Source organism: Micropterus salmoides, unplaced genomic scaffold (genome assembly GCF_014851395.1).
Source record: "Micropterus salmoides isolate LMB-PRFRI ecotype aquatic unplaced genomic scaffold, ASM1485139v1 Ms_hic_scaffold_7, whole genome shotgun sequence".
NCBI lineage: Eukaryota > Metazoa > Chordata > Actinopteri > Centrarchiformes > Centrarchidae > Micropterus > Micropterus salmoides.
The window spans coordinates 8,905,296-8,977,384 of record NW_024044459.1 but is presented as its reverse complement, the minus strand read 5'-3'; the positions used below and the strand labels follow the sequence as shown (position 1 = coordinate 8,977,384).

The 72,089-nt window shown below is 39.8% G+C and overlaps 3 protein-coding genes across 3 annotated transcripts; 1 reads left to right on the top strand and 2 right to left on the bottom strand.

Moving 5' to 3' along the window:
* The first annotated feature begins 20,461 nt into the window (after positions 1-20,461).
* On the top strand, positions 20,462-28,199 carry LOC119892140 (SWI/SNF-related matrix-associated actin-dependent regulator of chromatin subfamily B member 1). The gene is made up of 8 exons (XM_038704253.1): positions 20,462-20,607; positions 21,042-21,171; positions 24,112-24,249; positions 25,004-25,131; positions 25,257-25,423; positions 25,572-25,762; positions 26,621-26,752; positions 27,849-28,199. Exons 1-8 carry the CDS (start codon positions 20,514-20,516, stop codon positions 27,886-27,888), a joined length of 1,020 nt encoding a protein of 339 aa, XP_038560181.1. The 5' UTR covers positions 20,462-20,513; the 3' UTR covers positions 27,889-28,199.
* Positions 28,200-30,602: 2,403 nt separating this feature from the next.
* On the bottom strand, positions 30,603-38,895 carry LOC119892142 (derlin-2-like). The gene is made up of 7 exons (XM_038704254.1): positions 38,798-38,895; positions 37,453-37,518; positions 37,295-37,368; positions 37,070-37,163; positions 33,060-33,255; positions 32,180-32,270; positions 30,603-30,946 (listed from the first exon to the last, which is right to left on the bottom strand). The coding sequence occupies exons 1-7, from the start codon at positions 38,885-38,887 to the stop codon at positions 30,850-30,852; spliced, it is 708 nt and encodes a 235-aa protein (XP_038560182.1). The 5' UTR covers positions 38,888-38,895; the 3' UTR covers positions 30,603-30,849.
* A 588-nt stretch (positions 38,896-39,483) lies between these two features.
* Positions 39,484-71,090, bottom strand: LOC119892399 (stromelysin-3-like). The gene is made up of 8 exons (XM_038704612.1): positions 70,828-71,090; positions 57,664-57,884; positions 52,211-52,354; positions 49,440-49,573; positions 47,969-48,207; positions 46,145-46,349; positions 43,873-44,133; positions 39,484-42,732 (listed from the first exon to the last, which is right to left on the bottom strand). The coding sequence occupies exons 1-8, from the start codon at positions 71,083-71,085 to the stop codon at positions 42,614-42,616; spliced, it is 1,581 nt and encodes a 526-aa protein (XP_038560540.1). The 5' UTR covers positions 71,086-71,090; the 3' UTR covers positions 39,484-42,613.
* Positions 71,091-72,089: the final 999 nt, after the last annotated feature.

Sequence of the window (72,089 nt, the reverse complement as noted above, 5' to 3'; positions counted from 1 at the left end):
GTTTCAGTGGGATGGGACCTTAGTATAGTCAATGAGCCCATACTGTCTGAAGCCGCTGTTGGCAGAGCATATTCCGATGCCAAGGGTGGTGCTAGACTGGGGAAGCTACCAATTTTTTTCACTTTGAAATAAAAATCATTTTTAAGACTTTGACATAGTGCAGATAATAGGCTACTTAATAGCTCCCGTCTGTTTGAAGACTTCAAGCCTGTCACGGCAGTTGGATCTGTGACCTATTTTTGTCACTCATTTCATTTAAATATTTCTGTGCTGAATTACATTCGTTTCATTTAGTAATAAATGGTCCTCATTTATTATCTGATACTCTCAGACTTGTTTGTCCACACTATATATTTCTCATTTGTGATCATCTCTCCAAAAAAAAAAAAAAAAAAAAAAAAAAAATAGGCAGTAAATGATTCGAAACTTTTTTGTACAAAAAAATCGGATCTATGTAGGCTATCTATCATTCCAATCATGCATTAAAACCCTTGAAAGTAAAAGATATCGTTATCGTTTTGGGCGTAACATGCAATACGCTAATCAGAGTGTCATCTCCCATTCCCTTTAAAGGCCACGTGCGCTTGTACCATGGCGCATTTTTTATTATAATGGCACATTATTAAATTGACTGATTGAATGGCAGACTCAGAGCAGACAGGGGGACATGAGCAGAATTGTGGACGTGATATGAAAGCCGTCTCTAATCATGAAGCCTAATGTTACTCTGCAGCGCTGTGGATCAGCCAAGTGTCTGAACTACAGTGCAGACTGGAATCTGTTAACAGACAGACAGATGCTGTCGCCTCTGGATGCTCACTGCGCTGCATAATGATAAACTACCTACAATAAAGCGGTCATGGGTCACATTTCTCCCCAACAGCGGTATCTTTCCTTTTATTTGCTGGATGAGTGTTTTCTTTAACGATTTACTTTCAGGATTAGAGAGGCTGCTGTCAGTCATTTTAACCGTTGCCGTGTGCTAAAGTCACAGCAAATATCGTGACAGGACAGAGGGATCAGAATTCAACTTTGAGCTTCTGAAATAATTTAGATGTTCGGATGGAGCTCACGATCGATCAGAAGGACGGCTGCTTTACAACAAACAGTTTGATTGCGTGAACCTGGACTGTGTGTGAGACCTTTTGGATAGAACAGAGAACATGAATTAACATGAGATCCTGTCGGCGTGTCGGGAGATTTTATTTATCAGTGATGTCGCGCTGCTGTGCCTTGTGCGTAAATCCTCTGACATTCAGAGTCATGCGCCCCTGGAGTAGCAGAAAAGAGTGGCGCACTCGGGTAAGACTGACGGTAAGACACCTGCCTTTGGTGCGGGAGACCCGGGTTCGAATCCTCTGTGAGACTCCCACCCTGAGCAAGAAACTTAACCCCTAGTTCCTCGTGGTATAGCTATGAAGTCTGCCAAATGAATCTAAAGTTAAAGACCAACGTTCCCATGGCCGCACAGGATGGCACTATTCGCAAGATAGGGCCCTAAATGTTGAAACAGAGCCGCTGCCGCCACCACCACACTGAGCCGTTGTTGGGGATCAAGGTGGCAACGCAGCTTCAGGGAATGTTCGATTCCACGCGAGGGCAGGTGATTTCGAAAAATAACAAAATGATAAAACAATGTGATGGATGATGTTTCCAGCAGACAAAACAAGTCAACAGTGTTGCAGCGGCAGGTGTGACTAGAAGACATGGGATTTAACTTATAGCCCACCTCATCAATCAGCATTTAAGTGACAAAGCTTCATATTTTATCGATATGTCGTGAGAATTCTTAAAACATCCATTTAACACAGCAGTATTAGCAGTTACCCAGAATTCCGAGGGGCATCCTCGGCAGATCAAAGCCCATCACTTCAAAAGTAAAGCCATTTCAAATGTGAAAACAGTGTCTGGCAAGTGACTTTCAGAGGGAGAGTGTGTCAGCCATGAGAATGGCCTGAAACGAAAAGTTGACACCGTGAGTGAGAAGGGGTGGAAGATGGAGGGGTATAAATACCGCTGGAGAATTGATTAATATTAGGTAGCGGTCTAGATGCCTCCTTGGCGCTTCGGTGATTGAACTAATGACACGGTTTCAGTGGGATGGGACCTTAGTATAGTCAATGAGCCCATACTGTCTGAAGCCGCTGTTGGCAGAGCATATTCCGATGCCAAGGGTGGTGCTAGACTGGGGAAGCTACCAATTTTTTTCACTTTGAAATAAAAATCATTTTTAAGACTTTGACATAGTGCAGATAATAGGCTACTTAATAGCTCCCGTCTGTTTGAAGACTTCAAGCCTGTCACGGCAGTTGGATCTGTGACCTATTTTTGTCACTCATTTCATTTAAATATTTCTGTGCTGAATTACATTCGTTTCATTTAGTAATAAATGGTCCTCATTTATTATCTGATACTCTCAGACTTGTTTGTCCACACTATATATTTCTCATTTGTGATCATCTCTCCAAAAAAAAAAAAAAAAAAAAAAAAAATAGGCAGTAAATGATTCGAAACTTTTTTGTACAAAAAAAATCGGATCTATGTAGGCTATCTATCATTCCAATCATGCATTAAAACCCTTGAAAGTAAAAGATATCGTTATCGTTTTGGGCGTAACATGCAATACGCTAATCAGAGTGTCATCTCCCATTCCCTTTAAAGGCCACGTGCGCTTGTACCATGGCGCATTTTTTATTATAATGGCACATTATTAAATTGACTGATTGAATGGCAGACTCAGAGCAGACAGGGGGACATGAGCAGAATTGTGGACGTGATATGAAAGCCGTCTCTAATCATGAAGCCTAATGTTACTCTGCAGCGCTGTGGATCAGCCAAGTGTCTGAACTACAGTGCAGACTGGAATCTGTTAACAGACAGACAGATGCTGTCGCCTCTGGATGCTCACTGCGCTGCATAATGATAAACTACCTACAATAAAGCGGTCATGGGTCACATTTCTCCCCAACAGCGGTATCTTTCCTTTTATTTGCTGGATGAGTGTTTTCTTTAACGATTTACTTTCAGGATTAGAGAGGCTGCTGTCAGTCATTTTAACCGTTGCCGTGTGCTAAAGTCACAGCAAATATCGTGACAGGACAGAGGGATCAGAATTCAACTTTGAGCTTCTGAAATAATTTAGATGTTCGGATGGAGCTCACGATCGATCAGAAGGACGGCTGCTTTACAACAAACAGTTTGATTGCGTGAACCTGGACTGTGTGTGAGACCTTTTGGATAGAACAGAGAACATGAATTAACATTAGATCCTGAGCGATCCTGTGGCGTGTCGGGAGATTTTATTTATCAGTGATGTCGCGCTGCTGTGCCTTGTGCGTAAATCCTCTGACATTCAGAGTCATGCGCCCCTGGAGTAGCAGAAAGAGTGGCGCACTCGGGTAAGACTGACGGTAAGACACCTGCCTTTGGTGCGGGAGACCCGGGTTCGAATCCTCTGTGACACTCCCACCTGAGCAAGAAACTTAACCCCTAGTTCCTCGTGGTATAGCTATGAAGTCTGCCAAATGAATCTAAAGTTAAAGACCAACGTTCCCATGGCCGCACAGGATGGCACTATTCGCAAGATAGGGCCCTAAATGTTGAAACAGAGCCGCTGCCGCCACCACCACACTGAGCCGTTGTTGGGGATCAAGGTGGCAACGCAGCTTCAGGGAATGTTCGATTCCACGCGAGGGCAGGTGATTTCGAAAAATAACAAAATGATAAAACAATGTGATGGATGATGTTTCCAGCAGACAAAACAAGTCAACAGTGTTGCAGCGGCAGGTGTGACTAGAAGACATGGGATTTAACTTATAGCCCACCTCATCAATCAGCATTTAAGTGACAAAGCTTCATATTTTATCGATATGTCGTGAGAATTCTTAAAACATCCATTTAACACAGCAGTATTAGCAGTTACCCAGAATTCCGAGGGGCATCCTCGGCAGATCAAAGCCCATCACTTCAAAAGTAAAGCCATTTCAAATGTGAAAACAGTGTCTGGCAAGTGACTTTCAGAGGGAGAGTGTGTCAGCCATGAGAATGGCCTGAAACGAAAAGTTGACACCGTGAGTGAGAAGGGGTGGAAGATGGAGGGGTATAAATACCGCTGGAGAATTGATTAATATTAGGTAGCGGTCTAGATGCCTCCTTGGCGCTTCGGTGATTGAACTAATGACACGGTTTCAGTGGGATGGGACCTTAGTATAGTCAATGAGCCCATACTGTCTGAAGCCGCTGTTGGCAGAGCATATTCCGATGCCAAGGGTGGTGCTAGACTGGGGAAGCTACCAATTTTTTTCACTTTGAAATAAAAATCATTTTTAAGACTTTGACATAGTGCAGATAATAGGCTACTTAATAGCTCCCGTCTGTTTGAAGACTTCAAGCCTGTCACGGCAGTTGGATCTGTGACCTATTTTTGTCACTCATTTCATTTAAATATTTCTGTGCTGAATTACATTCGTTTCATTTAGTAATAAATGGTCCTCATTTATTATCTGATACTCTCAGACTTGTTTGTCCACACTATATATTTCTCATTTGTGATCATCTCTCCAAAAAAAAAAAAAAAAAAAAAAAAAAAGGCAGTAAATGATTCGAAACTTTTTTGTACAAAAAAAATCGGATCTATGTAGGCTATCTATCATTCCAATCATGCATTAAAACCCTTGAAAGTAAAAGATATCGTTATCGTTTTGGGCGTAACATGCAATACGCTAATCAGAGTGTCATCTCCCATTCCCTTTAAAGGCCACGTGCGCTTGTACCATGGCGCATTTTTTATTATAATGGCACATTATTAAATTGACTGATTGAATGGCAGACTCAGAGCAGACAGGGGGACATGAGCAGAATTGTGGACGTGATATGAAAGCCGTCTCTAATCATGAAGCCTAATGTTACTCTGCAGCGCTGTGGATCAGCCAAGTGTCTGAACTACAGTGCAGACTGGAATCTGTTAACAGACAGACAGATGCTGTCGCCTCTGGATGCTCACTGCGCTGCATAATGATAAACTACCTACAATAAAGCGGTCATGGGTCACATTTCTCCCCAACAGCGGTATCTTTCCTTTTATTTGCTGGATGAGTGTTTTCTTTAACGATTTACTTTCAGGATTAGAGAGGCTGCTGTCAGTCATTTTAACCGTTGCCGTGTGCTAAAGTCACAGCAAATATCGTGACAGGACAGAGGGATCAGAATTCAACTTTGAGCTTCTGAAATAATTTAGATGTTCGGATGGAGCTCACGATCGATCAGAAGGACGGCTGCTTTACAACAAACAGTTTGATTGCGTGAACCTGGACTGTGTGTGAGACCTTTTGGATAGAACAGAGAACATGAATTAGATCCTGAGCGATCCTGTTGGCGTGTCGGGAGATTTTATTTATCAGTGATGTCGCGCTGCTGTGCCTTGTGCGTAAATCCTCTGACATTCAGAGTCATGCGCCCCTGGAGTAGCAGAAAAGAGTGGCGCACTCGGGTAAGACTGACGGTAAGACACCTGCCTTTGGTGCGGGAGACCCGGGTTCGAATCCTCTGTGACACTCCCACCTGAGCAAGAAACTTAACCCCTAGTTCCTCGTGGTATAGCTATGAAGTCTGCCAAATGAATCTAAAGTTAAAGACCAACGTTCCCATGGCCGCACAGGATGGCACTATTCGCAAGATAGGGCCCTAAATGTTGAAACAGAGCCGCTGCCGCCACCACCACACTGAGCCGTTGTTGGGGATCAAGGTGGCAACGCAGCTTCAGGGAATGTTCGATTCCACGCGAGGGCAGGTGATTTCGAAAAATAACAAAATGATAAAACAATGTGATGGATGATGTTTCCAGCAGACAAAACAAGTCAACAGTGTTGCAGCGGCAGGTGTGACTAGAAGACATGGGATTTAACTTATAGCCCACCTCATCAATCAGCATTTAAGTGACAAAGCTTCATATTTTATCGATATGTCGTGAGAATTCTTAAAACATCCATTTAACACAGCAGTATTAGCAGTTACCCAGAATTCCGAGGGGCATCCTCGGCAGATCAAAGCCCATCACTTCAAAAGTAAAGCCATTTCAAATGTGAAAACAGTGTCTGGCAAGTGACTTTCAGAGGGAGAGTGTGTCAGCCATGAGAATGGCCTGAAACGAAAAGTTGACACCGTGAGTGAGAAGGGGTGGAAGATGGAGGGGTATAAATACCGCTGGAGAATTGATTAATATTAGGTAGCGGTCTAGATGCCTCCTTGGCGCTTCGGTGATTGAACTAATGACACGGTTTCAGTGGGATGGGACCTTAGTATAGTCAATGAGCCCATACTGTCTGAAGCCGCTGTTGGCAGAGCATATTCCGATGCCAAGGGTGGTGCTAGACTGGGGAAGCTACCAATTTTTTTCACTTTGAAATAAAAATCATTTTTAAGACTTTGACATAGTGCAGATAATAGGCTACTTAATAGCTCCCGTCTGTTTGAAGACTTCAAGCCTGTCACGGCAGTTGGATCTGTGACCTATTTTTGTCACTCATTTCATTTAAATATTTCTGTGCTGAATTACATTCGTTTCATTTAGTAATAAATGGTCCTCATTTATTATCTGATACTCTCAGACTTGTTTGTCCACACTATATATTTCTCATTTGTGATCATCTCTCCAAAAAAAAAAAAAAAAAAAAAAAAAATAGGCAGTAAATGATTCGAAACTTTTTTGTACAAAAAAATCGGATCTATGTAGGCTATCTCTCATTCCAATCATGCATTAAAACCCTTGAAAGTAAAAGATATCGTTATCGTTTTGGGCGTAACATGCAATACGCTAATCAGAGTGTCATCTCCCATTCCCTTTAAAGGCCACGTGCGCTTGTACCATGGCGCATTTTATTTCATAATGGCACATTATTAAATTGACTGATTGAATGGCAGACTCAGAGCAGACAGGGGGACATGAGCAGAATTGTGGACGTGATATGAAAGCCGTCTCTAATCATGAAGCCTAATGTTACTCTGCAGCGCTGTGGATCAGCCAAGTGTCTGAACTACAGTGCAGACTGGAATCTGTTAACAGACAGACAGATGCTGTCGCCTCTGGATGCTCACTGCGCTGCATAATGATAAACTACCTACAATAAAGCGGTCATGGGTCACATTTCTCCCCAACAGCGGTATCTTTCCTTTTATTTGCTGGATGAGTGTTTTCTTTAACGATTTACTTTCAGGATTAGAGAGGCTGCTGTCAGTCATTTTAACCGTTGCCGTGTGCTAAAGTCACAGCAAATATCGTGACAGGACAGAGGGATCAGAATTCAACTTTGAGCTTCTGAAATAATTTAGATGTTCGGATGGAGCTCACGATCGATCAGAAGGACGGCTGCTTTACAACAAACAGTTTGATTGCGTGAACCTGGACTGTGTGTGAGACCTTTTGGATAGAACAGAGAACATGAATTAACATTAGATCCTGAGCGATCCTGTCGGCGTGTCGGGAGATTTTATTTATCAGTGATGTCGCGCTGCTGTGCCTTGTGCGTAAATCCTCTGACATTCAGAGTCATGCGCCCCTGGAGTAGCAGAACAGAGTGGCGCACTCGGGTAAGACTGACGGTAAGACACCTGCCTTTGGTGCGGGAGACCCGGGTTCGAATCCTCTGTGAGACTCCCACCTGAGCAAGAAACTTAACCCCTAGTTCCTCGTGGTATAGCTATGAAGTCTGCCAAATGAATCTAAAGTTAAAGACCAACGTTCCCATGGCCGCACAGGATGGCACTATTCGCAAGATAGGGCCCTAAATGTTGAAACAGAGCCGCTGCCGCCACCACCACACTGAGCCGTTGTTGGGGATCAAGGTGGCAACGCAGCTTCAGGGAATGTTCGATTCCACGCGAGGGCAGGTGATTTCGAAAAATAACAAAATGATAAAACAATGTGATGGATGATGTTTCCAGCAGACAAAACAAGTCAACAGTGTTGCAGCGGCAGGTGTGACTAGAAGACATGGGATTTAACTTATAGCCCACCTCATCAATCAGCATTTAAGTGACAAAGCTTCATATTTTATCGATATGTCGTGAGAATTCTTAAAACATCCATTTAACACAGCAGTATTAGCAGTTACCCAGAATTCCGAGGGGCATCCTCGGCAGATCAAAGCCCATCACTTCAAAAGTAAAGCCATTTCAAATGTGAAAACAGTGTCTGGCAAGTGACTTTCAGAGGGAGAGTGTGTCAGCCATGAGAATGGCCTGAAACGAAAAGTTGACACCGTGAGTGAGAAGGGGTGGAAGATGGAGGGGTATAAATACCGCTGGAGAATTGATTAATATTAGGTAGCGGTCTAGATGCCTCCTTGGCGCTTCGGTGATTGAACTAATGACACGGTTTCAGTGGGATGGGACCTTAGTATAGTCAATGAGCCCATACTGTCTGAAGCCGCTGTTGGCAGAGCATATTCCGATGCCAAGGGTGGTGCTAGACTGGGGAAGCTACCAATTTTTTTCACTTTGAAATAAAAATCATTTTTAAGACTTTGACATAGTGCAGATAATAGGCTACTTAATAGCTCCCGTCTGTTTGAAGACTTCAAGCCTGTCACGGCAGTTGGATCTGTGACCTATTTTTGTCACTCATTTCATTTAAATATTTCTGTGCTGAATTACATTCGTTTCATTTAGTAATAAATGGTCCTCATTTATTATCTGATACTCTCAGACTTGTTTGTCCACACTATATATTTCTCATTTGTGATCATCTCTCCAAAAAAAAAAAAAAAAAAAAAAAAAAATAGGCAGTAAATGATTCGAAACTTTTTTGTACAAAAAAATCGGATCTATGTAGGCTATCTCTCATTCCAATCATGCATTAAAACCCTTGAAAGTAAAAGATATCGTTATCGTTTTGGGCGTAACATGCAATACGCTAATCAGAGTGTCATCTCCCATTCCCTTTAAAGGCCACGTGCGCTTGTACCATGGCGCATTTTTTATTATAATGGCACATTATTAAATTGACTGATTGAATGGCAGACTCAGAGCAGACAGGGGGACATGAGCAGAATTGTGGACGTGATATGAAAGCCGTCTCTAATCATGAAGCCTAATGTTACTCTGCAGCGCTGTGGATCAGCCAAGTGTCTGAACTACAGTGCAGACTGGAATCTGTTAACAGACAGACAGATGCTGTCGCCTCTGGATGCTCACTGCGCTGCATAATGATAAACTACCTACAATAAAGCGGTCATGGGTCACATTTCTCCCCAACAGCGGTATCTTTCCTTTTATTTGCTGGATGAGTGTTTTCTTTAACGATTTACTTTCAGGATTAGAGAGGCTGCTGTCAGTCATTTTAACCGTTGCCGTGTGCTAAAGTCACAGCAAATATCGTGACAGGACAGAGGGATCAGAATTCAACTTTGAGCTTCTGAAATAATTTAGATGTTCGGATGGAGCTCACGATCGATCAGAAGGACGGCTGCTTTACAACAAACAGTTTGATTGCGTGAACCTGGACTGTGTGTGAGACCTTTTGGATAGAACAGAGAACATGAATTAACATTAGATCCTGAGCGATCCTGTCGGCGTGTCGGGAGATTTTATTTATCAGTGATGTCGCGCTGCTGTGCCTTGTGCGTAAATCCTCTGACATTCAGAGTCATGCGCCCCTGGAGTAGCAGAACAGAGTGGAGCAGTCGGTAAGACTGACGGTAAGACACCTGCCTTTGGTGCGGGAGACCCGGGTTCGAATCCTCTGTGAGACTCCCACCTGAGCAAGAAACTTAACCCCTAGTTCCTCGTGGTATAGCTATGAAGTCTGCCAAATGAATCTAAAGTTAAAGACCAACGTTCCCATGGGCGCACAGGATGGCACTATTCGCAAGATAGGGCCCTAAATGTTGAAACAGAGCCGCTGCCGCCACCACCACACTGAGCCGTTGTTGGGGATCAAGGTGGCAACGCAGCTTCAGGGAATGTTCGATTCCACGCGAGGGCAGGTGATTTCGAAAAATAACAAAATGATAAAACAATGTGATGGATGATGTTTCCAGCAGACAAAACAAGTCAACAGTGTTGCAGCGGCAGGTGTGACTAGAAGACATGGGATTTAACTTATAGCCCACCTCATCAATCAGCATTTAAGTGACAAAGCTTCATATTTTATCGATATGTCGTGAGAATTCTTAAAACATCCATTTAACACAGCAGTATTAGCAGTTACCCAGAATTCCGAGGGGCATCCTCGGCAGATCAAAGCCCATCACTTCAAAAGTAAAGCCATTTCAAATGTGAAAACAGTGTCTGGCAAGTGACTTTCAGAGGGAGAGTGTGTCAGCCATGAGAATGGCCTGAAACGAAAAGTTGACACCGTGAGTGAGAAGGGGTGGAAGATGGAGGGGTATAAATACCGCTGGAGAATTGATTAATATTAGGTAGCGGTCTAGATGCCTCCTTGGCGCTTCGGTGATTGAACTAATGACACGGTTTCAGTGGGATGGGACCTTAGTATAGTCAATGAGCCCATACTGTCTGAAGCCGCTGTTGGCAGAGCATATTCCGATGCCAAGGGTGGTGCTAGACTGGGGAAGCTACCAATTTTTTTCACTTTGAAATAAAAATCATTTTTAAGACTTTGACATAGTGCAGATAATAGGCTACTTAATAGCTCCCGTCTGTTTGAAGACTTCAAGCCTGTCACGGCAGTTGGATCTGTGACCTATTTTGTCACTCATTTCATTTAAATATTTCTGTGCTGAATTACATTCGTTTCATTTAGTAATAAATGGTCCTCATTTATTATCTGATACTCTCAGACTTGTTTGTCCACACTATATATTTCTCATTTGTGATCATCTCTCCAAAAAAAAAAAAAAAAAAAAAAAAATAGGCAGTAAATGATTCGAAACTTTTTTGTACAAAAAAATCGGATCTATGTAGGCTATCTATCATTCCAATCATGCATTAAAACCCTTGAAAGTAAAAGATATCGTTATCGTTTTGGGCGTAACATGCAATACGCTAATCAGAGTGTCATCTCCCATTCCCTTTAAAGGCCACGTGCGCTTGTACCATGGCGCATTTTTTATTATAATGGCACATTATTAAATTGACTGATTGAATGGCAGACTCAGAGCAGACAGGGGGACATGAGCAGAATTGTGGACGTGATATGAAAGCCGTCTCTAATCATGAAGCCTAATGTTACTCTGCAGCGCTGTGGATCAGCCAAGTGTCTGAACTACAGTGCAGACTGGAATCTGTTAACAGACAGACAGATGCTGTCGCCTCTGGATGCTCACTGCGCTGCATAATGATAAACTACCTACAATAAAGCGGTCATGGGTCACATTTCTCCCCAACAGCGGTATCTTTCCTTTTATTTGCTGGATGAGTGTTTTCTTTAACGATTTACTTTCAGGATTAGAGAGGCTGCTGTCAGTCATTTTAACCGTTGCCGTGTGCTAAAGTCACAGCAAATATCGTGACAGGACAGAGGGATCAGAATTCAACTTTGAGCTTCTGAAATAATTTAGATGTTCGGATGGAGCTCACGATCGATCAGAAGGACGGCTGCTTTACAACAAACAGTTTGATTGCGTGAACCTGGACTGTGTGTGAGACCTTTTGGATAGAACAGAGAACATGAATTAACATTAGATCCTGAGCGATCCTGTCGGCGTGTCGGGAGATTTTATTTATCAGTGATGTCGCGCTGCTGTGCCTTGTGCGTAAATCCTCTGACATTCAGAGTCATGCGCCCCTGGAGTAGCAGAACAGAGTGGCGCACTCGGGTAAGACTGACGGTAAGACACCTGCCTTTGGTGCGGGAGACCCGGGTTCGAATCCTCTGTGAGACTCCCACCTGAGCAAGAAACTTAACCCCTAGTTCCTCGTGGTATAGCTATGAAGTCTGCCAAATGAATCTAAAGTTAAAGACCAACGTTCCCATGGCCGCACAGGATGGCACTATTCGCAAGATAGGGCCCTAAATGTTGAAACAGAGCCGCTGCCGCCACCACCACACTGAGCCGTTGTTGGGGATCAAGGTGGCAACGCAGCTTCAGGGAATGTTCGATTCCACGCGAGGGCAGGTGATTTCGAAAAATAACAAAATGATAAAACAATGTGATGGATGATGTTTCCAGCAGACAAAACAAGTCAACAGTGTTGCAGCGGCAGGTGTGACTAGAAGACATGGGATTTAACTTATAGCCCACCTCATCAATCAGCATTTAAGTGACAAAGCTTCATATTTTATCGATATGTCGTGAGAATTCTTAAAACATCCATTTAACACAGCAGTATTAGCAGTTACCCAGAATTCCGAGGGGCATCCTCGGCAGATCAAAGCCCATCACTTCAAAAGTAAAGCCATTTCAAATGTGAAAACAGTGTCTGGCAAGTGACTTTCAGAGGGAGAGTGTGTCAGCCATGAGAATGGCCTGAAACGAAAAGTTGACACCGTGAGTGAGAAGGGGTGGAAGATGGAGGGGTATAAATACCGCTGGAGAATTGATTAATATTAGGTAGCGGTCTAGATGCCTCCTTGGCGCTTCGGTGATTGAACTAATGACACGGTTTCAGTGGGATGGGACCTTAGTATAGTCAATGAGCCCATACTGTCTGAAGCCGCTGTTGGCAGAGCATATTCCGATGCCAAGGGTGGTGCTAGACTGGGGAAGCTACCAATTTTTTTCACTTTGAAATAAAAATCATTTTTAAGACTTTGACATAGTGCAGATAATAGGCTACTTAATAGCTCCCGTCTGTTTGAAGACTTCAAGCCTGTCACGGCAGTTGGATCTGTGACCTATTTTGTCACTCATTTCATTTAAATATTTCTGTGCTGAATTACATTCGTTTCATTTAGTAATAAATGGTCCTCATTTATTATCTGATACTCTCAGACTTGTTTGTCCACACTATATATTTCTCATTTGTGATCATCTCTCCAAAAAAAAAAAAAAAAAAAAAAAAAAAGGCAGTAAATGATTCGAAACTTTTTTGTACAAAAAAATCGGATCTATGTAGGCTATCTATCATTCCAATCATGCATTAAAACCCTTGAAAGTAAAAGATATCGTTATCGTTTTGGGCGTAACATGCAATACGCTAATCAGAGTGTCATCTCCCATTCCCTTTAAAGGCCACGTGCGCTTGTACCATGGCGCATTTTTTATTATAATGGCACATTATTAAATTGACTGATTGAATGGCAGACTCAGAGCAGACAGGGGGACATGAGCAGAATTGTGGACGTGATATGAAAGCCGTCTCTAATCATGAAGCCTAATGTTACTCTGCAGCGCTGTGGATCAGCCAAGTGTCTGAACTACAGTGCAGACTGGAATCTGTTAACAGACAGACAGATGCTGTCGCCTCTGGATGCTCACTGCGCTGCATAATGATAAACTACCTACAATAAAGCGGTCATGGGTCACATTTCTCCCCAACAGCGGTATCTTTCCTTTTATTTGCTGGATGAGTGTTTTCTTTAACGATTTACTTTCAGGATTAGAGAGGCTGCTGTCAGTCATTTTAACCGTTGCCGTGTGCTAAAGTCACAGCAAATATCGTGACAGGACAGAGGGATCAGAATTCAACTTTGAGCTTCTGAAATAATTTAGATGTTCGGATGGAGCTCACGATCGATCAGAAGGACGGCTGCTTTACAACAAACAGTTTGATTGCGTGAACCTGGACTGTGTGTGAGACCTTTTGGATAGAACAGAGAACATGAATTAACATTAGATCCTGTCCTGGCGTGTCGGGAGATTTTATTTATCAGTGATGTCGCGCTGCTGTGCCTTGTGCGTAAATCCTCTGACATTCAGAGTCATGCGCCCCTGGAGTAGCAGAAAGAGTGGCGCACTCGGTAAGACTGACGGTAAGACACCTGCCTTTGGTGCGGGAGACCCGGGTTCGAATCCTCTGTGAGACTCCCACTACTGAGCAAGAAACTTAACCCCTAGTTCCTCGTGGTATAGCTATGAAGTCTGCCAAATGAATCTAAAGTTAAAGACCAACGTTCCCATGGCCGCACAGGATGGCACTATTCGCAAGATAGGGCCCTAAATGTTGAAACAGAGCCGCTGCCGCCACCACCACACTGAGCCGTTGTTGGGGATCAAGGTGGCAACGCAGCTTCAGGGAATGTTCGATTCCACGCGAGGGCAGGTGATTTCGAAAAATAACAAAATGATAAAACAATGTGATGGATGATGTTTCCAGCAGACAAAACAAGTCAACAGTGTTGCAGCGGCAGGTGTGACTAGAAGACATGGGATTTAACTTATAGCCCACCTCATCAATCAGCATTTAAGTGACAAAGCTTCATATTTTATCGATATGTCGTGAGAATTCTTAAAACATCCATTTAACACAGCAGTATTAGCAGTTACCCAGAATTCCGAGGGGCATCCTCGGCAGATCAAAGCCCATCACTTCAAAAGTAAAGCCATTTCAAATGTGAAAACAGTGTCTGGCAAGTGACTTTCAGAGGGAGAGTGTGTCAGCCATGAGAATGGCCTGAAACGAAAAGTTGACACCGTGAGTGAGAAGGGGTGGAAGATGGAGGGGTATAAATACCGCTGGAGAATTGATTAATATTAGGTAGCGGTCTAGATGCCTCCTTGGCGCTTCGGTGATTGAACTAATGACACGGTTTCAGTGGGATGGGACCTTAGTATAGTCAATGAGCCCATACTGTCTGAAGCCGCTGTTGGCAGAGCATATTCCGATGCCAAGGGTGGTGCTAGACTGGGGAAGCTACCAATTTTTTTCACTTTGAAATAAAAATCATTTTTAAGACTTTGACATAGTGCAGATAATAGGCTACTTAATAGCTCCCGTCTGTTTGAAGACTTCAAGCCTGTCACGGCAGTTGGATCTGTGACCTATTTTGTCACTCATTTCATTTAAATATTTCTGTGCTGAATTACATTCGTTTCATTTAGTAATAAATGGTCCTCATTTATTATCTGATACTCTCAGACTTGTTTGTCCACACTATATATTTCTCATTTGTGATCATCTCTCCAAAAAAAAAAAAAAAAAAAAAAAAATAGGCAGTAAATGATTCGAAACTTTTTTGTACAAAAAAATCGGATCTATGTAGGCTATCTCTCATTCCAATCATGCATTAAAACCCTTGAAAGTAAAAGATATCGTTATCGTTTTGGGCGTAACATGCAATACGCTAATCAGAGTGTCATCTCCCATTCCCTTTAAAGGCCACGTGCGCTTGTACCATGGCGCATTTTTATTATAATGGCACATTATTAAATTGACTGATTGAATGGCAGACTCAGAGCAGACAGGGGGACATGAGCAGAATTGTGGACGTGATATGAAAGCCGTCTCTAATCATGAAGCCTAATGTTACTCTGCAGCGCTGTGGATCAGCCAAGTGTCTGAACTACAGTGCAGACTGGAATCTGTTAACAGACAGACAGATGCTGTCGCCTCTGGATGCTCACTGCGCTGCATAATGATAAACTACCTACAATAAAGCGGTCATGGGTCACATTTCTCCCCAACAGCGGTATCTTTCCTTTTATTTGCTGGATGAGTGTTTCTTTAACGATTTACTTTCAGGATTAGAGAGGCTGCTGTCAGTCATTTTAACCGTTGCCGTGTGCTAAAGTCACAGCAAATATCGTGACAGGACAGAGGGATCAGAATTCAACTTTGAGCTTCTGAAATAATTTAGATGTTCGGATGGAGCTCACGATCGATCAGAAGGACGGCTGCTTTACAACAAACAGTTTGATTGCGTGAACCTGGACTGTGTGTGAGACCTTTTGGATAGAACAGAGAACATGAATTAACATTAGATCCTGAGCGATCCTGTCGGCGTGTCGGGAGATTTTATTTATCAGTGATGTCGCGCTGCTGTGCCTTGTGCGTAAATCCTCTGACATTCAGAGTCATGCGCCCCTGGAGTAGCAGAACAGAGTGGCGCACTCGGGTAAGACTGACGGTAAGACACCTGCCTTTGGTGCGGGAGACCCGGGTTCGAATCCTCTGTGAGACTCCCACCTGAGCAAGAAACTTAACCCCTAGTTCCTCGTGGTATAGCTATGAAGTCTGCCAAATGAATCTAAAGTTAAAGACCAACGTTCCCATGGCCGCACAGGATGGCACTATTCGCAAGATAGGGCCCTAAATGTTGAAACAGAGCCGCTGCCGCCACCACCACACTGAGCCGTTGTTGGGGATCAAGGTGGCAACGCAGCTTCAGGGAATGTTCGATTCCACGCGAGGGCAGGTGATTTCGAAAAATAACAAAATGATAAAACAATGTGATGGATGATGTTTCCAGCAGACAAAACAAGTCAACAGTGTTGCAGCGGCAGGTGTGACTAGAAGACATGGGATTTAACTTATAGCCCACCTCATCAATCAGCATTTAAGTGACAAAGCTTCATATTTTATCGATATGTCGTGAGAATTCTTAAAACATCCATTTAACACAGCAGTATTAGCAGTTACCCAGAATTCCGAGGGGCATCCTCGGCAGATCAAAGCCCATCACTTCAAAAGTAAAGCCATTTCAAATGTGAAAACAGTGTCTGGCAAGTGACTTTCAGAGGGAGAGTGTGTCAGCCATGAGAATGGCCTGAAACGAAAAGTTGACACCGTGAGTGAGAAGGGGTGGAAGATGGAGGGGTATAAATACCGCTGGAGAATTGATTAATATTAGGTAGCGGTCTAGATGCCTCCTTGGCGCTTCGGTGATTGAACTAATGACACGGTTTCAGTGGGATGGGACCTTAGTATAGTCAATGAGCCCATACTGTCTGAAGCCGCTGTTGGCAGAGCATATTCCGATGCCAAGGGTGGTGCTAGACTGGGGAAGCTACCAATTTTTTTCACTTTGAAATAAAAATCATTTTTAAGACTTTGACATAGTGCAGATAATAGGCTACTTAATAGCTCCCGTCTGTTTGAAGACTTCAAGCCTGTCACGGCAGTTGGATCTGTGACCTATTTTGTCACTCATTTCATTTAAATATTTCTGTGCTGAATTACATTCGTTTCATTTAGTAATAAATGGTCCTCATTTATTATCTGATACTCTCAGACTTGTTTGTCCACACTATATATTTCTCATTTGTGATCATCTCTCCAAAAAAAAAAAAAAAAAAAAAAAAAATAGGCAGTAAATGATTCGAAACTTTTTTGTACAAAAAAAATCGGATCTATGTAGGCTATCTATCATTCCAATCATGCATTAAAACCCTTGAAAGTAAAAGATATCGTTATCGTTTTGGGCGTAACATGCAATACGCTAATCAGAGTGTCATCTCCCATTCCCTTTAAAGGCCACGTGCGCTTGTACCATGGCGCATTTTTATTATAATGGCATTATTAAATTGACTGATTGAATGGCAGACTCAGAGCAGACAGGGGGACATGAGCAGAATTGTGGACGTGATATGAAAGCCGTCTCTAATCATGAAGCCTAATGTTACTCTGCAGCGCTGTGGATCAGCCAAGTGTCTGAACTACAGTGCAGACTGGAATCTGTTAACAGACAGACAGATGCTGTCGCCTCTGGATGCTCACTGCGCTGCATAATGATAAACTACCTACAATAAAGCGGTCATGGGTCACATTTCTCCCCAACAGCGGTATCTTTCCTTTTATTTGCTGGATGAGTGTTTTCTTTAACGATTTACTTTCAGGATTAGAGAGGCTGCTGTCAGTCATTTTAACCGTTGCCGTGTGCTAAAGTCACAGCAAATATCGTGACAGGACAGAGGGATCAGAATTCAACTTTGAGCTTCTGAAATAATTTAGATGTTCGGATGGAGCTCACGATCGATCAGAAGGACGGCTGCTTTACAACAAACAGTTTGATTGCGTGAACCTGGACTGTGTGTGAGACCTTTTGGATAGAACAGAGAACATGAATTAACATTAGATCCTGAGCGATCCTGTGGCGTGTCGGGAGATTTTATTTATCAGTGATGTCGCGCTGCTGTGCCTTGTGCGTAAATCCTCTGACATTCAGAGTCATGCGCCCCTGGAGTAGCAGAACAGAGTGGCGCGACTCGGTAAGACTGACGGTAAGACACCTGCCTTTGGTGCGGGAGACCCGGGTTCGAATCCTCTGTGAGACTCCCATGTGTGGCTACCTGAGCAAGAAACTTAACCCCTAGTTCCTCGTGGTATAGCTATGAAGTCTGCCAAATGAATCTAAAGTTAAAGACCAACATTCCCATGGGCGCACAGGATGGCACTATTCGCAAGATAGGGCCCTAAATGTTGAAACAGAGCCGCTGCCGCCACCACCACACTGAGCCGTTGTTGGGGATCAAGGTGGCAACGCAGCTTCAGGGAATGTTCGATTCCACGCGAGGGCAGGTGATTTCGAAAAATAAAAATGATAAAACAATGTGATGGATGATGTTTCCAGCAGACAAAACAAGTCAACAGTGTTGCAGCGGCAGGTGTGACTAGAAGACATGGGATTTAACTTATAGCCCACCTCATCAATCAGCATTTAAGTGACAAAGCTTCATATTTTATCGATATGTCGTGAGAATTCTTAAAACATCCATTTAACACAGCAGTATTAGCAGTTACCCAGAATTCCGAGGGGCATCCTCGGCAGATCAAAGCCCATCACTTCAAAAGTAAAGCCATTTCAAATGTGAAAACAGTGTCTGGCAAGTGACTTTCAGAGGGAGAGTGTGTCAGCCATGAGAATGGCCTGAAACGAAAAGTTGACACCGTGAGTGAGAAGGGGTGGAAGATGGAGGGGTATAAATACCGCTGGAGAATTGATTAATATTAGGTAGCGGTCTAGATGCCTCCTTGGCGCTTCGGTGATTGAACTAATGACACGGTTTCAGTGGGATGGGACCTTAGTATAGTCAATGAGCCCATACTGTCTGAAGCCGCTGTTGGCAGAGCATATTCCGATGCCAAGGGTGGTGCTAGACTGGGGAAGCTACCAATTTTTTTCACTTTGAAATAAAAATCATTTTTAAGACTTTGACATAGTGCAGATAATAGGCTACTTAATAGCTCCCGTCTGTTTGAAGACTTCAAGCCTGTCACGGCAGTTGGATCTGTGACCTATTTTTGTCACTCATTTCATTTAAATATTTCTGTGCTGAATTACATTCGTTTCATTAGTAATAAATGGTCCTCATTTATTATCTGATACTCTCAGACTTGTTTGTCCACACTATATTTCTCATTTGTGATCATCTCTCCAAAAAAAAAAAAAAAAAAAAAAAAAAAATAGGCAGTAAATGATTCGAAACTTTTTTGTACAAAAAAATCGGATCTATGTAGGCTATCTATCATTCCAATCATGCATTAAAACCCTTGAAAGTAAAAGATATCGTTATCGTTTTGGGCGTAACATGCAATACGCTAATCAGAGTGTCATCTCCCATTCCCTTTAAAGGCCACGTGCGCTTGTACCATGGCGCATTTTTTATTATAATGGCACATTATTAAATTGACTGATTGAATGGCAGACTCAGAGCAGACAGGGGGACATGAGCAGAATTGTGGACGTGATATGAAAGCCGTCTCTAATCATGAAGCCTAATGTTACTCTGCAGCGCTGTGGATCAGCCAAGTGTCTGAACTACAGTGCAGACTGGAATCTGTTAACAGACAGACAGATGCTGTCGCCTCTGGATGCTTTACTGCGCTGCATAATGATAAACTAGCACACATATAGCGGTTGTAAGTCTCATTTGTTGAAATAGATAAGAATTCCAGCTATTTCCAAGATTTTGTTTCGTTAATGGTTCCTCTCATATTAGAGAGGCTAAACACGTTAGTTTAACGTTGCTTACAAAGTAACCGTGTAATATGTTACCAGACTCTTAGCCTCATAATTTAATGGTGGCTTCTGAAATAATTTAGATGTTCGTGATGTAAGTAACGTTAAGATACACTTAAGACGGCTTTCAAAATGTCTAGTTTAATTGCGTGAACCTGCGCCTGTGTGAGTTTTGGATAGAACAAAGAAGTATGAATTAACATTAATTTCTAATCGGGTGTCAGAATTTTTTATTTGTCAGTATGTAGCGCTACTGTGCCTTGTGCTAAATGTCTGGCATTCAGAATCATGCGCCCTGGAGTACAGAAAGTTGCAGTCGGGTAAGAATGAAGGTAATCAATATGCTTTGGTAATAATAATAAGTTCAACCCACAAATCAGTATGTGTAAGTGATCATACTGGAGTTAAATAATCCATAAGAACATTCATAGTAAGCTGGTATAATGAAGGAAATGTTAATATGAATGTATGTGTTTAATACAAGTTAGATTTGTTATTCAGGAAATGTACCATACATAAGATGTAAGAATTTATAATGTTGAATAGATTTTAGATTATATTGTACACTCCTACAGTTTTTAGCAGTGTTTGTCATACACAGAACATCTTAAGATGGTATGTAGGGTTGCAACTAATCATTATTGATTTAATCTGTCAATTATAAAATTTTGTTGATTTCTCTCTGATTGTGTGAGTTCAGGTGGGAAACTACCTCCGTATGTTCAGAGGCTCCCTGTATAAAAGATACCCGTCATTATGGAGAAAACTGGCATCAGTAGAAGAAAGGAAGAAAATAGTGGAGTCATCACACGGTCAGTAGAGTGGAGTCTGAACACATCTACAGCTCGGTAGGGTTGTACCAAGCTTTGAATCCCCAGCATTATCTGTTTCCCCTAATATGTCCTGTAGAAATGTATCTTGCACAAATAGAAAATTGAAAAATGTGATTCTCAATATGCAAAAAAAACTGACAGTTCTTTTTTTAAAGATGCTAAAAGTACTGAGCTCTAGAAATAATTTCAGAGTGTAAAACTCCATACTGATTATACCACTGATGGTTAATTACATTTATTTTGCTTGTAGAGGTTGACAACATCTCATTTTGTAATTTGGGGAAAAAAGGTTGTGAAGTGGATACACAGTTTGACAGAATGATTATCATAGAAATGTCTGGCCGGCTCAGTCCCACATTTACGGTGTCAGTTGCTGTTTCTGCTTTGATTTGACTTTTGTTCTTGTTCTTCAGATCATGGCTACACTCAGCTGGCCACAAGTGTGACTCTGCTGAAGGCTTCGGAGGTCGAGGAGATCCTTGAAGGAAACGATGAGAAGTACAAAGCTGTCTCCATCAGCACTGAGCCCCCCGCCTATCTCAGGTACCTCCACTACAGCCACCTCTGAAAACATGTTCAGGACAGCGCCTGTAACGTAAAGTGGGGGGAACAAGTATTTGATACATTGCCGATTTTGCAGGTTTTCCTACTTACAAAGCAAGTAAGTAGGAAAACCAGCAAACTGATGTTTGTAATGTTAGTGACAGAATGTGTATTGCAAATGAGGTCTCTGTAATGAGTTTCTAAAATTACAGATCTGGGAATGTTGCTCTTTTTACTGTGAGTTTTTGGGGATGCGTGCAACATGGGTTTGTTTTGGGTGATTGAAAACATGTCGGAAGGCCGTGACAGGGCTTCTGAGATTTTTCAGCCAGTCTGAAGTCTGAGGTGTAGTCATACTGCACCTTGGTTTTTTTAAGAGTGCTGAGGAAACACTTGATTGAAGAATATCCCTTCATAGTGAATGCAGAATAAGTCAAATTTTAGCTCAGTGCACAATGTGGGGACTTCAGAATGAGGGAACAGGTCTTGATTTGTCTGTCTGACTTGCTAACAGCTTGTAAACTGAAGCTCGCAGTGTTACCTACAAGGGTTGACCAATAATCGGCCTGGCCGATTTTCAGCATTTTTCCAATAATCTGCATCAGTCATTTCAAAAACAGATAGCCGATATAATCAATTAATTTAAAAATGCGCTCCTTTGGCTCTGGTGCAGCCGCTTCTCTCGGTCTATACTCACCACTCTGTGTGCTGGAGCAATTTCCCACCCACAGTACTAGCTGATTGGTTTCAAGTCACGAGTAATAGCCTATCAACACTGACTATTGTGCAGAAGTAGCCAATAGAACGAGCGAGCCACCATATTGCTGCCCCTCCCCTCCTCTGTCAGCAGAGCTTTGCATACACACACACTCGGAGCGAAGTGAGCGAAGATCACTGTAGATTACACAATTTGACCATAACTATGCCCATTACTGTAAGTGAGTACTGCAAAACCAGCAGTACTACTAAAAAGGCTGATACTGCATCAGTACAAGAAGCAGGAATGTGTACCAAGCGATATTTTAATCTGCTCCGTCTCATCCATCCTCAGCCGTGTTTCTGTTTAACACAAGCACCTGTGCTAGCTCGGCTAATAGCTAGTTATAAACAAGCTAAATCTCTCTGCTTGTAGCCTGTTTAACTGAGATGCTACATATCTTAAAATTTAGCAAACTTGTAAACTCAGCTACTTGTTGAGAGAAAACGGGCGAAACGCAGCGCTCATCAATGTCACTTTTTACCCAGCTGTCCAATCACAATGCAAGAGGAGCGGGACAAACACCACACCGTGCCATCTCAGCTCCTCAACTGCAAAATCTCATGAACCCACATACGGCGAGTCCGTCCCCTTGCTCTAAATGTTTCAGCCTTCTCTTCATGCAGAGCAAGGGCCAGAGCACGTAGGCCTACCCTACTTTGTGGTGACATTTTTACATACTTGCAGCACATCACCTCCACGGATATTATGTATCATAGCAACCAAAGCGTCTCAGCCGAAAAAAGCAGCTGGCGTTTTCAGCTGGTAAAAGACGCTTTGGTGGACACAGGGCCTTACTCAGTGTTTTGATGTTGGGAATATAGTGATTTTACATGTTCCATTTGTTTTCAGTGAGATACTGATTTTATACTGTTAGTTTGCTGCTGGAAACTTTACTTTTGTTTTGTTGTACAGTTAGTTATAATGAAATATTAATTATTAATAATTAATGTTCTGAATTTATTCTTTTTTAAATAATATTTAGTAATGAAAAACCAACAAGAGTACAGAAAAAAAACAGAACCAAAAAATAGTATCAATAAATCTATCAATAAAATCCTAACAATATAAAATAAATACAATATAAATGTCAGCAGGTAAAGACAAAGTTTATGATAATTTATCAATCATAGTTAACAAGTCCATCTCTGGGATGGATCTCCATCCATCCATCCTTCGGCAACCGCTTATCCTACGTACAGGGTCGTGGGGGGATGATCTATAATTAATTTAATTTACAATTAACTTTAATCTTGTTATTTTCAAAAAGTTTTGTGTTGGAGTTTGTGTTGTTCAAAATTTTGACACCAAGATTAAACATTTTACAGCAAATGTATATTGGTTTCACATATTGGTCCATGGTCATCGGTCTAATTGGTTACTAATGATCGGGATCAGCCCAGGAAAAAAAATCGGTTGATCCCTATTACCTACACATTGTTCTGCTGCTGTATGTGTTGTGTGTCACCCACCCAACCAACATATTTTGTTCATTTAAGTTAGTTTGTCCACCAGAGGGCATTCTGCAACTCCCCAGTTGGCAATGCAAACACAACAACACAACAATCCACTTTATTTCTGTAATATTCACAACAATAAAAATAGTTAATTTTTAAACTGCATTATGTCATGTTATTTCTACACATAACATGTTAGGGATAATAATTTTTTTGTGTTATGTATATCTGAAAAGAAGGAGAAAAAAGGTTATCGGCGGATATATCAGAATATTAGATTTTAAAATCCTCAAATAAATCTTAGTCTTAAAAATTCCATATCTGTTGAGCTGCTGTGTAAGGAGTAGGAAAAAAGACTCCTTTACACCTAAAACCTAAGATTATTAACAGTAGAAAAATAAAACGAGGAGTAGGGCTGAATGATTTGGGGAAAGAAATGTAATTGCGATTTTTCTGCCAGATATTACGATTTTTTAAAAATTTTTTATTGAAGATTTACTAAAGTTCAGTATTCACTGCCCGTCTATTTTTGAACCTGGGAGGAAGTCAAACGCAGAATGGCACAGCCGCTGCCTGTGTCGGTTCGACACACCTTGTCATTCCCAGTAGATTATAACCTATAAACACTTAACGCTGAAGTCCATGTAGGTGAGATGTAAAATGTACTGCATGATCCTCTCATTTTGTAGGATTTTCACAAATCCATATGTCTTGGTCTGTCAACAGGGAACAGAAGGCGAAGAGGAACAGTCAGTGGGTTCCCACACTGCCCAACAGTTCTCACCACCTGGATGCGGTGCCCTGCTCCACCACCATCAACCGCAGCCGTCTGGGCCGAGACAAGAAGAGGACCTTCCCGCTGTGGTGAGCAACAGGAACCTGCACAGGGCCATGTCTGAAATCACTCCCCGGTTACCTCACTCACTATTCCCTACATTACAAACACTATATTCTACAGTGAGCCATAAGTTAAGATTTCAGGCAAATGAACCATCATAATTTTTGTGTTAATAGAGCTGCATAACTGTCAATTTCACATCCATCAAAGGGGAAGCATTGCACTGTGAGATTTGTTTTTAGCAGAAAGTACTTTTGTTGGAAATTGGGTATTTTAAATATGCAGAACTTATACAGTATTTCAGACTTGAATAAAAGAGGTGTAAAGTAAATATAGCACTAGGTAGCAAACAGTGAGTGATTTTAGACACGAGGAGGCATTTGTTTTCTTTATTACTCATGTTTACCAAATGATTTGTATAAACATATCTAAGTTGCTTGCACTGGTCCCTTTAAGATTGTCTCTTGAAACTCTCCATTCAGGCTCTCGGTCCGGTTGTTTGGTCCAAACCAGAGTTTGATTGAGTTTTCACGCCAGCCTAAACGAACTGCACTAAGCAGGCAAATGCATCGGAATCTATACTGCCTATACAACCAGTAGTACTAACAGTCAACTAGATTTGCAGAGAACAGCAGAACTTCACATTATGATTGCTTACCTTTTTTAGAGCAGACAAACTTCAAATTTTTATAGACCTTTAAATACCATGTGTGCAGAGAGTGCAGTGTATAATTTGATCTGCTCAGTTAAGTTTTTGCCCTGTGCGTTTGTCTCGCCCAGCTTTGACGACCACGATCCAGCAGTGATCCATGAGAACGCCACTCAGTCTGAGGTTCTAGTTCCAATCCGTCTGGACATGGAGATCGAGGGACAGAAGCTCAGAGACGCTTTCACCTGGAATATGAACGGTAACGTCATCACCTTCTCTCAGCTCAGAGAAGTACGGTATCAAAGCAAAGACTTTATGGCCGTGAAGAGAGAATTACAACATCAGTTTTGAAAACATACTCCTTTTCTTTTTGGAAAATCTTAGAGAAGCTGATGACGCCTGAAATGTTTGCTGAGATCCTTTGTGACGACCTGGACCTCAACCCGCTGGCCTTCGTCCCTGCCATCGCCTCCGCCATCCGACAGCAGATCGAGTCTTATCCGACAGACAGCATCCTGGAGGACCAGGCGGACCAGAGGGTCATCATCAAGGTGACGCTTTACACTCCCAATAGCTCATACTTAGTATCTTTTAATGTTTTCCTCCCACACATCACTCAGAGTAATAATACTTGTGGTGCAGACAAGTTATTTATCAGCTGTCTTTTTCTCCTATTAATGAAATGTTTTTGTGTTCCAGTTAAACATCCACGTTGGGAATATCTCGCTGGTCGACCAGTTTGAGTGGGATATGTCTGAGAGGGAAAACTCTCCGGAGAAGTTCGCCCTCAAGCTTTGCTCTGAACTTGGCCTGGGAGGGGAGTTTGTGACCACCATCGCCTACAGCATCCGCGGTCAGCTGAGCTGGCACCAGAGGACATATGCCTTCAGGTACGGTCTCACAAACTCTGAGCAAAATGTGTGATTGAAAGTGTGTTTGCTTTTGCATTTTGTATCCTGCCTGCCCTTTTTTTTGAATGAAGGGCATGCAGCACCAGAATCCAGCCTCACCCACCAAGCCCATTTCCTTGACATCTAAGTAGAGCTTTAAGATTTATTGGCAAACACAATCTACAAGAAGTAGTCTGTGTTTTTTGTACCTGAAATAGTTAATGGACAGTCGCTAGCCAAGTTTCCATCCAAGATTTTGACCAAATTTCCAGAAAACTGGCAAACTAATATGCAAATTAATGCAAGTTTCGATCCACTGTGAATTTTTCTGTGTGTAAAGCCTGATGTTTCATACAGTCTCTTCATTGCTCCACACAGATCTGATGTGTTCGTCTGCACAAATCGCAAAAGGGAATTTGACCATTTCCTGATTTTGAAATTTTAAGGGAGTTGCAGAAACAGTGTGTCCTGTTACATCTCCTGTTGTATGTGTTGTTGCCATGGCGATGTGGCTGTGACCTCTCTTCTGAGGGCATTTTGAAGGGTGTTGTGTTCCAGACTGAAGTTGAACGAGGTTAAATGTAAGGTCTTGTTTGCTGTCTGCTGTCTGAGCTTCCCAGGAGGTGAAATAATAAAATATTGAAAACCCAGACAGCAGTGTTGACCTCTATCACAGTTGGACATCTGGAGATGCAAAAATAGTTTATTTATTTTCCTGCTTATTTCATGACAGTGAATGATCGGATGTTTGAGTAGGTCAAAGAAAAGTCAAATTGATCATCAACAGCCATCGAATGCTGCTGTCAAGTAAACCGAATCAGACTGAAGTGTTTGTTCCTTGTTCTTGGTGTTTTGCAGTGAGAACCCTCTGCCCACAGTGGAGATTGCCATTAGAAACACAGGTGACGCTGACCAGTGGTGCCCCCTGCTGGAGACCCTGACAGATGCGGAGATGGAGAAGAAGATCAGAGATCAGGACAGAAACACAAGGTGAGTGTCAACTGGATGTTTGGCAGAGCTCCATGACAGAGCCGACTGATTTTGGTCGTCATCAGTTTGCTTCATCAGTACTGTTTTTATGTCTTCAAAATAATCTCATTGTGACTTTTATCTGGTTAAATAAATGTTAAGAAAATAAAAGTAATAAATATGGTGCAGCTGCAAGGCCTGTATTAATTGTATAGCAGAAACCAGGTGATATGTGTCCAGTGGCTTATTTTCATTAGTCATTTTATAGATTATGGATTGATTTAATTATTTTCTTTATTAATCAATGAATACTTTTGTCTGTTAATTATCAGAAAATAGTGAACCAAACGCTTTTGGCATTTGGCAAAAATGACTTTTTCTGTCGACTGTCTAATCGATTAATTGACTGACCATTGTTGTTGTAGTCACCATTTAGTTCCAAATTACTTTCTAGGAAACATTCCAGGAAATTATTAAGAAATCGCAGACATATAAAATAAAGCATTCCCAATCAACAAAAACTGTAAACACAGCAATTGTTGTCTGTAAATAATATCACAAAGAGTAAAGTGTAGACCTGCTCTTTATTAAAAGCGCAATGAGATAACTGTTGTTGTGAATTGGCGCTATATAAATAATATGGAACTGAATTAATAGTTAAATGTCAATAATTTCATAGTTAGGCATTCATAGGTAGCATCGTTAATCAGCTGAAATGCCAAAAATGGATGGTTCCCTTGTCAAATATGAGAGATTGCAGCTTTTCACTGTTTTTATGTCCTTATGAATTTAGTATATATAACATAAGAAACAATATGAAGATGTCAATGATGAAAATAAGCCTTTGTTGCAGCCCTGATCTGAGGACGTCTCCTTAAACTTCGGGGACTTTGGACACTTTAAATATTTCAGCCATTTTTATAGATGAAACCGTTAATTAATATGGATTAATCAACCATGAAAACAATTATTAGTTGTAGCCATAGTCACAATAGTAATAAAATAGTTTTGTAATGGTCTGTCTTACAAGAGGAAATTACAGTAAATGAGTTTACTTTGTCACTTTTTTCTGAGTTTTTTCTGAGTTGTTGAGGCTCTGTTCCCATTTGCTCCACAGGCGAATGAGGCGACTGGCAAACACGGCACCTGCATGGTAGAAGGAGCAGCGTTGGCGCCCCCTGCAGGAATGGTGCTCGTCTGATTGAGGTTTGATGCTGTCACGGTTTGCACCATCACCAACAAAGATGTCCCTCCATCCCGCTGGATGTCTTTTTCTGCTCGACCGGGTTCTCAGTCAGCCGTTCACCGTGTTATTTTTTTATTTTTATTATTACTGTTAATATGTGTTCTGTTTGGCAAAGCCCCCGGTAGAAAATGTCTCTCCCTCGTGTTTCCTGTACGGCCCGCGGCGCGGAGAAGCTGCTCTCTCACTTTGACCACTGACTCTCTTTACCTGACCACACGGGGAGAAAAAAAACACACAGCCAATCTCAGATAATATATTGTTTTGTTGTATTTGTTGTCTTTTTGTACATTTTAATAATTCTTACAAAATAAAAAAACATTTAAACGCTTGATTTGCTGTCTGGTTATGTTGTGAATCATTTAGAAAAAAATTACTGAATAAAGTTTCAACTAGGGTTAGACTGATGTATGAGTTTACTGATGTTATTGAAAATGGTGTTTGCATAAATAGATGAAAATCATCAACTTTAAAATTAATTGCCATGAAATTCTTCCACAGACTCATGTTCCCCAGAGGATTAATCATAATTAATCATACTAACTTTGGAATTCCCCTGACATTTTCCTTGTAGTGCCACCATGAGGTTGACATTCATGGTTAAATGTCTCAACAACTATCGGACAGGTTGTAATGAAATTTGGCACAGACATTCATGTTCCCCTCAAGACAAATTTTAATAACTTTGGTGATTCTCTGAATTTTCTTTTAGCCCCTAGCGCCGTCAATTCCCATCAGCCTCAGCTACACTTTTGTTAGCAAATGTTAGTATGCTAAATTAAGATGGTGAACATTACACCTGCTTAGCAAAAACATGTTAGCATGCCAGTGTTAATGTAAGCTAAAAGGCACAGCTGGCATGGCTATAGATGTGTAGTCTTGTGTTTACATAAATCTAAATCACTCGCATTAGTTTCAGACCGGAAGCTCTGTAGTTGTCAAGCGTAAAATATCAGACAGAATAGACTTGCCAAATATGCAATGTAATTTCTTAATAATGTGAGTTAAATCGGTCATTCGCCAAGTTTACTTGAGTTGACTTCCCTGACAAGTTTAAGAAAACGAGCACCTTCAGTTTAATTTTGCTTGGTACAATCTTGTTCACTTTAAATATTAAATGGCTTTAATAATTTATTCTATAGAAAATAAATATTGGTATTAGATATTTGCCTTGAATCATTCAGACCTAGTTTTACGTTTTTGTGAATTCATTCTTCATGTAAAAGCTAATTTATAGCTCAAAATTTTCTCATATTTAGTAGCATAATAATCCTACTATAAATATTCCTGTAGTCACTTTTCCACCCTGACAAGAAAAATCTAACTCTCTGAAAACAGAATTGGTTTCTTGACATTTCCCTTCAAAGCCACATTAGTGTAGCCCCAGTTGTGACTAATATTTCTCAGCAGTGCTGTGTTTATAAGAGATGAGTTTTAAAGTATGTGTTTTGTTGTTGGGGTCCCACAGAGACGTGTTTGCGTGTTGTTGTGCTAAGCAATTTCCATTTTGTCCCCAGTGTATGACCCACAAAGGCAGCGAGTGAAAGTGCAGAGTGTGCAGACGGCGCTGACGGGATTTTAGGCCGTTGGCAGTTCTGTGAACCAGCATCAGTGACACAACAGCATGGAAGGGAGTTATTGGTTAGTCCTGCTCCTTTCAGCTCTTCCTAAGCAACGTACAAATACCACATTTGCATATCGGGTTACAATTACACTAGAAAAGCCAAGCTGGCATCAGAAATTAGATGTCAAAGTATAAAACTAAATGGCACTCTGTAACTGTTCCTACTTATTTTACACAGTTGAAGTGTGTTTTCTTGGGATTTGTGTATGTTTGCTGAGAGTCAAGTGAATCAGTGTCTGTCTTCTCGGCAGGTTTGGGATTCTTATCACGTTTTGGGGCATCAATGCAAATTTGGTTCCAGTTCTTGCAACTTTTATAAACTTGCTTGTGGTCTTTAACATCATTTCTGACCTAAAACAGAACATGTGACAGAAAAACCTCCACTCAAATGTTCGCTTAGTGGCTTTTTATCCCATGTGTTTCACAGTCTTCAGAAGTAGGGGTTACAATTTACCTTCTTATACGATCACCTGTTATTATATAGCGAACATTAGGTCATGTGTTCAGCCTGGATGAAGACCATGAGATACGGTTGAAAGTTTAAAAAAAAATTCTAGTAAGTGGACTTTTAAAGGTGCCCTGTTGAAACAAAGTTTCTGTTTACAGTCAGCGTTACTGACCAGAGCTCATTGTGTGTTCTAACAAGGTCTAACAAATGTGCTAAGTACTTTTTCTTCATCATAAAACATTTGCAGAGGTGTTTTTTAAATCCAGTACTGTTTACATCTGCCTTTACTTGCTGGCGGTGTTCTTCTTCACTTCCTTTGTTGGCGCACTGTGTCATGTCGCTCGCGTGCTTGTGCGTAATACCAACAAAACAGGGACCCACTCATAAAAACACTGCTCTGAGTGGTGGTCAAATACTCCACAGGGCTGCGCCGCTTTCCAAGAACAGCAAGCGTCTGTCTTCATTCTGCCCATAATCCTTTGAATTTTGGGTTATTTCTCATTTCTTGTTCTGTCCTAAAGAAACTGGAGCTCAGTCTACTTAGTCGAGAACTTAGTCGAGAACTGAGACTTTTTTCAGCCATCTCTGTGCTACTATTACAAATGAACAACTAGTAGTTAAACTAAACATGCTTAGTGTGAATGTGAACTCCAAAATGTTTGGGCAAAAAAAAACACTTTCATGATGCTGACTTTAAGTCTATCTTAACTGTGAAAGGACTCATGGCTCCACAAATCATATCCTGACTGCCTGTCTGTGTTTCTGACAGCTGGTTTCTCCTGATTTCTGGAATCTTAGAGCAATTAGTTGTGCGGCTCCTCATATTGCTGCAGATCTCCACCCTGCTCTTCTTGTAGGGGAAGGTAGTCTGGGTCTTCTGGCCGGTCAAACATGGCCCGCCTGTAAGGAGAGAACAGGGCCACATCATGATTTGCATTTCCTAGACAGTAATTTTCTTTATAATAATATATCTGGGTGCTGTATTTACAGCCAAAAACAGAACTTCATCAGGATATGCTCCGATTGAACCAACTTTTGGCCATGTACAGAGGTCATTTTCACCAACTTTGCAATAGCTGCAGATTGCAAAATTGAGACTATTTCCTCTTGCCTTTATTTTGACATTTCAGAAATCAAAACCAATGCCATACTTGTGATCCATTTGCTCATTTTGAACATTTACAAAAACCCTCTTTTCCATCCCCCTGGAACAGAATATTCTCTGTAAAAAGACAAACAACTGGTACCAGTTTCTTTTCAAATAACTTAATTTTAAATATCCTATTTATTTACAAGAGGTTTTCATTCTGCATAATGCTAATCATATTTATTCTCTTAGAAGCAATAACAATCTTTTTTTTATCATGTTCCAAAAGCTACACTTGAAATGGGAAAAAAGGCATTTAGGGTTTAGGCTCCTAGAGACTGGAACAATCTACCAACTTTCTTGACATCTTTGCAGTATCTAGGTTAATTTAAGAATGCTCTTATTCACCTTACAACAGACTGCTCCTGTTAATTATTGTTACTTACTGCTATAGTCTAATGTTTTACCATTAGCATTGGTGTCTAGATTTTGTGGCATGTGCATTGTACATTAGCGAATGTGTTTTCTTTTGTATATTGTATGCACATTTCAACCTAAACTTTTAAAGCGTTTTATGCCTTTTTATTAGATAGCGTTAATGGAGAGGTAACAGGAATCGAGATGAAATGGTTCGTGGTTGGCATCCTCACCTTTTAACCGACAATGGGTCGCAATACAATACTTTTATTGATTCATTTGCAGAATATGGAGATGATTTTAACTCCAAACCAGAAGTATTTAATGTCTTAATACAGAAAATAATAGCAATAGCAATAATGTAAAGTGTAAAGTTTACATACAATTTGAACTAAATGTATTTAAATCTGGAGATGTCTGAAACACAGTTCCTATTTTAAGAGATTAAAGAAACACGACTATGTATCCGAGGCATTTGATGACAAATCAGTACAGTCTAGTTTTTCACACTCAGTCTCTCAGTTCTGGGAAAGTATTGAGGTTCAGTACATCTGCCAGTCGTCTCTCTCTAAATGACTAAAAGCTAAAGCTTGTGTTAGACTCTAGTAAAGATAAATTCTGGTTCTTACAGAAGTTCTGGTGTCATCAGCAGCTTTCTTCCTCCCGGCTGGTTTGGAAACACGTCTTCCAGGAAATAATACATGTGTCCGACACTGATACCTGAGGAGGGAAGTAACAGCTGGATGACTTTACAAGATAATTTCTGTGCATCTACATCATTATAACATGTGGTTCATGATTAAAGAGAATGTCTGGTGACATTCTATTTTTTTCTCATCAACAAATGTGCAGTGTCAAACCAGAAATGAATGTATCTACTAACAAGCACTGTGTGTGTATCAATGCCTGATCTTCTTCCTGTGGACCATAGAGCTACATTGCTGTCCAAAAACTATTAAAAGGGAGCACTGGGGGACATTTTCCTTCATTACCACAAACACACACACACACACTGTAGTTTATGTGACTCAACCACTGAAAATAGTCCCCAACAGATGCACTTTTCCCATCTCTTTGTTTGTTAAAAACTACAGTGACCAGCTGTGTTAGGAAATTACTCAAATCTTTTTTTTTTTAAACTGAAACTATATATTTGTGAGCTGCTTTTAAAGACTTACGCCTTCAGTAGGAACTAATAAGCTTGGAGCAGAGGGCCACCGACAGGAATCCAGAAAGTATTGAGAGACGGACAAACACATTTTTGGTTGTGATCTTTTCACGGAAAACATAAAATGATACCAGTCTTATCCTTTCTGAATGGCCGAACAGTGTCACAAGTGAGTAAAAGGTAAGTGTCATGGTCTGCCATCTATCTTTCTGATACTTTAAATTGGAATAAGGATCCATTTTGAACTTCTAAGTGTCTGATAATACAATTTTGGCCCGTGTAGCTATAGGTCTGGCTATATCAGATGTTGTTGGTTTTTTGGTGAAATGTTTGTTTTTTACCTAGCAGGTCGACCACGATGGAGTTTCCGAGCAGCAGCGAAAATCCCATGAGCACCCAGGGGAGAAATGGTGCCTGGAAGTTCAGGAGCCCAAAGAAGTTCATGCGTATGAGCGGATGTCTTCTACTCCAAACATACACCAGCATGATGATGAAGGCTTGACCCAGGAAGAAGACGTTGGCAAACAGACCGAACAGCTGCAGGCCTTCAGGTTAAAAACAACAGCTGAGACTGTCTGTTTTGAATGGAGATTAAAGCTTCTCAAGTCAAACCTGAGTTGGTGGAGTGGCAGCAAGCTATATATTATCTTTATAGAAATACCTCGGGTCAAAATTAACGGCAAATAATATATCTTGTCTGTTATCTCTTAATTTTGCCGGGAAGGGGAAAACAATTTATTAAAACTTGGAGTTGATAAAAAAATGGGAAATAATGTTCAGTCAATATTATGAGCCATAATCATGATAGTAAGTTAGTTAGTAAGTCAGTATTATGAGATAAGTCAAAATGTTACTTGCTCAATCAAAATTATGAGATGATAATGTAAGTAAATAATGGACTTAATGGATGATAATGGAAATAAAAATGAAGAAATACTGACTTACTATTACATCATTTTACTGAAGAACTAAATTTGACTTATCTCATAACTGACTTAAGAATATTTTCAAACATTTTGTCTTAAAGTTGGACTTCAATATTGACTTGAGACTTGTTAAGGTCTTTGACTTACTAAGGCAAAATTATGACAAATTACGTCAAAGGTATGATATGTTTATTGAGGTATGATCATCATTTTGAGTAGAAAAGTACATTTTTACCAACTGCTGATAATGTTGACTCATAATTTTGACGGGCCATGACTTTTAAAAACAAATATTTATTGTTTATAAACTAAACTATATGTTGTCCATTATATTCAGAAAAAAAAAAATCAATTTGTAAAGTACTGGACATTAATCACTCAGTACTTGATGATATGAGGATTTGTTTGATCTAAGTCCTAAAACTAACTGAAATATTTATATAAGACAAATTTCTCTCCAATATCGGCAGACATCTTGTCACAGCTGGTGTTATTACCGAATGCTAAGCTAAGCATGTTACTGTTCTGATAACACACTCGACACTGTACTATCCTGATAATACAGCAGAATTCATCCTCATAGACCTCCATTTAAAACAGCCCATGAAATCCCATGAAGCTGCACATTGACTGTTTTACAACAGCCCAGAAGGAAGTCTGTGCTAAACATACTCACGACTGTATCATTAACCTGGAATGTGGGTGCTTCTGGCTACAAACTGCTGAGCATCATCAAAGAAAAACCGGCTGCATGTACAGTAGCTTTTAGCTACCATCCTTATTTAGGTGTCTTACTGAAACAACTACCCTTCAGCATACAAGAGAACACACATACAGGTGCTGGTCATATAATTAGAATATCATCAAAAAGTTGATTTATTTCAGTAATTCCATTCAAAAAGTGAAACTTGTATAATGTATACATTCATTCCACACAGACTGATATATTTCAAGTGTTCATTCCTTTTAATTTTGATGATTATAACTGACAACTAATGAAAACCCCAAAATCAGTATCTCAGAAAATTAGAATATTGTGAAAAGGTTCAATATTGAAGACACCTGGTGCCACACTCTAATCAGCTAATTAACTCAAAACACCTGCAAAGGCCTTTAAATGGTCTCTCAGTCTAGTTCTGTAGGCTACACAATCATGGGGAGACTGCTGACTTGACAGCTGTCCAAAAGACGACCATTGACACCTTGCACAAGGAGGGCAAGACACAAAAGGTCATTGCTAAAGAGGCTGGCTGTTCACAGAGCTCTTGTCCAAGCACATTAATAGAGAGGCGAAGGGAAGGAAAAGATGTGGTAGAAAAAAGTGTACAAGCAATAGGGATAACCGCACCCTGGAGAGGATTGTGAAACAAAACCCATTAAAAAATGTGGGGGAGATTCACAAAGAGTGGACTGCAGCTGGAGTCAGTGCTTTAAGAACCACCACACACAGACGTATGCAAGACATGGGTTTCATTTTCAATTCAGGCAAAAGGAGACCCAACTAAGTATTGAGTGCTGTACATGCTCATACTTTTCATGTTCATACTTTTCAGTTGGCCAACATTTCTAAAAATCCTTTTTTGTATTGGTCTTAAGTAATATTCAAATTTTTGCAGATACTGAATTTGGGGTTTTCATTAGTTGTCAGTTTTAATCATCACAATTAAATGAAAAAAACATTTGAAATATATCAGTCTGTGTGTAATGAATGAATATAATATCCAAGTTTCACTTTTGAATGGAATTACTGAAATAAATCAACTTTTTGATGATATTCTAATTATATGACCAGCACCTGTAATACTAATAAATCAAACTGACCTGAAAACTGCCAACTCTTAAGGGACTAAAACCTATTTGGGTCAGTTCACCCAATTTATAAAAAAACATATTTAATCCATTTACTCTTGTTGTGTCTAACCATGCACAGCCACTATATTGCCAAAAGTGTTGGGCCTTTACATGCACATGAAGGTTAATGACATCCCATGAAATTGTCCAAAATCTCTTGGTATGCTGAAGCATTAACAGTTCCTTTCACTGGAACTAAGGGGTCAAGTCCAACTCCTGAAAAACAACCCCACACCACAATCCCCCCTCCATTAAACTTTAACCTTGGCAATGCAGTCAGGCAAGTACCGTTCTCCTGGCAACCGCCAAACCCAGACTCGTCCATCAGATTGCCAGACAGAGAAGAGTGATTTATCACTCCAGAGAACACGTCTCCACTGCTCTAGAGTCCAGTGGCGGCGTGCTTTACACCACTGGACACGATGCTTTGCATTGCACTTAGTGATGTAAGGCTTGGATGCAGCTGCTTGGCCATGGAAACCCATTCCCTGAAGCTCTCTGTGCATTGTTCTTACGTTTAGAGGCCTGTAGATATTGACTCTGCAGAAGGTTGCCCACTTCTGGCCTCAGCAGGTGTTGACCCCGCTCTGTGATTTTATGTGGCCTACCACTTTGTGGCTGAGTTTCTGTTGTTCCCAATCTCTTCCACTTTGTTATAATAACACTAACAGTTGACTGTGGAATATTTAGTAGTGAGGAAATTTCAAGAATGGACTCATTGCACAGATGGCAACCTCTCACAGTACCACGCTTTAATTCACTGAGTTCCTGAGAGCGACCCATTCTTTCACAAATGTTTGTAGAAGCAGTCTGCATGACTAGGTGCTTGATTTTATAGACCTGTGGGCACTGAAGTGACTGAAACACATGATTTGGAGGGGTGTCCCAAAACCTTTGGCAATATAGTGTAGTTATTTGTTCAAATTTTGAGATAGCTTTTCTTAGATTTCTGTCACCCCTCTGGGATGGGCACAGATTACCTTTTTTGTATTGCCACTTGGTTTTGATTATTTGGCTTTGTATCTGAGATTTCCATCTCTGCCACAATGCAATTAATTTAAGTTCAATTTATATAGCGGCAATTATTTTATTGCCCTTAGATAGATAGAAGGTTTACTGAAAAATTACATTTACAAATTACAAATAATGTCTGGAATATTCTGAATAATCCACAGACCTCACTGTGGACTAGAGTAGAACTGAAACAATTAGTCAGCTAATCACTAAGTCAACAGGCTGAAAAATAATCATTGCAACTGTTTTGATAATCGATCTTTGAAGTTTTCAGTCTTCATGAAGTAGCAATGGGCATTTCCATCTGTTTTTCTTTCTTTACCACCCTATTGTTCATGCTGTCATTCATCTTCACATACAGGCTATCTTTCGTCTTTTCAATAACTTTAAAATACTAAATTGCATTTGGTTTAAAATGTGATCTAAGTGAGAAGACGTTTTGTTGTCATTTGTGTAAACTGACCTTTTAAGGAATTAAGTATGTCATAACAGCGGTAGTTTAAGCATCACTGTAGTAAAACTTTACACTTTGTTCTTTTGCTAGGTATCTAAAAGGATACAGTCATCATGATTCCTCCAAACAGGAACATGAAAACAAAATCAGCCGTTCTTCCCCGGAAACAGCCTTCCTCCAGCATCCGACAGTATCGATAACTTACTTTAGTTAAGGACTGTTTCCCCCAGTGATAATGCTTATTATGCTGCTGTTACAATTTTTAGTAGTGTTTTATGGATGAACTGAAATATTCTGTTTTTACCCGAGGAAACACTGTGATAAAAGATACAGAAAGATGATGTTGAACACGAAACTGAATCCAAGAGAACCAAAGAAGAGGAAGCTGGTAATCAGGCGCCATATCTGAGAGTAAGAGATAAACAGTGTAATTATGATGACTCACCAATGGCCATGTTTTAAATCTATTAAAGAGTTGATAAATGTTACCTGGTATCTTGTGATGATGAGGTATGGATTAAAGTAGAGCTGAAAGGGGGTGATGACTTCAAGTTGCTAAAACATAACACACAGCTTGAGAATAATTAGCAAGTTAGATATAAAGACATATAGACAGTAATGAGTTTTTTGGGATATTTAATTTATTGCATTGATAACACATTTGTTAAATGTTTATAGTACTGCTTAAAAATGCTAAATAGGGGGACCTAAAGTAAAGTGTTGCATTGCCAGATATAATGTGTATCCATTTGGTGAGACACATAATAAACATTTCAACTGCTGTCATTGCTTTTATCTCAACTAAATATTCTGCTTTTTGCATTTGCTACTCTTAAACTGACAGTTTACTTTCAGAGTTCACTTTCAGTTTTAACCTGACATATCAACTGCCTTCATCTTTTACTCTTCAACAACTTTCATAGTTTACTCTACAACAGAAATCTCACACCATTACACGTCAGACATTACAACTGCTGCCAGTGTTTGCAAATTTAAGTACACAGACTACCGCTATCTTCAATGCTTCTATGTTAACTAAAATTTCTGTTTTAAAAAAAAAGACAGTTTAACTTCTTTCATCTCACACTCTTTATATGAGTTCAGTGATCATGCCTATACTTAAACTAACAGCTAAAGTGTGTGTTCAGACCTTAAGCTTAATCTGTACATTTTAGCTGATGTTATCTTTTACTCTTTAACTTACAGTTCAACTACTTTTACTTGTCACTTCAGTGTACATTTCAACTGATGTCCATGCTTGCATATCAATTGGACGTGCACTTACCATAACTACCCAAAGTGCTTCACTTCAACTGAGATTTTAAACTGCTTTCATCCCATACGCTTTAAATTAGTTTTGAACTCAGTGGCAACACTTCAGCTAACAGTTCAACTGTTTTCAGCACTTTCTCTTCAACTGCTTTCATCTCTTCAACCGACAGTTCAGCTACTTTTTAAGCTTCAACTAACACTTAAACTACTTTTACCTGCCACATGTCAACCAACATTTCAACTGTATCAATGCTACAACTAACTCTACCAACTCTTAACACTTTCAAAAGTTTCGAAAATTCGAAAATTTTGAATATATATATATATATATATATATATATATATATATATATATATCAGCTTATTATGATATTTAAGAAAGAATATACATATATGTATATTCTTTCTTAAAATAAGCTGCTCGACTGTGAATTTTAAGAGAACAAAGTTAGAAAGTTAGAATTGTTTTCATACTATGTTTAAATAACTGTTTCCTGTATCATCAAAGCTTCAGATTTTAAAAACTGTTGTGCTCTTTATTGTTAGGGTTGTTGTTTCTTACCACGGCAGCGGTGGTGAGGACACAGGCGGTCGTGTATGCTCGGGTCACCACGGGGATCTGAAAATACTCCTGTGTGAAGCTGTGAGCCATCGCTATTGCTGCTGCCTCACTGTCAACCATGATTTACTCACTGAATGAACAGCACAGGCCCCACCCCCTCACTGCACCACTTATCTATTAACACCATCCGTCCCACAAACTGAGTAAACCTTATATTTATATAATTAATGTATATATATACATTTTTAAAAACTTTTTTGAAAGATATATACACACTTATATCATTGAAGATTCCGTCTATCAAAGATTTGGGGTTAAAATTGCATTTTAACAGTAAAAACATCTTGCTAAACAGTACCACAACAATTTTATTTCTAAGTCTAATACACAAAAAAAATTACTGTGTTTAATTACTTTAATTATTGACATTAATTAGTAATGTTAAGTAAATCAGATTTGGCTGGAAAGTGAGGTTATTTGTCTTTCAGTAAAATTGTTTTTTGGGTAGTTTTTTTTTGTACATACATACGTATTTTCTTACATTTAGCACAAAGATTGACGCTGATCATCAAAGTGACATTTGGATAAAAAATGTATTTCACCATGCACAACAACAAAAAACATGTGAGAATATGACTAGTCTTAGTCTAGTTTCCTTAGATTTCATTTCTCCGGAGGTAGCAGAGTTTGGTAAAAAGGTTATGGTTTTATTAGAAAGTTCACAATACGCATTTCATACATTTCAATGTACAGGGTATACGTACATATGAGTAAAAAAAAAATTATAATCAAAGACGTATGTACAACAAACTTTTACTACGTTGTTTGTGTATAAATATTTTTTCAAAGCAGTCAGAGTTCACTGATTAACACTTGAAATGAGAAACAACAAAGTCTGAATGATGAAAACTGTAATGACTCGCCAGTGTCCTGCACTGAAAAACGAACATCTGAAGAACACGACAGTTCAACTGAGCCTTCACATTTCAAGTGCTGCAACCAGGGACACAGCGGTTCTCAACCTGGTGTCCTGATCCACAAAGAGGTGTCATGTGAGTTTTTTCGGGTCAGGGAGATTCTTTCACTATCCAGTAGTGGTGGAAGACGTATTCAGATCATTTAAGTAAAATTACCAATACAATACTGTAAAAATGCTTCATTAGAAGTAAAAGTCCTGAATTCAAAATCCTACATAAGCATTTTGCTGTTGTAGCTGCTCCAGGTGGAGCTAGTATTATTTTTTGCAGTGGTTCCCAACCTATGGTTCAGGCCTTCCAAAAGGTCACAACATAAATCAGAGGTTTCATGAGAATAGAAGAGAACACGCACTTATATTAGTTTTACGTAAGGACTTTGTGTGAGACATTTAACTCTTAGACATCTGAATTACAACAAGAGGCTTTTTTTAATCAGAGGTCACGAGCTAAAAATGTTGGAAACCACTGGTTCACACTATGTTCCGAATCCAGACTACATACTACTTCTAAGCAGGTTTTGAGTCTGTAGTTTGTTTACACTAAAAACAGATAGAATACATACTAAATACTACAAATTGTAAATGTGCTGTTGTTAGACATTGTTCTCCCACAATGCAATGCATAAAGGCAATGGAGAAGCTGATCACAGCAAGGAGACATTAAAGTTTTAAATGAAGAATTTTAGTCTTAAAACTAACTATAACTATAGATGATAAATGTAATGAAGTAAATACAAATATTTGTCTCTGGAATGTACTCGAGTATAAGTATAAAGTAGTAGAAAATGTAAATACTGAAGTACAAGTACCTCAAATCGTACTTGAGTTCTGGTAAATGTTACTTTCCACCACTGCCATCCATCCAGAAGTCTGTTGTGTTAAATTCTTGTGAAAGACAAGCAGTGTCTAGTAATTTAGCAAAACAGCCTGAGAAGCAAAAATAGTTAAAGCCAGTAGTTTGTTTTTGGGGAGTGAAAAACTGACCAGTTGGAGAACCGCTGATCCATGCAGCAGCTGCTGTCCCTGAATGTGTCTCACTGACCAACCTGAATAGAGCACTGTGTTGTGTTATAGTAAGCAATGACTTCATCATGAAACATGAGCACATTCTCTGAGGAAATATCACACTTCTCCTGAAGGGTGACAGTGTTGAACTCTAGATGGCGCCCTGGAGTTTTTTGCTGCCACAGAGGCCTGCAGACTGTTGAGTGATTACCAACAACTAAGAGCCTCACACCATCGTGTTAGAAGAGCGACATCAAAACACGACATATAGTGATATTATCACCTTTTCTGTATTTCTTTTTTACTAAGGCTCAATATTGTGTGAAATGCACGAATTCTTTCAAGGAAAAAAATTAGGTAAAATAACATCTAGTTACTTGAGTAAAAATGTAATGTAAAAAGTCAGACATGTTATCGGCCTAAATCACAACAGCAGAGAGAAGCATCCGATCTCTACTACTTGAAATCTACTACATTTGCTCAGTTTGTCCAAATATGAAAAATAAATACAAAACCTTCTCTTAAATTCGGAAATCACTAATTATGTCATCATCAATCACTAATTCCTTTACTTAGAGTGAAAACATTATCCAGTGCAACTTTATGTTTAGAAGAAAGTAGATAAAGGTCCTCCTTCTAGGCAGGAGTAATGCCCCCCTCCCCACCTCCTTCACCAGGACCTGCAGACCCAAACCACATCTATTTCTTTATTAATGTGAACCACTGTGACAAAAGCTTCTACTGGTTAACTTCTGCATTCTGCTTCCTTGTCTCTAAAGCTCCTTTGTAACATACAGATGATGGAAAAGAACATGTTTAGATGTTTAGGCAGACTAGATAGCTGTTTTTTCCCCGTACAACAGTTAAAATCCTGCCCCCGTTGCTTTTTATTGGCAGACTCAAAAGTGTCTGAAAGTAACACAGCAAAATGAATATTGTGTGCTTCCTAATTAGGTAGTTGGAGCCTGTTGTAGAGACTTGTGGAGGTTGCAATTGCTACCTTTGTTTGTGGCTAGATTCATTCATCGCAAACCCCAAATACTTCAAGTTGAGAGCACAAGTCCATCGTGGTTAGTCAAACTGTGTGACAACAAAATATTTAAGCAGGTTTTCTGACAGATTTCCAAGACTCTGTAACAAAAGAGCAACTAAAAAGACTTTTGTTTGTATTGATTTGTGGTCAGTGTGAGTCAGGTTGGCAAAGAGCAAAGTATAGCTAAACATTTTGTTTACAAACATCATGTTGAATGACTTCAGGTTTAAAGTTACAGTATTAAAACTAAAGTTAACCCTCGCTACCATCTACAGCAGCTAATACACAAATCTGCCTTCTGCAGCTTTAAGTTTGATGTCACTCTTCAAACACATGAGGATCAGCAGTTCCATCCATGATGAAAAAAACAAAACAGTTGGAATGAAAAACATCCACTACATGGAGCAAGATAATCTATATTGGTTCCGTCTGTGAACCAAAATCAGTCGAAAATCTCAATTTCAGGCTCAAAGACAGGAAGTGAGAACTGTGCAGTTCACATCAGCATCACACATCATTAATACAGGGCCCAGATCTCAGCCATATAGTGACAAAATGTGCAAAATAAATATGAGTATAGCTGCACAGGAGGTGCCAAGTCTGAGGAAACATACCTTAGTTTTCCTGAGAAGAATGTGTAATTGATCTGAGTAGCAATAAATGGAGTAAAGCATAAACAGATTTAAAGGAGGTCATCTCATCCCCTTGGATCTGCAGGATGAACATACAAACGTCTCTGTTCCAAAAACTCCTCTTCATTGTCAAAACAATCTCTTAATCTGGTTCTCTGCAGTTAAAAGACTCACACATTTCTACAGCCAAAAAAATCCATGCCGATGTAGCGAGGGTAGCCCTCCAAAGAGTTCATGTCAACAGGATCGAATTTCCAGTACTGTCGTCCTCGGATAAAGTGAGCATAGCCTGAAAGACATTAAACACAAAGTGAAATCTGTTTATAAATAATCAGTCTCAAGAATCATGCCAAGTCATTGCAAGTTAGCTGTAAAAAAAATAGTATCACTTTAAAGAACTTAAAGTAATATTCATACTCTAAAATACTTGAAATGGGTTTATTGTCGTGGAAATGGTCAAATAATTAAGTTAAAACAAACTGTTTTAACCGAATTTATTAATAAAAGAGAATGACAGAGAAGTACTACAACTGAAAATTCAGCTGGTCCAGAGACCTGCTGCCTAGAGCAGCTTCCAGCATCTGGACCAAGCGGGAAACTTCCGGTCTGAGAAGCGATGCGAACAGGGGGCGACTCTACTGTTTGCAAAAAGAAGTCTTGTTCCATTAGAAATAATGGTAAAATGACCCTACTTCTCACCTGATTTATTACCTCAGTAAGCACTTTCATAATAATGAGTTTATGGTCTCTGTCACTAGTTTCATGTTTTCTTTGATACAGCATGATGTTCATTTAGTAAATTATGTCCCATTTAGAGGAAAATAGACCATAACGTAGAGTATGCTTCAGGGCAGGATTATCTGTGATCAACAAGTTGTTACCATGGTGACCTGTCAATAAGGCTAGAGTGACTCATACACAAACGGCAATGTCCAAAAATGAAAACAGTTTTTTTTCCTTTCCTCTCCTCTTAATCATCTTATGACCCCTTTGGGAACCACTGGACTAAACTAGTTAACTGTATTTAAAGAACTTAAGACTAGTTCTCTGGACCATAGTTACAAGTATATGATTTGGGTTTGAAAAAAGTTTTTCTCAGTTTTAATGCTGAAAACTGCTGTTTGTTAAATTTTTACTCCAGTTTGGCCAATCGTTTGTGTAAAAATTCAAGGGATTTCAAGAAACGGCAAGATCTTGCAAATATTTAGGGAATTCATTCTTACGTTTGCAAGATTGTGAATTCCTGTCCAACTCTTAAGACTCTCTAAAATAATAAGGAATGTTATTTGTGTCAAAACTATGTTTCATTAAACACTAGTGATGGAGGAAAAAAAATGTTGATTTTTACAACTGATCATTGTGAACTGGAAACCCTTTGTAACGAACATACTAACTTTTAAAACACTTGTTAAGTGTTTTTGGACCGTACCGTAGATGTCCCTAAAAGCGGCGTCCACAACCTCGGGGATGCCACTCCAGTCCTTCATGCTGCGTGGGTAGGCGGATTCAACTCGGTTCTCATTGGGGCTGAACCTCCAGTAGCTGCCTGACTTGAAGAAGTAGGTGTTGTAGTTGGAATCATGACCCCAACGTAGTGACGCCTGGATCCCGGACTCCGACAGACCCAAACTCCTGATTGACTCTGGCCCTCTGATCTGCCTCTCAGCATCGAACACCCAGTATTTCTCGCCTGCCGAGTGAGATGATGGACAATGGATGCCTTTTGACTCCAATTAAATCTTATCTTTCTCATTCATTTCTTTATGTGCAACTGCTGCTATTTTACATGCCCATTTAATGCAAAATGCATTTTGTACAACTGAGACTTTCGGCTTAGAAACAATGTTATATAGGCTAACTCTAATATTTCTTGTTGTGTCACTTAAATTAAGATCTATTCAGTCATGTTTTCAGTCAGAAATCTATACTGTCTTGTTCTATTTGTTTCCAGGCTCTTGGAACAATGGGGGCTTAGCCCAGCCAAGAAATCTTTGATGTTTTCACCTTGTCTTTCTTTATATAAAAGGACACACAAAATTCAGGTGACAGGGGACAATTCTCTCAGGCATTCTGTATTGCTGTCAGAAATGTTTCTCCTGTATATCAACTTTTCTCATTTTATTTAATCCCTGCTGAGACTACATATATACTGGCATGCCTGAAGTAGTAAAGTCTTTTTAAATGTGCATGTGGCACCTTTTCACCTCAATGATAAATTAGCTTAATTAATTAGAATTCAGTTAGAAACCCCTAGACTTTAATAGCTCCTGTATTTCAGTAGTATTTCTGCTCATGCTCAAAGCTTTCTGCACATTAACAATCTCTCCCACATATCTGTGTTCTTTGACATTTGCAGAATAATGTTTTGAGACAAAAGTTGTAATATTACAAGAAATAAATCGTTATCTGATGAGAATGAAGTAATAATATTTTAACAAAATCTACCTGCCCCTCTGCTGTGCATTACTCAATGTTATTGCTCTGCTGATATGGTAGCAGGCTACCCCCTTTAGACCGTCTGACAGACACAGAGCCCATCTGGGACCCTGTGTGCAATGTGCGCTATCTCTCTTTCTCTTTCTCTGTCTCTCTCTCCTCTTGTGCTTACTCAAATGCCGACGAGTAGGCTTCTAGCCTGGTTACAGACTTTCAGAGATCAGGGCAGTGATTCAGATGGCTGGTGCTCCAAGATGGCTGAAAAATAGCAGCTAAAAAATGGTGACAAGTGTGGAAGAGCTCAACGCTGTTGTACAAGTTGTTGTAAGTCAATTTACAGAAATAAAAACTTTTAAGTTGACATATTTAAACATTAAGAAACTCCTCCTAGCAACCTAGCTAGGTAACTAGACAGCTGATGTTTATATTGACATGTTAACGTTAGCTGTGACCAGCTAGCGTGCTCTTCAAACATGTTATCAAATGGCAGCAATAATTAGCAGACTAGATCCAGCAGTTAGCTAGCTCATAACATTAACAAGTCCTTTTCTTATAACATTTAGGCTAATTTGCTCACACCTAACTCTTGATGTTGATGAACTTTATCATTTTTATCATGTTTGGGGATTTGGTTTCACTCTTTTCTGCCAAAACACAATCATATATTTAAATAGAAACTCCAGCCAGATGTAAGTTAATTATCTGTTCCCTATCAAAATGGTACAAAAATTTACAACATCCGCCTTGTGCAGGAACAAACAAACAAAGCTGTTGGAAACCAACATGGCGATTAGAGGGTCTTTAGTGACCCGACAACACCATTGCTGCTACATCAAATTAACATTTCCCTATTGTTACAATTATGTTTTCATCCCATTTGTTATTTTTTTATGTCTTATTTCAGAATAAATAGTGAGAGCGCAGTGTAGCTCAGCGGAGGCACCCAACCAAAAGTTAGAGGTTAAAACCTAAGCCCTACAGCTGGTGTTCCCTGTTGAAGTGTTTTAGGCCCTCACAGAGGACAAACACAGTATTGTTTTTTGCAGTACAAATTTGGTTTGAACAAGCACAATTGCATGTTCTACTTTAACCACATATAATGGAAATTTTCACAGAAATACTTCATTGCAATAACTTCACAGCTGTGTTAATTAACATTTTAACCCTGTTTAAACTTGCCTAAAAGTGCATGATACTTGATGATCTTGTGCTCACATGAAACCATAAACCACATTTCAGAAGCTCAACCGTCTTGCACTGCCCACCTTGAAAGAACCAAATATTCCCTGACTTGTCTTCAAAGGCGGCATCGATGTTGTCGGGAATCCCCCTCCAGTGACGGGACGCCAGTGCTGGGTAACCGCTCTCCAGATGCCCGTCCCTGATCCGCCAAACGTAGCCCGATTTAAAGAAGAACAGCTCCCCACGGATCATAGACACAGCATCAAAGTCCGTCTGGCAGGCATCAGGCTGGAAATAAGACAGATCACTTCTTCATTTTCACGTGCAAACGTAACATTTATAACAAGGGGGGTTTTTATTGCAGTGGGATAAAGTGTTAAGAGCTGTTTTATTGTCTGAAAGGATCCCAAAATAAAGTAGAGAGGGGTTTTGTGCATCTTAAGGTCCAATGAAACACCTCTCAGTTACACATTTTACAAGAGCAAATAATCTGAAGTGGAACATTTTCCTGGTGCTCGCCTGTGAGAAACTCTTATGACACTACAAGATGTCTTTTGTCTTTGACCCTCATTAATCATCTGTGGTTCAGAAATACACTCATGTATGATGTGGTGTAGTTTCAAAGATATTCACTATTCTAAGTGTGTTATAACCACAGAAACCACTGCCTCTTAAGGATAAGGCTCTAACTTACTTTAGCGAGTGAGTATTAGTGCTGGGCAACAATTAAAAGTTTTTATCACGATTAATCGTGTGATTTTCTGCGATTAATCGCGATTAATAGCAGTGTTATGCTCAAAATTGAATAATGAATTCTAAAGTAGTGTATTGCTCACTTTTAATTTAAATGTACTGCTATATACTCAAAAGTGCAATAACATGTGGTTTGTAAACACTTTAAACAAAGAAGGTACTTTCTATTCTTTCAAATCAAATATAAAACCAAAGCTATTTGTCACTGCCAGGGCATTACCTTTTATCTAGCTTGCTAAAACAAGTTACCATCAGAGTCCAGAGCCACAATCATAACATCATAACAGGGACCTTCTGAGCAACAGGTTAACATATATGAATCTGTTTTCTTGTTTATTTTTCTGAACGGGTATCAGCAGAAACATTTTTCTTTTTTATCAGGGAGCAGCATAAACAGTCTATGTTCAGTAGCAAGTGTCCCTGTTAGAGCGAGGTGAAGTGGTTCCCGTGAAACTGTCGCAGTTGTGCTCGCCTCACGCACACGCCCGCCCGCTATTGAAGTTGAATTGTCTTGAACTTTTTGTACATGATGCGTGGCACAGACCATTGGATGAGAGACTGATCCTCGCTGTTTTTGAGTTTCCAGAATTACTTTTTACTAAATAGTTATCAGGACATCAACAGAAGGGAATTTGCATGGCAGAGCAACCCTGCAAAACTAGATGAAGGCCTATCAGTTGAAGTTATGTAGCCTATAAGTTTAACTTAAGTTAAATAGGCTACAGCTGTGTAGTGCACAGAAGCCGTTGCCATGGTTACTATCCATAAAGTGCCTGCTCTTTACTCGCGGATCGCACGTCTCCCTGTCTGTTCACCTGAGGAGCACAGAGCAACCCCACGGGGCCAAGCAACTACGTTGTGATTTTAAGAACGTTCCTAAGATCGACTCCTTCCCAATACTAATTAGCATGCAGTACGTAGCTATCCACTTCACTATGGCATTTGAACGCTTGTCTTGCTTTTAGCTTTTTGTTTATCTGCTTCTGCCACACCCTGCGTCCAACATAGTCTGCCGAAGCCTCCCTCCACTGCTAGTTTGGGTGGATGATTTGCAGGCTGATCAACATCCCACTATTAACTGGTATTTTTATGCCATATTACCATTTTTTTTAACCCAAGTTTAGTACTTTAAATGTTGCTTCAGCTCCACTCACATTAGTGATGATCTCGTTGGTCTCTGGGTTTGATGGAGGTGGAGGTGGGGTCGGTGGAGAGGGCAGGACTTGTGGTTTAGCTCCGTACAGGTACTGTATGCCTTTCTTGTCATCCTCGCTCAGCCTCAGGGGGTAGGAGAAGGAGTAGTATGCGGACATGATGGCTCCTGGCTCACGGGAGTGCTGTAGACCCAGGACGTGCCCAAACTCATGGGCAGCAACCTGGAGAAGGTCTGTGCCTGCAGGGGCAGTTTACAAGCCTCAGAAGATGCAAAACCATTCCTAGTTAAAATGGTGTCTGAAAATAGTTTGAGGTTTGTTGTGACGTGCTTGCAGTGGCAGACGATACAGTGCCAACAAAGAGTCATAAAAAAGTACATCAGCGCTGACTCACATCTGCTCTCAGTTATGCGACCTGTTTACATGTACATGCTAAAGATAAAGCCTGGTGTTACGGACCTGATCTGATGATTAACTCAAACAGTGAGATTATTTCTTGCATCCAAGAAATGTTGAGAAACAGACATGAAATCATTAATTGTTTCAGAGATTGATGATAGTTTTAGAACAATATATTTAACTGATTGAAACTTAAAGCTCATGACAAATATCTTCTAAAATTTTACTTGTACAAAGGAGTCTCAAAGAGTCTCTAAGACTCTGAACATAAATTCCACAAATGTGGAATATTGTACAATAAGGAAGGAAAACACTTCATAGAATAGTACTTGTGTTGCTTACCAGCTGTCAATGTTTTCACAAGTCTTATGAAAAATTGTATTCTATCATGTATTATTATTACCATTATAAGTACTACTATTTAATTTATTCCCTCCTATTACTGCATTTAGTGAGTAAAGGGATATGTGTATAATGGATGTTTTGAATTTGTTTTTTTTAATTCCTGTTACTGTAAACTATCATCTTTAATTTAAAACTATCATCTTTAATTTAACATCCCATGTTATTGTTACATTTTCATTCATTTGCCCTATTTTATTTTTCTCTCTTGAATTTAATTTATTTATTAACAAGCAAATTTTGAGCGGAAAAGGATTACTTACTTTGGAGTTGTTTTTTCTGTGGTGTTACTATGGTGTTACTATCCCCTGACAGACCTTGTATGTCAGGGGATAGTAGGATCGAGATACATTTCGGAGCTAATCAATTTAATGGTATGTAAGGGATTAATCGAATTTTGAACTGTATTCTGAAAACAACAGGAAGCCAAAGGGATACCAAAACTGCAGAAGAGCTGCATTTTGGACCAATTACAGATGAGGGCAGATATAGAGTAATCCTTAACATACTGTAAACCCACAATTATTATGTGAGAACTTATGTATTGCCCCTGGTGACCTGGTCTTTGTGTTATATTAAAAACAATACAAATAAAGTCAAAAAGAAAGAAATGTTAATTGAACTAAAAAAAAGGTTTTCTTTGTCTTTATCTTCTCAGACAAACACTCACCCATGTGGTTTCCAAGCGTCCATGACTCATCGTAGTCAAAGTGAATGTCTCCCTGTCGGCGTGTTTTGGGGAAGAAAGCATGAGCGAGAATCCCACCCGGGCCGTCGAAGGGAAGGTTGTCTTTATGCTGGTAACTACAGGTCCGTAAATCAAACACTCTAATGAACATAAAAGCCACTCTGAAGGCTTAAAGCATGATGAACTTTATAAATCAAACTTTTTATAATCAAACTTTTTATAACAGCTTTAAAACAATGGCAACATCAAGTATCAAATAGTCTTCATATTGAGATTTGCCTGTCACAACTTGCCAGAACCCAAGTTGGCATATTGAAATTGCTTCTTTTGTCCGAACAACAATCCCAAACCCAAACATATTCAGTTTAATACCAGAAATGGGTAAAGAAAACCAGCAAATATTCACATCAATCAGCTGGAATCTGGTATTTATTTTCAATTATTATAAAAATCTAATTATTTGACTGACTGAATTTAAAATGTGTCACCCGCTCTGTAAACAAAAACTGCCAATCAATCGGTAATAATCAAGAACACCTTATCATTTTTCCGTAATCAGTTGATTTAATACATTAAGATGTAATTAGTTTCACTTTGATCTATATGTTTGACTCGCTTATTTAATTTTCCAGCTCCTTAGATATTCCCCCTTTTGGGTCTTGGACTACATGTGTAGTAATAGTTTTTCATCAATCAGCATTTTCCATATTCCTCTCCATATGTCCATTGTTCCTTATTCTTATATCATAATGAGATACGCACAACAGTAATGAGATTTTGACCAGAAGACAATTTCTTCTTTATATTCGTGCAGCAGGGCAAACAAAGACTGCTGTGACGCAACAAAGCTTGATCAAAACCATGATTCAAAAGGGGAAAAACGTGAAATCACTGCAGGAATAAACAAACCAAGCTACATGAAAGAGAGTGAAGTCATTTCAAAGATGACACAGATCCCCCATACAACTCTGGTTTTGTATCTCTGGAGTTTGTAATGTGCTTGTGTTTCCTTGATCTGCTATCTCTTTTTTCTAGCTTTGTGGTTCTCTGAAGCAAAGATCTGGTCTGATTCTGCCGTCCTAAACCCATACATATATTTAAAATGTTTCACTCTGTGCCTCTGTTGAGTGATGTGTTCAGGATTACTTGTGGTGAATATAGAGGGGAGTTCCATATAATCCACGAAGTGAAAGAAGTTCAGACAAAAAGAGCTCATACAGTAAAAACACCAGTTCTTAAAGATTAAAGTGGTGCAAAATCATAAATGGTGTCTATAACCAACATAAAACTCTGTTATCAACAAAGAATTTGTAGAAAATCCAACATTGCATCAAAACCAACATCATCTACTAATATACTAATGATTCATAAAATGTTAAATATTTCTAAAAAACTTTTTATTCAGTTTTCTTTTTAATGCTGTCAGCTGATTAATTGATAAGTTGCTAACAGATTATTATACACAATTATTGCAACAATTTTAATAGTAGATGGTCCTTTTCCAAGCAAAAATTCCAAACATTTGCTAGTTTTAGCCTTTTCTTTGACTTATCTATGGGTCTTGGAGCATTTATCAGACAAAATAATTCAAAGATGTCACTTTGGGCTGTTAAATGTTGTGATGGGCATTGTCCCAGACCTTTTTTTCTGGCATTTTAAAGACAAAATGATACATGTATTAATCCAGAAAACAATCTGCATATTAGTTGATAATGAAAATCATCCTTAGTTGCAGCCCTAGTCTTTTTTATGATTTAATTTCTTTTAGCCAAAACGAAACGGCAATATCTACAAATTTTTTTTTGCCACGTACCTGAGTGGCTCTAGGGATTGCAATGACAACAACTATTAGACAGCTTGCCATGTAATTTTGTTCAGACATTCATTCCCAGACAATAGATCCTAATTACTCTGGTGATCCTCTGATATTCCATCTAGCACTACTGCCATGTTGACATTTTTGTGAACCATGTACCACTGGTTCTGCATTCTGCATTATTCTGTATTATGCCTCTAAACATCAACATGTTAACATTGTCACTGTGAACAGGGTGCAGTAGTCAGGATGTGGTTTTCTGGAGAGCAGCTTGTCAGTCACGGAAAATAGGACAGTGGTGTATCCGGACGTATTTATGCACAAAGACACCATCGGTGCGTCTTTCCCTATAGTCTTGTTTTAAATGTTTGAGTGTTAGAACAATGAAGCTGTACTTAAACACAGCAGTAGTTTGAGTGAAATGCTAACATCAATATGCTAACATGCAAATGCTAGCTTGTTGATATTTTTCAGGTATGATGTTTACAGTGTTCACCATCTTAGTTTGGCGTTTTAGCTTGCTAACCTGTTGCCAATTAGCACTAAACACAAAGTACAGCTGAGATTGACAGGAATGTCGTTAGTTTTGCAGGTATGTAGTCAGAAACCAAAGTATTGGACACATAAAAATGTTGACCTGATGATGGGAAAGGTCATAGAATCACAAAAGTTAATACCATTCATCCTGAGAGGATCACGAATGTCTGAACCAAATTTCATGGCAATCCATCCAAGAGTTGTTGAGATATTTCAGTCTGATTGTGGGCCGACAGACAGACATCATTAAGCCGCTGGCCTGATTAAAAATATTAGTATTCTCTTATTTTCCCTCATAACAAATACATTTTTTAATCCACACAGACTGTAAAGCATGTGTTCAGGCACATTTTCCTTTTAAATTGAAGATGTTTTTTCCCCCATGTTTCTGTCCTCCCACCTTTTAAAGTCGATGCGGATGTCAGCCTCGCCACTGTGGATCTCGGTGAAGGTGAGAGGGGTGACGTCACTCCAGATTTTCAGCGCTTCCCGAAAGACACGTCGAACCTTTTCCTCCCGCATCTGCCAGGGAAACCCGTCAATCCTGCAGGACACAAACGCAGGTGTCAAACACACACACACACACAATACACAGGATGTATAGAAGCAGACCACCAGCCTTGCATGCCTCCCTTTAATCTGATACTGCAGTCGTCTCATCAGCAGGGAGGTGTGCTGTTACTGACGCCCTGAGGCTCGCTAAAAAAACATAGCATCATGGTCTCCTACCTTTCCTTTTAGATAAAACCACCCAGTGAGATAACTGAAAAAAACAAAACAAGAGAAACCTCCTTATCAAACCAACAGGACGCAAACACTATAAATTATGTACAATGTGAGATACATTTGGCATTGTTTACTGCTGCAGTAAAATGAGAGTAAATCTTTACATTTCAGTTTTGTATAAATCAACTGCAACCAACATGACTTGACGAAATACTCAGTTGTTAATTAAATGGAATTTGACTTTGTGTTATAACTTGCAGAAAGGTGACAGGATTGTCCCAGTATGTAGAGAATTTTTTGGAAATACATATACAGACAAGAAATACACATAAAATACAAAGAACAGCTGAAGACGTACATGTAGGCTACATACACACTCATGACACAAAATCGTCCAATAAACGATTAAAACAAATAAATAAAATAAAAAATAAAATACATAAAACCACAAGCAGAACTCCAAGTTATTGCACACTTCCCAGGCCTCAGCATACAGATCATTTAGAAAGTCAGTTGAGAAGATTTATACAGCTCTCATGCCATACAGTCATTATGAAGGTAGGCTACAGGCTGCAGCCAGTTAGCTTAGCTTAGCACAAAGACTTTGAACAAGCAACAATAGGTTAATCTGGCTCTGTCCAGTGGTCACAAAATCCACCTACCAGCACAAAGTTCATGTTATTTTGCTACATAACAAAAACTGAAGTGTAATATTATTTCTGTTTTATAGTGGGCTATTTGTCGGATTACTTTTTGGCTCTGAACAGTTGCCAGGCAAACAGCTGTGACTCTGGGAAGTTACTGGCCATGGCTGAGAAACAGTCCAGCACATTAACACCACCCCGTAAAACAACAAATTCACATTTTTACAGTTTAATTTTTCCACATAATAAACAAGCCTAATTATTGTGCTTCAGAGGTAACTGTAGCCAGATTTGTTACGTTCAAACAGAGCCAGGCTGTCTAAAAGAAAAGATTATCATTAAGGTGCAGAAACCGAATGTACACAGTGCCAGATATATAAACAGGTTAATGATATCACAATATAAATATAAACTGGTTAAAAATTTGTTTTTTGCATCAATTAAGTGGAGTTGTGATATATAATTACAGCTGCTGTGAACAGACAACATCATCTCTAAGGAAGTTGTCTCTGCTGTATTTTCTGGTTTGGATTTTGAGAAAAATCTGCTGCATCACCCCGTGACCCTGTACGCAGGATAAGCAGTTGACGTTGGATGGATCTGCTGCATAATTTTATGGCACAAAACATGAAGAAGGGCCGTCAGTTTACTTCCAAGAATTTATACTAGCTGTCATCAGCCCTTGTTTTGTTCATGCAATGGAGGGTCGCCAGGGACAGGAAGCAGCAGGGTTTTATGGGAAATGTGGTTTTAATATAGAGAAGAACTAGCAATAGAAATACCACCGTCTCTTTTGCTTACTTACTGTATATACTGTAGGAGGTGATGTAGAGCTAAACCATGACATTTTCTGAAAAGGTGTGTAGAAAATACCCACAGACTCAGCATTAAAAAACTGAAAATAATTTCTGTTTCATCACAACTTGTACTACAGTGCAAAAAGACTGCAACAGTGCAAATGTTTCTGTAGCGTCTTAAGTTTACACAAAGGGACTTTCCTCAATGCAAAGTTCACATAGGTGGAAATCCTTGAGCGTATCACTTTTTGCACAAATACCCTGCAGATTAAATCAAGTCAATTGTATTTATATAACCCAGTATAACAAATCACAAATTTGCCCTTAGGGGACTTTACAGTATAATACACCCTCTATCTTTAGATCCTCGATTCAGATAAAGAAAAACTCCGCCCCCAAAAACCCTTTAATGGGGAAAAATTTAAGAAACCTCAGGAAGAGCAGCAAAGTAAATTCAAGATGACATGTTGTTCTAAATCAAACCCACATTGCTGAGTTTCAAATTAAGTTATAACTCTTTATTAAAGGATAATGAAGGCGTTTCATTTCTCAATACCTTCTGTTTTCCTGTCTGTGGCTCTCAGCTCCAAGCCCATTGGAAGACTTCAAAACACTTCACAAATACACTGTTTCAATAAAAAATAGGGTTCAGTAATTTGCTGAAACATCTGCTCCTTGTAGTTTTTTTTGTCAAACTATCAAGATGAAATAATGCATTTGTTAGTGACTATTTTCAATGGTGGATAATCCACATGTGGTGCTCTAGTGATTATTTAGGGCAGCAGGATGGTGTATGCGGGACTGAGTCCAAAATAAAAGTGTGTGTGTTCATGGTAGCAAAGGAACGTCACCCAGTGCAAAAGTGTTGGCTCACTGATGTGTTTTTTATAGTTCTTAGACAACAATGGAGTGATGTGGCACAGTGAAAGAATATCTATCAGGCTTTGGATACACACATGTCAGTAGATACATTCACTGTTGGTTTTGTTATTTCATGGGATTTGTAGACAATGAGAAAAACATGAATATCAACTGACAACTACAGATTTAATGTTTTAAAAAGTACATTTATGATACAAATGCGAAGAATTGAGTCATAAACACACGCACAAACTAATCTAATTGCACTTTTTTATTGTTTTATAACTTTCATATGTGTCAGTTTCATATTTTTATATTTAAATGGGTTTATGTCTATTGTTACAGACCTAGTCACAAAAGCAATTCCTTGGATGTGTAAAAGCGATATGGCATTAAAGCTGTTTCTGATAAATATAAATAATACTATGACTGTCCTAAAATACCTCTTTCAGCTTCTTTTTGCCCTCCCCTCCTGTCACATAACAAGCTTCATCCTTCAGTGTTTTGCTGCCACCCTGAGAACTCCTTTTCAGTTTTGTTAACAACCTTTAAAGTAGTAAAAAAAAAAAACTCTCTCTCTCAGCTGACCCCACATGACTTGAAGTGTCATGCCATAACTTGCTTCACGTGCTCAAAATTCTGGCTGATTCAAACAAACAGTAAACACAGGGACTCATTAGTGTGGCTTTGCTCTTTCAACGCTCACATTTGAGTCATTTAGACGTACGGCGGCCCTGTTAAGTCATGCAGAAGCAGTTTGACTTTAACTGATAACCACATCACTTCATCAGGTGTCAGTGTGAGCGCTTTATTGGTCCGATCCAGCTGAATCTTATTAGTCTGTGGCCAGTGCTGCTATTAAAAGAACTCTGCCTCCCCCCCTTTTTTTTTTCTTAATATAGTGTTGTGGTAAAGAATGACTACAATGAAAGGGACCCCAGGAGACACAGACAGAGAGGCAGCAGACTGCCAGACACTCGATGGTGCCGTGGCCTTAGATGAAAGAAAACCAGCACCCCTTTTTCAGAATCATAATTTCAAGACTTCATTTTCGAAGTACTATAATAAGCCCACCAATTTAAATTGTTTTTCCTTTTTCGAGTTTATCATTCAATGTGTCTAATGTCTAGCAGATCCTGTCTTCAATAGAATCATAGTTTTGTCATCCAGAAACTTAATGTGCTGTTATGTCAAACAGTTGCTTATTTACACATACAGCAGTTACAGGGGCAGCGTGATCAGTCATTTAAAGTTGTGTTTGATGAATCTAACGTAAAACTTCAATTAATAGCCGAGTCCCAAAAAGCCACCTATCCCCTTTACTGGACTGGTGTGGGAACACATTTTGACAAATAAACGTTAGATCGGTTAGATTCTTCACAATTCAATAGTTCAGTTCATTTAAGGGAAACAACAAGCCCCAAACTCTAATTTTTATAGATTTAATTTTTATAGATTTAACAGTGTAACCTGTCTGGTACAAGAGAGGAAAGGAAAAAAAGTGATGGCTGCTGTTACCTTTGAGCTCCTTAGGTCCGCTCGTTAAGCCTGAATGTGTCCTTCCTTGATTATTTATATTCCTTTAGTCTGTAAGGGGCCACCCATCAAAAGAATCAAAACAGCTTTTTATAATAATTAATCCAAGTTGTGAATCCTTTCATGTGAAGGCCTTCGCTCACTGTCTGCTAACTTCTCTCATCCTGCACCGTGTTGTTGTCGTGATGTTACTTCAGAATAAAAGCGCATAAGCCGTCTGTTGGAGCTAGATCAAATGAATGACGAGTAGTATTATTCTGTTTGAAATAAATAAAGTTTCATAGTAGTTTCAGTTTTGTGCAAAAACAATTAAAGACCTGTCCCATATGGACGCCTGTCCCAAATATAGGCAGGGTCAATTCAGAGATTTTAGCAAATAAAAGCCCTTATTCAAAGTTTTACGGTAAGTCCAAAGAATTCACTTTCTTTTAGCTCCGGTTTTGGTCTCCATCAGCTCCTGAGGGAAATCTGGCTCTTTTGCTGTTAAATGCTCAACTGTGTTCACTAGCTAGTATCTAACTTTCTGTCTACTGTTTACTACTGAGCACGTAGTGTTCAATAGGTTTTTATTGCTTTGTTACTGAAAACAGAGGCACCACACTATGCGAGCGGTGAGAGTAAACCAAAACAGTAAAGATGCCAGTCACTCTTTAAGCTGCACTTTAAGGTCCACTTACTCACTTGTTCTTGTTCAGCGTTCAATTTCATTACGGGAGTTTACTGAGTTGTCATGGAACCTTCAATATTCAAACTTCTATTATTCTGAGCACTTTTAGTATTTCTCCTCCGTGTTGGCTCTAAAGCTTGATATTTCACTCTTGACCTTGAAATAAAAAAAATTCTCCACACAGGGACACTTACTCGATTATTTGGGTACTGATTCTGATAACAGAGACCTTATTTTGCTCCACAGATTGCCTGCCCGCCACTTTTTGACATAATGTGTCTTCATTGTACTCAAAACTGTTGGTCAGCAATTTTACTTTTTTAAATTCTATTTTTTAAATGAATATAGTTTGCATTTTTGTTTTTGTTTTTTGCATTTGTTTGTCACCTCAAATTGCCCCCTGCAGGATGAATAAAGTCTCCTGAATTGACAGGCACAAATACTGGTTAAAAAAGCCAGCTGGAGGGAATGTTACAAAAATATACAAACACTATATTCGGATGGGTGGAGTGATTCCCTGTGAATGCAATCGCCCTTAAGTGTCTCTGAAAGAGAAAAATTACTTAATTTAATGTGTTCACTGATCAGAGCTGAGAGGGTATGCAGCTCTGCAGATCTGTACCTGTAAGTGAGGTCTGTCTTCTCCAAACGTCCTCCATGCAGGACAAAGCGTCTCTGGCGGAATCGCCCCCGATAAAGCACCTGCTTCTGGGCAGGGTAGTCCGGTACGCCACAGCGAGGTTGGTTCCATGTGTTAGAGGTGTTGGTCTGCAAACTCGTTTCCTTTACTAATTCCTGAGGAACATTCCCTCTCTTCTTCAGGTCGGGGAACTTTTCAGGGTCCTGGAACATAAACGCTCTTTATGAGCAAGTGCAGGTTGTTTTTTGTTTAAGTCATTAAACTTAAATAATTAAAACTCTGTTTTGCTGTGTCTTGGGTATGGTATTACAATGTACGGAAATAAATAAGACAATAAAATGCGTTTCAATGAAAGTACAGTGAGAAACATGGAGGAGAAAAAACAAATATGCAAAGCAAGCAATTTTTAAAAAGAGAGGAAGGACAAGAGGGACTCAAGAATAAAGGCCTGGTCACACTTGCAAGACTTGGAGACGTAGGTACGACCCACTTGGTTTGTTTATGAATTAGTGTTGCTGAGGAGTTAACTGCTAAGATGGTAGCCAGCCAGGAACATACTAGCGTTTTTATTTTCTCTGTATTATTTTTTCTCTCATTTCTTTTCGCCATTTACTCCCCCCTGACATTTTGTTCTCAAAAGTGTTGATCGTTTATTTTAGTAAAGAGCTATCATAGGGGAAAAAAGCTCTCTGAGCTAATGAGCTGATAATAACACGGACAACAAGCTCACACAGTTTAATCAAAAGTGGTATTTTTACCATTGATTCGCATCACAACTGTTTACCACATGGCGCAATAAAAGTGGATTGTACAACACAATTAAGCTGCAAAAGCTTCTCTCTAGCTCTGTATTCCTCCAAAGTTCTATGGTCAAAGTTGGACTCAAAACTTGCAAAAAATGAATGCAGATTTAATTCGTACCCATTAACAAATTCTATTTAGAAATAAGTTAATTTCACCATGAAATCTCACCGTTTAAAATGCTGGTGTGACTGGGCTGATGAGGAGTTAAAGCCAACAGCAAAATAAAAGATAAAAATTTGAAAATGGAGAAGGAGAAAAAGAAGTGGATAAAGAAGAAGAAAACAAGGAGAAAAAGGGACGGGAAGAAGGAGAAGAAGTAAGAAACCAAGCGAAAGACCGAGAGCGACGTGTATTTCAGTGCTGCCTTGATACAAATCATCATCATCAGCATTTTTAATTCATTTTGAACTCTGAGGTTAATGAAAGCACACACTCATAATCAGGTCACTGAGCTGCGTAGTTTGCCCTAGTTTAAGAGACAGTCAGTCCCAGGGTGTCCCATTATGGTTTATACCCCCAACCCCACCCACCCACAACCAGATCCAGAGGAAATGGCTCTGCTCATTTCCACAGAAGCAAATTACAGAGACGTCCTATCCGCAGTTCCTCATCTGACTCTAAACCAAACCAGTATCTGCAGTGCTACACTTACAGGGAACCTTTGGGTGTTCTCCTCCTATCACACAATTACGTGTATTTCCTTTTCCGCTGCTACTCAGAAAACCTGTGGGAAAAAGACGCTATCAATATATTGTGTAAAAATTAAACTAATTAGCTCTATCATCAGATCCTACCAATCTTCCCACAACTTCTCTCAAGAATTGCAAGGCCACTGTGACTCTGATGTTAGCATACTGCGTATAGATGAGGCACCAGTATACTTCATCAGAAGCATAGGTTTCATTTAGACTGGGGACATTTAGAAATGGCTGATTTTGTCACCATCACATTTTGAAAGCATTTGTTGAAAATGTTCTGGAAAAGAGCTTGCACCAAGAAATGTTAAATAACAAATAAAAATGCTTCAGTGAAAAAACAAGCTGCTGGTTACTTTACATTACATTATATTCTGTTAATTTTTTATATTTATGAATTGTACTTGCCAGTTGAATTTTTTGTTTTGTTTCCCTTCATATAAAAAAAGACATTTCTACCATAAATTAGAACAGATGATGTCTCCAGAATCCTGGAAATTAAGTGTTTAATGCTCCAATTTTCTGGGGGAGGACCACCAGACCAGCATTTCCTATTTCTTCAAAATAGTATTAAAAATCTTCTCGTCTTGAGCCTTTACGTCACCACCACTTTTCAGCACAAAGTGACGCCCTGTATCAGAATAGGGGGCGTTGTGTCCAAACATTGTAAAAACTTTCTGAAACCACCAATCTGCCATTCACACCTCCTTCACTCTATGATTGGCCGGCAAATTACAACCCTGTTGTAATATGACAAATTCATTTACTTGTACCTAGTGTTTACAGGGCCTAAAACCAATATCTGTACAAACAGTCCAGAATGATTGTATTTTAGGCCAAACTATCATGCATGATTAAACTTGGGAAGATTACATTTTTAAGATGGCATGTTTAGGCACCCTAAAGATGCCAGATAACAAGTCAAAACTATCTAATCAATGTGTTTTATTTATGTTCACGTAACCTCATGTTTATAACTCATTTATTAGAAGTCAGTGTGAACGTACAATGTATAATGGATTTAAAGTTACAGAGGCTTTTCTGCCCAGGGGGAAACACTTGGATAGATATAAATATCAACTGTAAGCATTATAAAACCAAAGATTTTGAAATCAACCTTACAAATCCTGTATCAAAAGCCCCACAGCCTCTAATCCACACTGGATCAATAAAATATAGATTATTAAAAATAAAACAATTTAATGCACAACGTTTGTCTGAATGAAGTCACAATGATGTTTTTGTTGAGTTTAAACGAGCCTGCCTCACTCAGCTCTGCGGGGCTTCAGCCGTGTCGTCGTTGTAGGTTAAGGGGAACAAAACCCAGCAGGATTCATGGAATGTGCTCCAGACTGCAGAAATCCAGTGACTGATGGGTCAGGATCCCAGAACAAACAGTACACACCTCCCTGAGCCCTCCCCATCCCTCCACTCCATGTGTTTTACTTTGTTTAAAGGAGAGTTTAGCTGCTTATTTTGTTGCACAAAGCACTTGCTCTCGTTAGGGGGGAGTTTCTGCCCATGTCCTACAGTTCTCTGTAAATGGCTTGTTAGTGTTGTTATGAATGAACTAAAAGTGCTATGGCTCCCAAACTGAGCTCTTTACTCTTCTTGTTCAGCTTAGCTGTGCTCTTTTTTGTGTGTTTTATTTTGTAAGACAAGTCTCTCAAGTGAAGTTACTCTCTCTGCACTGTTATATGCCCTCCTGCCTTAGATAAACAGCAAAAACCTTATCAGACTGTAAAGCAGGTCTTAAATGTATCAATCTCAAGGTTGTTGACATGAAACTGGTGGAAATCATATCTAGGTATTCTCTATTTGTTAGCTTTCTTTTGTTGAGTGAGCCTATAAAGGCCTGCAGCTACCACTGACGACACTGAGCTCTTGTCTTCTTCACAATATATAATTACATGTTAAATACACATGTTACGATTTTGAAGGCCTATTTTGATACCTTAAAGTCACTATCTTTAAATGTGACAGTTTTTGGAAAAATAAATTTGGGATTCCAACCTGCAACCCTTTTTACCATTGACATGATGTCAGGGACTCAAACAATTCCTCCAACCTAAACAATAAAACAGGTTGTTTGTCACTGCCTTCCAGAGCATAGAGAGTTTGGGCAAGTTCAGCCTCCATACCTACTCCTAACCCTCAGCTTTGCAAATGCTTTATGAGGATGGAAATACAACACGTTTCTTAGACCTCCAGAACACAGAAAATGTTTTGGTGGGCAACACTGGATGTAAATAACTGTGTTCTCAGCAGGGTGCGTTTAAGGTTCAGAATAAACCAACACTGTCTGTTGAAAGTTGACAAGACCTGAACAGCTGATCAGAGTTAAAGTCACACAATTTGTTGATGCACCCGACCTCCACACTAGCTCCTGACAAAACATTAGTTATAATTCACATGGCCACAACATATCCCTGTCTTGGTAGGTTTAAGCTGTTAGGTGGGCAATGGTCCCTGTCACCTCCAAGTTCCCATTAAGCCCAATGTAACTAGTATGCTGTGTATCCTCTACTGCACATGTGTCAAACTCAAGGCCCGGGGGCCGAATCCGGCCCGCCACGTCATTTTATGTGGCCCGCGAAAGCTTAAAAAATTCATGATTGTCCTAAAATAAAAATCTATGCTGCCATAAACTATATCTCCATGTCCATTTTGTGACCCAAGAAGCCATCCTGCCACTAGATTGCGATGTTTCCACACCCACTAGGTAGTTTTCCGACAAGTGGAGATGAAAAATGTATACAAACAATCCCTAAATGCCCAAGACAAGAAAAATTGATGCAGAAGGAAGGCAATTTCATGAATGGTGGGAAAGTGAATACATGTTTGTGCTTCAAAGCTAGGCCTATGTCTTTTGTGTTATGAGGCAGTATCAGAGGCAGAGGCAGTATGATGAATGATCAATGTTAGTTAAGCCTCGTGCAGACTACACGACTTTCAGCGTTGCCCGATGGCCGTGCCGTTCACACTACACAACTTGCCGTCAAGTGACGGGAGTCTTGAAGTCGTTGTGGTGTTCACACTACATGACTGATCGGTGACAGGGGGTCACACACTACAGCTGACAACGACTCTGTCACCCGACGCCGGTTTTGTCAAGAAAACTGTTTGTCAAACGGGAAATAATGCGAACCTACAGACAAAACAGCTGTTGTTTGTTATTATAAAGATAGCAATTATAAAGACAAAGAATATGGGTGAAAGAAAGGATTAGCACACACAGGTAGCAGGGACTGTCTGAGCTACAGAGAGCTGGAGGTGAGTAAAAAGTGTTTTGCAGTGACAAAGTAGCTGCCTGCTCTGCCAGCTGCCTGCTCTCATTGGCTGGATGTGGATGTCGAGTCGGCCAACTCCTCCAGATATTTGGCATGCTAGATATCTGACAGACGACGGCGATGTGTCAGAAATATGTTGGGGAGCCGTTTTGATGTGTCGTTGTGTAGTTCACACAACGAAACAATACGACTGAGCTCGCCGAGTGGCAAATCGGGCTAAAAATTGTGTAGTGTGACCTAGGCTTAGGCTACAGTAGCCTATATGTCTGCATTATGTCTAAACTAAATAACTAAAAATAATAAAACTCATACAACTAAATTCTGACAGAGTGTCCCATTACAAGACATAGCCGCAATTTTAGTGGTGAAAAGTAACCAGTTGACATGCACTGTACCTGGGAGAGTTTGTGGCCCCTCGGGGTCTGGGGCCCTGATAGGAAACAGGTAATTTTAGGTATTGAGCAAACGAGTGATGCTGGTGAGGACAGTGTTGTGCCCACAGCTGTCTTGTGTTCATCGGCCTCTGTGGTCTTTGCAGAGTGTGGATATTTGAACTGTAAATCACCTGGTCACAAGCTGACGTCTGTCCTCCAAGCTAGACAGTTTAGACTGAAGCTGCCCGCTGCCTGATCCCAGTCAGTGAGGTGAGGTAAAGGGAGTGTTGGCTTTCAGGGTCGTAAACTTTGGCTAATTCTAAGTGGTGGGTGCACAGAGAGCCGCCTTTCTCATTTCAAAGAGGGAGATGAAGAAAACCCAAACGTGTGGTTAAAGAACTAACCCCCCTTCCCCCTGTGTGTCTGATGGATTGTTTGACCTGTCTGACCCCACGGCCCAGTAAAACCCTGAATGTGCCTAATTCCCCACAGGTTTCACACAAAGTTCAAGGTCAAACTCAAACCAAACAAGAGCATTAGCTCCATACATAGAATATATTGTGCGTTTTATTGTTTTATTGAGCAATTTTTTTTCAAAAACACAGTATTTTTAGTTCTCAGCCCATTCGAGTTAAGCTCACTTGTTAATTATTTTGCTCTTAGAAATGACAAAAGATCTTGAATATATCTAACCCTAAATCCCAAAGGGCAACTTAAGTGCCTTGCTCTTATTAATGTAGCACTGACTCAACGTTTAAAAATCAACGTTTAGGCCATCTCTTCATACTTTATGACTTCCTGTCTCTAGCTCTCAGCTACAACCCAATGGTTTGTTCTGAAGATGTAAATCAGTTGATTGCTCAGAGATATATTGTTGTTATAATATTGTAAGGTTACTTAGGTAACAGGAGGAAATTCTGCATTTGATGAGGACTATTTTCTGTGGCGGATTAATCCGCATTTGGTGCTCTAGTGAGTATTTGGGCCAGCAGGATGCTGTATGTGGGACTAAGTCAAAATAAACTAGTGTGTGTTCATGGTAATGAAGGAACATGTCACATTTGGGGAAAGTTTGAGGTAAAATACATAACTATTATCCTGTCAATAACTAACTGCTTCTTCAAGGGTTTTAAATGGGAAAGCTAAATGGTTTGCTTTGCAACTTGGATGCTTTGCAGGTGATCCAGTGCCAGTGACTCAAATGCTGAGACAGACGTTTTGTGGCCATACCCGCGTGTAATTTCAGAGCAGACAATGGAAGTCCTGTCAGGAGACTGTGTGACGACTCTTGAGAAAGAAACAAAAAAATACCCTTGAGACAACTTGTCTGTCACTTTCTGCTTAGAGTGCAAGAAGTCGGTGATGAGAGACATGAAATTTCCAAAGAGCCTGGAGGCGTTGTAGAGGCATCTTCATGCTGGGAACATGTATAGTGGTGGTGGAGGGGGGCGGCGTCCATTACAAGTATGGACATATCTAGCTTCTGGTTACAGTGATGACAAGATCTGTGAGTAGTGGTGTAGGGGATCTGATAATGGTATTCAGAGAGCACTGAGAAACATGTTTCTACACGTTGCGTCTGAAGAGCATCGCCAGTCTAACAACAAACCCACCACCATCACCCCCACCAGGTCCTTGTGCTTTAGTTTGACGTGACCAAGAACCTGCAGGGAGCCAAAGAAGTCAGGAAATTTTCACTGCTGATTTAACCAAGAAACCTTTGACTGAGTCCAACTTTAAGCCCACTTTCAACAAAACTACATCTTCAAGACGAGAGAGCAAAAGTTAAGATCAAATAGGTGCATCTAAGCAAATAATGTACTCAGACACTGTAGTAGTTAAGCGCAGTACAATTAGGTATTTCTGTAAAAAATTTTGTGATTACAAAAATTTATGATTCCTTTAGAAAATGTTTCAACAATCTAAAATAATGATCAGGTGTGGGAACCAGTCATTCTGTGGAAAATCCACTGAAAAAAGGCACAGAGCCCAATTTGTACCCTAGCTTTGCACCCCAGCTTTGCATCCACACAACATGTGTTTCAAATAAGGGCAGTAGGAAATCTATGATTGCAGCACAAGTAGGAAAAAAAAGTTTGGGGTAAGTGGGCCAAAAAGGAAATTACAAAAGATGATCGAAAAATTCCTCTTGAAATTCACTGAACATCACAGACTGATGAAATGTGAAAAAGGATACATTTACATTTAAAGCCAAATACATACTAGTTTATTGATTGTTTCAAAGAAGCTACAGGCGTCTTGTAGAAGAAGCTACTGTCTTGTAGCAGAAAAACTAAAGTCTGTTCATCAAAATGATATCTGTCTAAAACAAACTATCTAAACCTATCAACTGTGAATCCGGATGATGATCGGAAGTCATAAGTGATTATTTACATGAGGAGACAGATAAGGTTTCAATTTGAAGGGTGTGCTCTCACTGAAAAAATTGGGACAAAGGATTGCTTACAGTGAGAGATGATTTATAATACCAGATAGAAGGGGGATGTTTAATCAACAAATGCCTCGTCTTCTTCCTTCTTACTCTCCTAATCCAATAAAACATCTTAAAGTCAGAAACACCCGGCAGTGGAAGGTGTTATAAACCATCTGGGCACCTGTTTAAATCTCTTATCTTTGCTGGCACAAAAAACTCTGCCGCTGAGACGTCAGACTTGCAGATCTTCAGTCGGTCGGGCTGCAGGATGACTTACTGATGAATTCTTTGTTGGTTGTGATTATTAATGAGAGCACCTACCCAGCAGAGTTATAGTTACCAGGCATATCAGGCCGTCTTTATCGTTTGTGTACATTTACTTTCATTCATTTAACTGACTCTTTTATCCAAAGCGACTTACAATTGCTAAACATGTCAGAGGTCACACAACTCTGGAGCAATGATGGGTTAAGTGTCTTGCTCAGGGACACAATGGAGGATGGGTCACAGTGGGATCCGAACCTAGGTCTCTCACACCGAAGGCATGTGTCTTATCCACTGTCCATCACCACCAGTTTTGTTTGTTTTTTTTGTGGTATAGTATCTTTGCTGTGGTTTTGGACATTATTTGGTCATTATTTGATTTGTACTCGTTCCAGTTGGATTCCAAAGGGGACGGTTCCAGCTGCGATGTGATTTTGTTTTGTCCTCTGCGCAGCTTCAGATCCCATGGGAAGCATTTCAGTAGCAGAGAGTTGCCTGCCCGATGTCGTTGACTTGTTGTACTTTGTCCCTTTTGTGCTACTACTGCTGGGCACAGCTCTCTGCGACCTGGTTTTGTTCCGTCCTCTGCATGGCTCAATATTCCACAGGGAGAATTTCAGAATCAGATCTGCCTGAATTTGCTGACTTGCTTAGATTTTGTTGATTTGGTAATTAGTCCTTGGTTTTTGTGCTTCTACCATGGTTAAGTAGGCTAGGTTAAATGGTTTCTTTTTTGCCTGTTTTATTTTTGTTTATTGTTGATATACGATAGAAAGTCTGCAAAGGTGGTACAGTGGTTAGCATTGGCGCCTCACAGAAAAAAGGTTGTGGGTTCAAATCCCAGTTGCTCCGGCCTTTCTGTGTGGAGTTTGCATGTTGTCCGCGTGGGTTCTCTCCGGGTGCTCCGGCTTCCTCCCACCCTCCAAAGACATGCACTCTAGGTTAATAGGTGTCTCTAAAATTGTCCTTACGTGTGAGTCCAGCCCCCTGTGACCCTGTACGCAGGATAACCTTCAAAACAAATGACATTCCCAGCAGCCTCAGCTGTGTTTGGTTCCTTAAAATTTTAACTTAAGACAGTTAAAGCATATGGGTTTGATAGGATTCCCCAAACCAATCAGTAATCTACTCTGTCTCATTTCTTAAGTTCCTCTCCATTCCTTGCCATGGACAAACATGAACACCAGACTTTGTGACTGCTAACTTTTCCAGTTGCCATCTTTGGGTCAAGATATGGAGATGCTAATTAATCAAGGTGCAAACTCCTTCTTTCTGCCATCCAGAAACTCAGCATGTGCACTTTAGTAAATTCAAATACCAACATCATCCGACAAACTCAGCCTTTGATGACAGGATTCATTTAGTCTAAAGCTGGTTGTTGATGTTTAGAAAACTATTCCTAAGCTGTATTATGCATCTGTTGTCGGTTGTCTGTTTCAATGTGCTCCATTCTATAATCTTTTTAACCTGGTAATGGTGTGCTATCTTGGCCAGGTCTGCCTCGAAAAAGAGATTTTAATCTCAAGGGACTTCCTGGTGAAAAAAAAAATCAGAATTCTGAAATGATGCTGAGGTTGGATGCCTCCTCTTACCTTGTTAGTGAAGGATTCAGAACAAGGAAGAGAGCTCCTCTTGTGAACAAAAGCATCTGATTAACTCTATGAAGGAGGTGTGCATGTGCCTGCATCCCCCCTGTTGTGATTCATCGGCCTCTCACAGCCCGGCGCAGCTGTGACCTAGATCTACTCGATGGGAACCCAGGCCCGCTCTGATGTCACCTTTGCTCTCACAGTTCCCCAACTAATCACTTTGACCGAGGACATCAACATGATGGGGCAAACAGAAACGAAAACCAAGGCACTCAGGTTTTATTTACAAAAGCAATATCCAAACAGTTAGCTGTTAGCCCCTCCTCTTCACTCCAGAGAGAAAACAGGCCCTCTGTGAATCCTGCTGCCCTGAATGCCACAGACACTGAGGCCTGTCCAGGCCTGTGTAATCACTTACTCTTTTGTCAACAATTGGGGAACAAATTGACAGAACTACAGACTAGGCTTTCCAGTGAAATGACCAGCAGACATAACAAAGTTGTCATCACAGGTGCAACATAGTTCTGATAATGTATTGCTAGAAAGGCATCATTTTTCATGTGTAGGAACCTGGTTTTAAACTCACAAGATAAACACAGTGTTGACAAAGACATGTCAGAACACTACAATGATCTGACTTCTGCTTACTATTATTAATTAAACTGTGGAAAAGTATTTCAAGTATGCAAAAACATAGTACTAATAAATCAACACAAGTACAAAATCTCAAAGCCCATCAACTGATCAACATCAGTAAATTTTTAGTCCTGAAGAAAGAATATCCGGTAATTTACAAGACAAAAAGAAAGATTAGAGGAAAAAATAAGCATAACTTTATGCAGCAGAATTTATTTTCTGTTAATTATCTTGTGACACCTCAGATTTATCTTTCGACCCCTTGGGTCTCGTCCCCCAGGTTGGGAAACAGTCGATTAAATCATAAATTCTTGCTGTGACTTGGCAGAAAGAATGGATTCTTACCAATCATAGGTTGCCGTCTTTTACGGCTAGTGTGACGTACAAAGGTAATCAGAGAGGCGGTGCCACCTGACAGCACCAGCATCATTCTGTTTTCTCTTTTCCATTTACAGTTGTCTGTGGAAGCCAAGTTATGTACTTTCTCTTGTATGTTCTAACATGCTAATTTAGGCATTTAATTGTTTTAACAGATGAAATCAGTCATTTTAAGAGCATACACGCATGTTTGCATGTTTATCTTTGTCATCTTAATGCAGTCAAGAAAAACACAGCAACTCGTTACGCCTACACATTATGAATGAATGGATGACAGCATCTGATCATGATCCACATGGCAACTGACGTTGTCCCTCATGGGCCCTTGTAATCACCTAGGCCCTGGTGCATTGCACCGGTTTCACCGTCAGTATTTATGCCACTGCTTTCATAGCAACATGACATACCTAAACAACAAAATAGGTCGATTGTGAAGCATCCCAAAATGATATATACGTCCGTTGTACTAGCGTTGGGAAACAGTCCAGTGACCGGTGTACCAGACCTTAAGTGTGTTACTCAAATGACAAGTCACATTGTGAAAAGGTCGTAGTTTGGTGAGGTTTAGGCAACTAAACCACTTTAGGTTTAGGTTTAGCAAAATATTGTGGTCATTTGGTCAAGTCAAGTCATCTACAAAATGTTATTTACTTTCTTTCACAAGGGACTCTCAGTCTCCTGACTGAAAGTCCCACATTTATTTCACACATCCATCCACCCCACTGTCTTCCTTATACAGACTTTGTTGCTCTTTATACTACATCACCTGACTTCTTCTGCCATGGGTCGTAATAAGCTATATAATAATTGACCTATTCGGTTGTTTTCACCTTCAACGGTGAATCCAGTTCCCTTTATACATCTATGATCTTGCCCTGCTAGTAGTCACTACATCACCAAGCCTCTTGCACCAACCCTTCTGCAAGGTCAGGCAGATGTACATTGCTGTGTCATTGCTGGTTATCATACAACACATCACTACCAGTTTGCCAACGGGGGACTGTTGCCACAGACACCAGATTTAAAAGTGCCTGTATACTGAGAATACAGAGACATTTACTTGGTGGTGATAGGCTTAATCTGCATTGTGTGAACTCATCTGGAAAGTGCTTGAATGTAATGTATATGTAAAAGTATCCTATTGAATTCCAGCTTTAAGGTTCTTTACTAGAGATAAAAACAACACTCACCACTACATTTCTTATGATAACATTGGTTGTTCTTCCCTGACTGACACTTGTCCCGACCACACTGTACGCTAATTATTTCTCTGAAAAGCTCTTGTCAGAAAATTTCCATCTCATATCTTATGCTTTGCAACATTCCTCCATGCTTCAGGAAATCTCCTGAAATAATCTGCAATTTACCTAAAAATAAAATCACTTAAACTTCAAGACTATGCTCAGTATCTATGACATTCTTCTCTGTAACTGCTTATCTAACTGCCTGTTTGTTTTGATAAATTGCACATTTTTCGGTGTAGCCCTACCTGTAAACAGGACATTCCTGTGAAGAAGCATGTATGCTAAACCAGCCTACTCTGTGTACATAAAAGTTAAGTGTTTGCTCCAGGAAATAGTAATAGCCTACAGCAGAACAGACATAAACAAGGGGCGATGATGAAGCTGTGGTAAATATGCAAAATCACAACACTAGAACATATAAAGAAGAAATATTAGATTGAGAATTATTTATTAAGATAAGAGTTGCAGCATGCGGTCAGGTGTGCAAGAAGTCAGCATGACTAATAAATTTAAAAAATGACATTAAACAACATTAAAATAAGTTAGAAAAGCCACCAAAACATATAACTGTAGAAGTGTAACACGTGCCATTGACGCCTTCATGACGGGTCCATATGGAGGACCCCTCTTTTATGGTGTTGTTGACAAAATGCCTTTAAGAGCTGTTATTACTGTTTCCTGCCATGCAGACAGGAGAACTCAGCAACCTTTATTTTTTTTTTTTTCTCTCTCTCTCTCTTCCCCAGAGATCCGACCAGCCTGCACTCAGGCAAAACCAAAACACTCTGCTGTCAGCATGCATGCACGGAGAGGAGACGTCAGGTTTGGCTGCAAAGTGCTGCTGATTCGACAAAAAATAAATTATGTACATAGTAATCTCTTCATAGTTAGAGCAGATCCCGGGTTAATTACAGTGACAGGTCAGCTCCTGTGCGCGCGTAAAATAGCCTTTCCATCCAATTACAACATTAGTCTCATTGGTCCTGATGATTCTAGGGGAAGAACGTTTGCGCGCTTGTGACGGGTGTTGTTGTAAACTCCTGCAGAAATGTGTTAAGCCTAAATCATTTTTTTCATACATTTCATAATGTGGATAGTAGCCTGTTTATTTTGAAGCAAAGTGACTCAATCTGCTCCAAAGTCTGCATGAGACAAACTGCAAACTATTGTGCATGTGTGTGTTTAGGGGGTGGGGGGAGTCATTTGAAGGAGAAGAAAGAATGAAGAAAGTCAACACTGCAGATTCCTTTAAAATGCAAAAAAAAAAACAAAAACAAAAGAAACATAATCTTCCATGCATGCAACAAGTTCAACCAAACCGACTCATTCTGCGCCAAAGCGTCAGAAAGTGTCAGAACTTCTGCAGAGGAATGTTTTTTTGTTTTTTTTTCTTTGACTTTGCAACAAGTGGGGAAAAAACAAGCGTCCTCCAACTCACCGGTGTCACTTTGTACCTGCTGGATCCCCGCACTGGAAGGCAAAGCGTGCTGGAGAGGCATTGTAGCGCAAAGACGCAGCAGCACACGACCACCGAAATCCGCATCATCACAATTGTCTGGAGCCGTGGTGGTGCACAGGCAGGCTGGTTTTGGCGCAGCTGTATGCAGTGCGCAATACGGCAGGATCCGGGGGACTTCTCCTTAAATAGACTCTGATTTCTTTGTTCTCCTTCTCCTAAGGTTTTTTTCCTCCACATCCACTCTTTTTTTTTTACAGCCCGGGGCTGATAATACCACCCGCTACCATGTGACTCTTAACTCTTTCTCTGCCGCGTGCCCGTCAACTCAAAACAGATGATGATGGCTTTGCGCTTTTTCTCCTACCTGTGGTTTTTGACTTTATAAAGACCAAGAAACCCAATACGACATTTTAGGGAAAAACATTAAATAAACACAAAATCCCTCATTAAACACCATGACACAGCATGTAGGCAGGCACAGCACCTATGGGAATTTTCTAGGATTAATATAAGAGTATTACAAGGACACAATTAAGTTCTACCCAGCCAACCACTAAACACACTACAACTCTATTTAAATCCTTCTCATGAGGAGAAACCCATTCAGTTAGTCTTAAGCACAACAGTGCATACCTGTGAATTAAAGGTCTTTCTGCAAAGACCCAGAAAGTGATCTTTCTTCAAGTCCCCACCTCCCTCAGAAATATTTGACATTATACCAAAAAGAGTCTCTTTATTTTTTTCAAACATTTATTTAAACATTTATTCTCTAAAGTAAAAGCAGACAATCTCCAAAACTGCATTTTTCAGATATTTTTCTATTTTAAAATAGTTTATTAAGCCTAAGAAGTGTAGGCAACCCATGGATTACTTAATCCTTAAATGTATCTGAAAGAAATCACTTTATTTGGAGATACATAGTTTTACAACAGGGACTCAGCATACACCTAGGAGTAAAATTTACGTGGGGAAATAATAAAATAAATACTGGTATGAGCCTATATATTATCTGACAATGTAGAATGTAAACTCCCCCAAGACAACTAAGACTCCCAGAATTTTCAGGAAAAAAAGAGGACCTGACGTCTGTGACCATTTGAGAAATAATCTTAAATTTCTTAAGAAACCAGAGATGTATTTTGTTTTATTCCATACATTCTTCTTTCTTGTCAAAAACTGGCACCTACATTACCCACAATGCAATTCCACTGCCAACATCTCATTCAGTTGTGTTATGCTAC

What these genes read in the sequence shown, in the direction of transcription:
- LOC119892140 (XM_038704253.1), top strand. Translation starts at nt 20,514, where the DNA reads ATGTTCAGAGGCTCCCTGTATAAAAGATACCCGTCATTATGGAGAAAA. An exon ending in TTTCACCTGGAATATGAACG is followed by an intron (nt 25,132 to 25,256) that starts GTAACGTCATCA and finishes GGAAAATCTTAG; the next exon opens with AGAAGCTGATGACGCCTGAA. An exon ending in CAGAGGACATATGCCTTCAG is followed by an intron (nt 25,763 to 26,620) that starts GTACGGTCTCAC and finishes GGTGTTTTGCAG; the next exon opens with TGAGAACCCTCTGCCCACAG.
- LOC119892142 (XM_038704254.1), bottom strand. Translation starts at nt 38,887, where the DNA reads ATGGCTCACAGCTTCACACAGGAGTATTTTCAGATCCCCGTGGTGACC. An exon ending in GTGTTCAACATCATCTTTCT is followed by an intron (nt 37,164 to 37,294) that starts GTATCTTTTATC and finishes AACTAAAGTAAG; the next exon opens with TTATCGATACTGTCGGATGC. An exon ending in CTGATGACACCAGAACTTCT is followed by an intron (nt 30,947 to 32,179) that starts GTAAGAACCAGA and finishes CTCTCCTTACAG; the next exon opens with GCGGGCCATGTTTGACCGGC.
- LOC119892399 (XM_038704612.1), bottom strand. Translation starts at nt 71,085, where the DNA reads ATGTGGAGGAAAAAAACCTTAGGAGAAGGAGAACAAAGAAATCAGAGT. An exon ending in AAGACAGACCTCACTTACAG is followed by an intron (nt 52,355 to 57,663) that starts GTACAGATCTGC and finishes TGTGTCCTGCAG; the next exon opens with GATTGACGGGTTTCCCTGGC. An exon ending in ATCCGCATCGACTTTAAAAG is followed by an intron (nt 49,574 to 52,210) that starts GTGGGAGGACAG and finishes ACGGACCTGTAG; the next exon opens with TTACCAGCATAAAGACAACC.